Source organism: Xiphophorus hellerii, chromosome 20 (assembly GCF_003331165.1).
Source record: "Xiphophorus hellerii strain 12219 chromosome 20, Xiphophorus_hellerii-4.1, whole genome shotgun sequence".
Classification (NCBI taxonomy): domain Eukaryota; kingdom Metazoa; phylum Chordata; class Actinopteri; order Cyprinodontiformes; family Poeciliidae; genus Xiphophorus; species Xiphophorus hellerii.
In genome coordinates this window covers 9909920-9982008 of record NC_045691.1, presented here as the reverse complement: position 1 = coordinate 9982008, position 72089 = coordinate 9909920, and the positions used below count along the sequence as shown (strand labels likewise).

The 72089-nt window shown below is 36.2% G+C and overlaps 3 protein-coding genes and 1 long non-coding RNA gene across 8 annotated transcripts; 2 read left to right on the top strand and 2 right to left on the bottom strand.

Annotated features, from left to right (window-relative positions):
- Positions 1 to 15715: 15715 nt before the first annotated feature.
- tfap2c (transcription factor AP-2 gamma (activating enhancer binding protein 2 gamma)) lies at positions 15716 to 30838 on the bottom strand. Of its 4 annotated transcripts, none has more exons than XM_032549666.1 (8): positions 30755 to 30838; positions 27286 to 27735; positions 26899 to 26950; positions 25736 to 25807; positions 24981 to 25203; positions 23785 to 23903; positions 21313 to 21454; positions 15716 to 21079 (listed from the first exon to the last, which is right to left on the bottom strand). In XM_032549666.1, the coding sequence occupies exons 1-8, from the start codon at positions 30782 to 30784 to the stop codon at positions 20785 to 20787; spliced, it is 1383 nt and encodes a 460-aa protein (XP_032405557.1). In that variant the 5' UTR covers positions 30785 to 30838; the 3' UTR covers positions 15716 to 20784. The 4 variants fall into 4 exon arrangements, with proteins under 4 accessions (XP_032405557.1, XP_032405556.1, XP_032405559.1 ...); XM_032549665.1 differs by lacking the exon at positions 30755 to 30838 and adding an exon at positions 28304 to 28808; XM_032549668.1 differs by lacking the exon at positions 25736 to 25807 and having other exon boundaries at positions 30755 to 30837.
- Positions 30839 to 35833: 4995 nt separating this feature from the next.
- On the bottom strand, positions 35834 to 62032 carry rtf2 (replication termination factor 2). 2 transcript variants are annotated; one of them, XM_032549079.1, is made up of 10 exons: positions 61854 to 62032; positions 61497 to 61591; positions 61255 to 61348; positions 61006 to 61145; positions 59782 to 59860; positions 44083 to 44193; positions 42372 to 42426; positions 40253 to 40255; positions 38127 to 38201; positions 35834 to 37674 (listed from the first exon to the last, which is right to left on the bottom strand). In XM_032549079.1, the coding sequence occupies exons 1-10, from the start codon at positions 61920 to 61922 to the stop codon at positions 37478 to 37480; spliced, it is 918 nt and encodes a 305-aa protein (XP_032404970.1). In that variant the 5' UTR covers positions 61923 to 62032; the 3' UTR covers positions 35834 to 37477. The 2 variants fall into 2 exon arrangements, with proteins under 2 accessions (XP_032404970.1, XP_032404971.1); XM_032549080.1 differs by lacking the exon at positions 40253 to 40255 and having other exon boundaries at positions 61854 to 62031.
- On the top strand, positions 51802 to 57034 carry gcnt7 (glucosaminyl (N-acetyl) transferase family member 7). The gene is made up of 5 exons (XM_032549081.1): positions 51802 to 51882; positions 52130 to 52169; positions 52265 to 53006; positions 55685 to 55780; positions 55890 to 57034. The coding sequence occupies exons 3-5, from the start codon at positions 52415 to 52417 to the stop codon at positions 56105 to 56107; spliced, it is 906 nt and encodes a 301-aa protein (XP_032404972.1). The 5' UTR covers positions 51802 to 51882; positions 52130 to 52169; positions 52265 to 52414; the 3' UTR covers positions 56108 to 57034.
- Positions 62033 to 67066: 5034 nt separating the features above from the next.
- LOC116710916 (uncharacterized) lies at positions 67067 to 69615 on the top strand. The gene is made up of 2 exons (XR_004337140.1): positions 67067 to 67842; positions 68516 to 69615. It is a non-coding gene; the product is annotated as an uncharacterized LOC116710916 (long non-coding RNA).
- The last annotated feature ends 2474 nt before the right edge of the window (positions 69616 to 72089 follow it).

Here is a 72089-nt window from a genome sequence, read left to right as displayed (position 1 = left end):
AAAGTTTGTAACTGCTGTTTAAGCAGGCAGGATTACATCATATACAGCTTGACTATATTTAGCTTCAAAGCCTGTTGCACAATATGTTTGTATAAAAGTGAGTGAGAAACTTGAGACTGAACTTAATCCAAAACCACCAAATTGCCCATCAAAAAAGCAAAACTATTGTTTGGATCCCTCACAAAAACCTTCTTCGCCCTTCTAGGTTGTGAATGTGACACAATAATCAGACTGCCGATCTTGGAGTTCTCATCACTGACACGCTGCCACACCATAAATCAACCATCAACCACCAGCCGCAACACTGTTTTTAATTCTATGCTCTGTGTACGGGGATTCAGTTACATGGAAAAACTTTTTGTAATTTCAAGTTTTGTTTATTTATCCATCTTTAAATCAGGGGGAAAAATACAAACAAAAACTCCTGAAAAACTGTTTACTTTATTCTGTTTTTTACTATTAAAAGTAAGATTTACTTGCAGTTATGATGTTTAACTCGTACCATCAGCTGAACCTTACTAATGGACAAAAATGAGAGGCTACAATAAGTATTAGTAATGAATTTATTAATTTCTAAATGTCTGACAGTGGTTAAACAAGATTCCCAGATCAGGTGTCTTCACTTTTTATACCACACAAGAGGTTTGACTCTGGTTTGTGCACCATTGGTTGTCTGAAACCACAACTCAAGCTTATTAAACTAAGAAGGATTTCTATGACAGAAAATGGTTTCTATAGCTTTAATTTCTGCCCTTAAAACTCTGTTGTTGCTTCTTTGTCATAAAATGTGTCAGCAGTAACAAATTATCTTGAGGACTGTCTGAGGTGGTACGCAGCAGCCTTTTTCTTTTGCATATTATGTCAGGTGAATTTACTGACCAGTCAAACATAGTGATGCTATCATCATTAAAGCAAGTAGTTGTGCTTTATGCGCATGTTCCAGGTCCTGCAGGGAAATGGAATCACAATCTCCATAAAGCTTGTGGAAAGTTTGAGGAGTTTGAAGGTTTTCTGGTAGATGGCTGTGCTGATTTTGGACTTGAAAAAACATTGCCTTGTTCTATCTCAGGTAATGACAAGTGCAACTTTAAGTAGACTGTGTGTGACACTGCATGGTATCAAACAAACCCAAAATGATTTCACACTGACAGCCAGACAAATAGTTTGTGCATGTGTAATTTACCAATTAAACGATGGATACACAGTGAGGCCCACATTTCATTTAATCCTGGCATGTTTGTTTTACAGATGCGTTTTCCCATGATTGTCTCTTTCTCAAAATGCTAACTAGCTAAGATTAGGATGTGAATAGACCATTTCTAATTCTCCTGCTTTGTGAGACACCAGAGCATCATATTTTTTCAATTTACCACCAGTAGACACTATGGTTGCCATTTGAATCATCTTGTCAAATTGTCTACTTTATATTAGGGTTTTAAACAGCGTTTTCATGTGTGTTGTTATTGACAAAATTAATGTTGGTGTCCCACGTATGGCATTATGTGTCTTTGTCGCCTTGTTTCTTCAGACATCAAAGAACAAGGCGAGGAGTGTCAGAAGTTATTTGGCCGCGATGGAGCCACACGGCACGCTGCCATTCACTTCAAATCAGCCCGCACACTGAGAGATCCAGCTCAGCCTGCAGGGCACCTGCCACTGCTCCACACTTACATCCAGAAACAGGGAGCACACACACCTACATCACCCCTACTCATTTTGTCCTGCAGATTCACAAAACACAAGGCCCCTTAATAAATATCATCACTTAGCCAATGGACATCCCTTTTTGACCTGCTTATATGTGTGTATCTCAAAAGTTCTGTGCAGAAACACCTGTAAATCCCACATTGGCATAGCAGACATTGAACCAGACGAGAAGTGTCTCTCCCATTGATTGTTCTTCCATCTTCCAAAATTTCTGAGAATTTTATCCTTCCCCACAGGCTTTACTATCTTTCCTCTTCCTTTCTCCTATCATCCCTTTTCCCCCTCCCATTCAGAGATTTCAGAGAAAATAACTGAGGGCCAGATTAGAGGTTGGCTGCCTCTTTGCATTACCAGCAAAGATAAATATTCCCAGGATGACTCCCAATGCCCGGAGGATGTAAATGCGTGTGCATGGAGCTCTCCAGCCCAAAATACTCACACACACACACCCACCCCACATACACATTAAGACACAGACACGTATATGTAAGTATTTGTGTTATAAAGCACACTGCTTCACTTCTGCTTTGAGTAGAGTGACAGAGCAGATTGAGCAGAGGGAAATTACCAGCTATGTTTGCTTGTTGCTGGCTGTACTCACCTTTACCTGTGTATCTGGAATTGTGAGTGTGTGTATGCAGCAGGTGATGAATGGCAACAGCTGCTTTTCAGTTTCAACTGTCGCTGGCCACAGGAAGACATAGACAAGGAAGTGTTGGTCCAGAGCACCAGGGACAGCTGTGTTTTCCGGATTACTTTATCCCTTTCATGCATGAATTATGATCCTTTATGTCGTTATGTCCTTTATGTTGATTTTCTTAAGGCATAAAAGAAAATGTGGGAAAAAATGTTGTAAAAAACGAAAAAATCTAGGATTGATCAGTGTAGTTTCTGGAATGTGTGTTATAAGTTGCTGTTTGATAAACCTGACATTCAAATACTTAAAGCATAAAAATCCTGCCGTCATCCATCATTAATTTACATTGAAACATCAAACTCTGTTTTTATTTGCATGTTTTGTAATAAAATAGAGTAAAAATAACCTTTATTGTTCCTCAGTGAGGAAATTACAGCAACAAGTGACAGGCAAGTGTGCGGGGCATAATCTTATTCACTTACAAGCACTTTCATTGGTAAAATTAGTTAAAAATTTATTTTTAGCTCCCAGTTTTACAAAAAACTTGATCATGTTACATAGAGTATAAAAGTTAACCAAATAAAATAAATTATATGTCTTCAAAAGATTGTATTGCTGTGAAAATACAGTAAATTCAAAAATGTAAACTTTATTAATGAGAAAGAATAAAATATTTGCATTTCTGTAAAACTGTATAATAAATGTTTAGGAACCATTTTAATAATGTGCTTCTTGTATCTTATGTTTCTATTCGCAATAAAAGAGATTAGTTACATTCCTAACCTATCTTTTTTGAAATAAATAAATAAAAACAGGAAAAAAAAATAAAATAAAAATAAAGAGCGTGACAGAAAATATGAATTAAATGAACCTTGTTTAGCAGCAGTTATTCTATGTTGTGGATCTTTTCACAAACTTATCTTGACATCATGAGGAATAGCGTTGCAGTTGTATTGCTTTTTCAGCTGCATAACAACACAGTTTTAAACAGTGTATCTTTTTGCAGAGTACATGTGTATTTATTAACAACAGATAGCAAAAATGCTTTAGTCAATTACATAACTATTAGCTACATAACTTGACAGAAATTTTACTTTTAGGTGATTTATTGATGTGCAAGAACAATTGCTTATGTTACTGTATTGAGCCCCACTTGTGCTTTGTGACAATCTTTACAAAAAAAGGGGATAAACACAACCTTCTGAATTGACAGAACACATTCCCCACAGTCACTTTACCAGCATTTTTGTTGTGAGATAACTAACAATGGGGATAGATTCCCCAAATGTCTGACATTCTTAGAGAAATATTTCATAAGCTCTCAAGAGTTTCTGTTAAAGCTTCACTCTGAAAGAGAGTTAAAAAATGGTAAACGAATCAAGTCTTAAGGTGAGAAATGGTTAACTATAAGTGTGGCTGTCTTTAAACCAAAATTAGTACAGAATAAAACACCATTTTTTTTTCAACTAATTACAATTTTAACTCTGTTTATTTAGAAAAAGGTCTGTACACACTGTCTTTTCGTGGTTCTGTATGTGTCATTTGGGAAACGTAATCATACACCTCCCAACAAGTTCCAAATCACATTTGGACATGACCGAATATGATTTGTTGCTGTGCTCTTTGCAACTGCACCTTAAATCAGAAAAATCAAAACTTTTCATTTTAGTAATGCATGTACCCAAAGTGAAACATGATTATTTCTTCATTCAGTGGATTTTTTTTACACTGGTCACCAGTAGCTCAGGAAGATAGAAAAAATGACTGGCTTCTGTAAGGATTTATAATGCTTCTGTTAATTAAAACTTTAGTTTCTGGTAATGTTTTACTCTTTCAAGCCTTTTCAGCTTCTGTTCACACTTAAAAGGCTAGTTTCTTCCAAAGAGACACAGAACCATTTAACTCAGTCACATTTCTTTAATAATCTTTTCTTTTCTTATTAGATGAATACCACCAGCAGTGCAGGATGAGCAGCTGCTATAAATAGGCAACTTGAGTAGGCTGCTAACCTACAAACAGATGAGATATATTAAACATCACAAACAACAATGAGTTCTTTTTTAACTTTAAGTATCTAAGCAGTTTTTACCCAAATCTTGCTGTTAATGTTTTACTTTTAACTTTACATTGAACAAAACGATTAAATTAGCTGTATTGTAAATTGTGCATATTATTCTGTATCCAAAGACTTGACAAATATATTCCAAAAAAGAATCAACCTTTAGCTTCAATCATGTAAACTTTGAATAATTTTGTCCATTTCTTACCAGTGGCGCCTCGATGGAAGCTTTCAGCTGAAGCTTTGTATCTGAAGAGAGTTTATCACCTGAACAGGGTTTATTTGTAGATTTGTCGGCTGAGATTGAGCAAAGAAGGGAATGGGCGTGTTTGATTCTGTGTAAAGTGCACACAAGTTGGGTGGAGATAGTGTAAACTGTCAGCGTCATCAGATTTGCTGGTTTAACTTGACAGTTTCAGAAGTAACATAAGTTCTTTTTTTTTTTTTTTTTTGTTATGACTAGTGATTACTGATCACTGAATATCATGCTCTGCTAGGGGCCCTTTGAGTTCATATAGGAATGTTGGTCCAGACCTTGTGAACATAATTCCTGCAAAGTAGCATAGGTTATAGGAATAAGATGAATGCATCAAAATCTTAGAATATATTGAAAGAGAATAACTGATCTAAGAGCTTTTAAGTTGATCCAAGATTTAATGAGTCTCAAGTCAAGACAGGCAACTGTTGAGTCAAAACCCAAGTCTTAAACTTGGAATTTCAAGTTTTTTTCCAGTCTTTTTTTTAACAATGTTGCAATAACATGTTAAATGTAAATAACAGATCATGTTTTTTAATCTGTATTGCTGAAATATATGCAACCTAACTTACAAAGTACCAAAATAAATTTTTCTAAAATAACTTGCTGCACTGCAACTCGCACACCCATACATACAGAGTGTGGAGAAAGGCCATTGGTATTCATTAAAATAAGTAAAATTAATTAATGGTGTGCATGTTTCAAATAATATCTGTCTTAAGCTTTAGATTTTGTGCAAAATGTCAAGTATTTTCAGGAAAATAGATTTAAGTTCAATTCAAGACCCGACCAAAGGTGTAAAAGTAAGAGTCAAGTCACAAGTCTGAACATTTGGGTCCAACTCCTCACCTCTGGAAAGCGCCATATAAGTACAGTCCATGTACCATTACCATACTGAAATGTTACATCTGAATGCAGTGCAGTCTAGTTACATACTTTCACAGTCTGATTCAGCACTTTAAATTAAATCCTACACTGGTCTTTATAGTGTCACTACCACAACATTTTGTGGAACTGTAATTCATACTCTGGTATAATTCATCTGTGGGGAAGCCCTGAGGAAATCTAACCTCATGATCTGAACTGCCTTTGCTGCTCTGCCCAGAGAGAATCAACGTCTCTATCATGGCATCTCTTCAGAACACTAATTGCATGGAAGAAAAAGAGTTGGCAAGATTCGGTCATGAGCCAGTGGGGGAAAAAAAGAGAATATTTCAACCGTTTTTGACTTTTCAAAGCGCTGGTGGGATCGGATCTGATCACAAGTCAGCAAGGACATGTGGCTCCACAGGCAGCAGACTGTGTAACAGTGTCACTGAGTAGCCGCCAAAATGAGATGGAATATAACATTTTACAGACTCAAAGATGTTTTTAAATGTATGTTAAAACAGTCCAAATATTTAAGAACTGCTCACAATTTATTGGTCGGATGAACTATATTTAACTATAAATGTATATGGACAGTAAGGGTTTTAGGGTTAGATCATCCTCTCTTTCAAAGTACTGCCTGAAGAAAAATGACTGTCGGACATATAATGTTGTAACGCTTTCTTTTAATTTACTGAAAGGAGTTATGCATGGTGTATTGTGGTAAAGGGGAGCAATGTACTGTATATACATATACATATGCAGGGGTCTATATATAAATATGTATACAGTATATATAATCAGTCTGTCTTTAATACATCTGTCAACGCTTAAGTAATTTCAATGTGTTTCCCTTGGAAAGTTGAGTTACTTAATTAAACTTTTCAATGATTTCCCAATGTATTGAATGGGTCTGTACATTGCTTTTGTTGACCTCTTCACATATATTACATACATAAATATTATATACATAAATAAAATAAAACAGCTTTATGATTTTAATGCTAACACAAAAAGTTCAATATACATGAATAATTTTAAACTCCATGAAAAAATGAATTACGCTCCAAGGTGAAATAGGCTAATGCTCGCATAAGATAGTATCATACAAAGACCAGTGACACGTGAGTAAATTATTCCAGTTAAAAACATCAAGAAAATCGCAAGACGGCATAACTGGTGGCATCATGGTTGATGGAGCATCTGACAGTCAATCAAAACAATGAGTGACAACATAAAGGATGGGTCCAAAAAATATATTATACATCATTACAACATCATGATGGAATTTGATGGTGACTTTATTTTTGTCTGCATGAGGCTAGGAGGTGGAGCTTATTCATGAGGACACTCATTTTGGGAAGGTTCGTACATATAATCTTAATGTTGGTCTTGTTTTTCTCTAATTTATGTTGGAGAAATAATTTGGGGATTTTACCAACTGATTAAGGATGTTGGGATTTCTGAGTTGAACTTCTGGGTTGTTTAAGCACTGCACAAAGTTTAAAGATTTCTGATCATAGATTCTTTGCTTAGATAGCAACAGAGTGAATTTGATCATTTGGTGGCACAAGCGCTGCTACTGTCAGGCTGAGAGTGCAGCCATGTTTGTGTGCAGCAGAAAAATGAAGAGACGTGTCAGAACAAGACTGATACTCCCAAGCTGCACTTTTTTTTCCTTCTACTAGATACCAACGCTTGTCTGTTTGGACAAAGACCTAAATGAGAACTAAGCTCACACACACAAGCAAACACATCGACATGAGCTCATGCATGCATACATAGCGACACCAACACAAAATTTTGTAATCAAACACTCACGGTCCTATTCACACTCATTCGTGCATGTAAAGATAAAAAACACATATGCAGAAGGATTTGCTGCTAAGGATCTTTGACAAGTTCTATTCCTTGTTTGGTTCAGAAAAGATGTGTTGTCTTAATTTTAAAATAAATTTGTGTTTGAACTATACATTTTTCTTTAGACGGCAATCTTTGAAAACATTCTGATGTATTCTCTCTTTTAGCATCTGCACATTGTCGCTGTTAGTAGCACTGTTGCTACAAACTGCCCTTGAATTGAATCCTGGTCTGGGGTCTTTCTGCATGGACTGTGCATGCTTCCTCTGTGCATGTGTGGATTCTCTCCTGGTACTCCTGCTTCCTTCCAGAGTCCAAAATCATGGAGAAGTGGATATAAACAATAGATTAATATTTTTGGTTAGTTTTAAAATACAGTGTAAATTTGTCATTTTTTGTTTGCCCTCCACCCAATTTAATATTCTGTTTCACATTTATTATTAATGTCAGTATTAGTTTGAGGAGGTGAACTTGAATGGCTAGTTTGGGTGATGCATAGCTGATCAGTTCCTTTTATCTTTTTTTGTGACCATATAGTATTTCCTATTTTAAAAATCTTGCTGGATGTCAAAATATGAAACATTTAATATTATTCTATTGAATTGCTGTCCCACTGTTTCATCTATTTCATGTTGGAGTATTCAAAATATTTTTGTTTGGTCATGTAAATATTAAGAAGTTAAGCTCAAACTTTGGACATCTTGTGTATATTGTGATAAAGAGTCTAAAGTATACTCAGCTTCATGTACATGGAGCTTAAAATTCTTCATACTAGTGGAATATGTAGATTTAACGTAATTGTCTTTTTATTTTTCCAACATGTTTCTTTTGACTGGATCTAATATTAACATTCTGTGTCAGTCAGCAACCCAAGTTGAATCTGAAAGAGTGTCTGTGGAGGGAGATAAAACTTATGGTTGAGACAAGGAGGGCTTCCAACTTCAGCTCAGGTAATGATGTCCAAATGTTTAAGAAAATATTCTCAGCAAAATAATGTGAACTTTCCAATATGGAGAAAGTAAAAAAAAAAGAAAGATTTCTCTTAGTATTCTGCCATTTAATAAAAATAAACAATTGTGGTTATTCTAATTGACCTAAAATAGAAAAACATTGTTTTTAATTTAACGTAAGAAAGAAAAAAGATATCTTAATAAAACAATCATACCTACATTTGAATTATTATTTGAATTATTTAAACACATATTATTATGAATAATATAACAATTACTAGTATAATAATGCTCATTCTAAATTTGTCCTTAGACTGTACTATTCTTCAAGTAGCAATGTCGATTGATATCACGCAGTGTCCAAAAATGTGTTCATAATAAGTTGAGGCTTGGCTTAGCTTGAGATCACATTGCATGTGCTGCAGTATTAGATTCTTAGAAAACTGATGCTGAAATGTAAGATACCTAAAGCTGTAAGGCAGATATGTGGGAGTATTACTGGAATAATGGATATTATTTTTTTTCTTTTCTTTCCTCGTGAAATGTGGTTGTGCTCTCATTTAAAAATACACTGAACTGAACGTAAGTGCTCTGGTAAACGCTTCAATTGTGATTCTTCTCAGATCATATATCTTGTTTAGTTTTCTTTCTTTGATTTCAAGGGTTACAGTTCTTATCTGTCCATGTAAAACAACTAAAAGGCCATCATTTCAGTTTGATATCATGCATTTCATCAACTATGACCTCCATACAGGAGGTGAAGCCTTTCAGTTATTTTTGAATAAAGAGCACTGTGTCCATTAACAGGAAGATTTTCTACAAGAGACACCTCTGTTTCTCACCAAACAATCAGATAGTATACAGCAGCAGTTCTCTGAGTATAAACATGCTGAGATATGAGCTTTATCGCCCTCATATATCTGACATCTGGGATCTCTTTTTTCAGCAGTGGTTGCATCAGCAGAACCGTTGTCCACAGCAGTCAAACCGCTTTTGCTTCCCCTCTTTTTTGTTTCCCAGTTGGGCAGGTGCATGTGTATATACAAACACCCCTCCGTCATCTGCTCGCTCACTTTTTCTTTTTTTCTGTCTCATGGACAAGTATCTGTATAAAGACAAGCCACTGAGTATGGACTACAGCATTCCTCACTAGAATTTTAACCATTCTTCCCTTTTTCCGGTATTTAAAACTAGTCAGTCGAATGTTGTGATTTGAGAGATCCAAGAAGCTACATTAAATTCTGCCTCTAATCGCCAACACTTGTAAAAGTCTAACAACAGAGGAGAAAATAGCTTTGCTGTGTCACTTTCCTCCTCCCACTGTTTCCCACTTTCTGTTGTTTAAAGGAGAAGTACACCAATCTGACAAGGGACACTGACACCTTTCATCACCCCCTTCCCTCTTTATGCAACAACTGCATTGTGGCCGGATGCCATGGGTAGGTATTGTAAACATCGCTGCCTTTCTCTCCCTCTCTCTAACACAATAGCATCCAACGTAATTGAGGCATGCAAGTTTGTGGCTGCCATATGCCAAACACGGCCGAGATAAATTGCTTTCGAGGGAGGAAAGAGTAAAGTAGAAAACTGTTCTGTGATTAAATCATTCAGGAGTAATTCTTTCAAATTTTGCAAGACAAACAGAGCAGTTTAAAGATTTCTTTTTACTATCAGTTGATACTGCTACTGCAACTCATTTTTGGCTATAATTTGTAGGATTAAGCGGCCTGTCAAACTTCTTTTCAGTTAAGTGTGACATTACTTAAATGTGGGCTTTTCTTTGTCAGAGAAGAGCATATATTCCTCGCTCTTTAGCCTATCCTGCACACTGCAAACAAGTCTGGACAGCTTTGTATCTCATCCCTCTGCGGATAAACACAGGCAGGAAATGAATGCGGTTTTACAATGATTCACTCCATACTGGAAGCATTTGCTGTCAAAGAAATCCATTCAGTGCAGCCTTGGCTTCACATGTTTACTATTTTCTCCTGTTTCAGTAGATATGTATCTTTTCAGTTGGCTGTTTTCTATGCTTAAGTCGCTGTGGTTATGACATTCATGTAGTATGGTAGTTTTAATGTATCATATATATTTTTCTTGTGAAAAATATGTCAACTTCCTGAATTGTATTTTTGTGTCTTGACTTGTTCTCACACTGTGTCTATTTTGCTATTCTCTCCCCTTTCTGCTTTCCCCAGGATCCCATATATCTTCATGTCTCCTTTTAAGCTTCACTATCTTTATTAGTCAAAAGTCGAAGTGCCGGAGGCCAAAGCTTAAACCACTAAGTACAGCTGGTTAGGGACTGTCGGCCAGAGTAATGAGTTTTACCTTTAGCTGAACCATAAAGATGTGGTGTGTATGAGAGAGTATCTGTAATAAAAAGGGTTAAAAGCTTTTGTTTTGTTGTTGTTCTCTATCTAAATCTTTTTATATATATCTTATTATAAAATAAAACTGTACCAAATGGTAATGCTAGTATTAACTAAAATTTAATGAAATTAAGTTTGAGAAACTTGTAATCCAAGTAATCCGGTCACCAGAGTTACTCACCACTGGTGACTGTTTAGGGATCTTTCACATCAAACTACTGTATTTTTCTATTACATCTTTCACATATGCACTTGCCAACCCTGTAAAAGCTGTCACCATTCTTGATTCTGGCCACAAATGTTTTCACTGTGAAATGCAACCAGTTGGTGAACATGCATTTAGTAGGTAACCAAAATGTCTAGTTAACAGACCTCCAGCTGAATTTTTTAATTTTGTCTTCTTTTTTTAGATGGAAAGGATTGAAAAACTGGTTTTAATAGCAGTTTTCTATTGTTAAGAAAACTGCTATGCAAAGACTTCTGCAACCCAGATTTTATGGCCACTGTAACATAGTTTGGAAAGGTTTAAACAGTGGATGTTATTCAGTTTTGGACTTGCATTGTGAATTGCTTTTAACAAAACAATTATCCAACTAAATTATGTTAGATAATTATGTTTTTTGTTATTAGTATATATTAACATCAAAAGCACCTAAAAAGGCACATTCTCCATTCTTATCTACTACTGTATATTTTAATAGATGCTTTGTGAAATGCAGTTATGGCCAAATGTGAAATCAAGGAAATGAGATATGTGTTCGAACAGTTACATTTTTTCCCATATTTTCAGCCTTGATCATTCTTGTTCTGTGATCAGTTTTCTGTTTTTTATTTACTTTATTTTTGATATCTGTTTAATCGGGTGCAGGGTTGTGCAGGTGCAGGTTCCCGTCTGCAGCTGTCAGTAAGTGAGAGGAGGGGTCTCGTCTTGGCAGGTCTCCAGTACGTCATACAGCAACATAGAGACACACAAGATGAACAACTCTTCAAACACACACTAATACTTAACACAGTTTATAATCTCCAGTTAATCTTATGATTTATGGTACCAAAAAAAAAAAAAAAAAAACCTTTGGAATTGAGCTTTAATACTAATTTGACATTATAAACCTAAATGGAAATCATCATTTAATTTTGCATTTAATAACTAATGATGATCAAAATAGAAGAGAAAAAATGTTTCTATGTAACATTACAGAATAATTTGGATACTGAATTAAAAATATGTAATCTCTTACGGGGATAAAGAAAAAAAAATAATTTAATTATGAGCCAACAGAATGATGCTGTCTATTTGTAAAATTGAAATGAGTCAAACAGAGCTAAGTAGAATTGAAATGAACCTAAAATGCAGTATCTGAATATTAGTTTGAGGGGTGAAGAGGTGGATTGGGAGGGTCTGGTTAGTAGAAAATGTACAAATTATCTTGTAGATAAATATTGAAAATTCAGTGATTTTGCCTAATAAGTACCGGTTATTCAGAAAGTTTTAGAAGTAACATGCAAAATAGTTTGCTTTGGATCAAAAACCGTCACCCACCACATTTATTTGACAATATAGGAATATAATAATAACCATATTGATATTCATATTAAAATTTAAAACAAGATACAATATTCTCCCGATATTTAAACAGATAAAGAGACCAAATTTGGTTTGTTCAGATATTACGCAATTTTTCAAAAGGAAATCTCTTCTCTTTTATACATGATAAATATGAACTTTGATGACATACATACTTTTCAAAAGGGTCTAATGACTTTTAAGGTATAGACCAGCAGCATTGCACACACAATGCACATTATTTAAGAAAGATACTACACAATAATGGCCACAGGTTTCTAAGTTTCTGTCTTTCACCACCCACCAACTGGATTCAGTTTCCTCCTGTCACTCTATCTGTTTTTTAGGCCACACATACACAGCCTCAATTTTCTGTCCTTGGGAATCAGCCATATGTAGACCACAGATGATTAAATCCCAACTGTGGAATTCTGGACACAAAGACAGATCAATAACCTCGAACTAAGCCATAATCCCATTTACAGCAAAAACAACTAAGAGGAGTATCGTAACTGTTTTCTCCTCAAGACTTGTCTATTGTCTTTTGATCCACGGAAACATTTTGGGGAGGTAAACTTCAGAGTGACCAATAAGACCACATGTACAGGGTCTTTTTATCCAACCCTTATGCTCATGATTTAGCCCTTGGTAAACCAGTAAACATCACTGAGAGTAAAATACAGTATATTTTGTGTTTACAGGCCTGTTCGTTTCCCAAACAGCTTGTTCTAATTACTGCACTGAAAACCAAAGTGAACAAGAACTGCTTGTATGGTGTTTTAGAGTTGGAGAAGTCAGATGCCTTTCATTAGACTAGGATGAGCATCAACAACAATATGTTGCCATTTTTCTGCCTTTGTTTCAGGGTGAATGAAGAGGAAGACAGTGTTTTGATTCTAGTCGTGTTTGATTTGGTAGTTGGAAATTAGAGCCTCGTTCACTGCCAGGCTTTCTACAGTTTGCCTAAGGTGGTAGGGTCCATTTTATGAAAAAATACTTTTTTTTTTTTTTTTTGAGGTGTGGGGTTAGGGTGGAAGGGGGTCTTTTGCAGGAGCCCAGCAAATGTACAATTGTTCCCTGAGAAACCAAGACATCTGTTGTCTGTGAGAAGAGAGCACCAGGAGAGGAGGTCTCTGCTGAGGAGTCCTCTTGGTACTCATAGTGACTACAGTGCTGAGTAATTGGTAAAAAATCGACACATATGATGTTGAAGGAAGACGTGTCAAGTCAGAAAGGAAAGAAAACAGGCCACCTCATTCCCAGAGAAAGGAAAAAATAAAAAAAAGAATTACATGAATACAGAGCAGAATAGGAGCAATGATCTTCACCCCGACCCCACTCACCCTCCTCCCCTTCCCTCTGTATCCTTTCCAGACCTAGACTCCAGACTAGCTTCATCCTTGTAATTTAGATTAATTTCTTCCACATTTTCCTCAGGGATTAGGCTGTACCTCTCAACCCCACCCCCTGCCCTTCTACCCAAAGCACGGCACACATATAAACATGCACAGCTCACCCCCTGCCACAGTTTCTTAATACTCTCATTATTAGACTACATTCCCTTTATGTCTAGCCCCACCCAGTCTTGACTTTCATACAAATCACCCCAGAAATGTAAAAAACAAAAATAATAAGTTTAGTTGAGGAAAGTCAATACATCACTCCACTGCTAATGTCTTTTTTGGCATCCATGGAGATTTGCTGTCGACATTAAAGTTAACTCAACTTCTACTGTTTAAATAAAACATAGTCCAATTAGAAAGGGGATAATTATTATTCTAAGTAGCGTGCTATGTGACAATTGAAAGTTTAAGTTGTTTGACCACAGTTACTTCAGTTTTATTAACTATAAAAGTTTTTAGATCCACTAGCTTGGCAATGAATAGGGGTGCTAAAACTTGGATGCAGCAATTACTTTTGAATGAAGTTACTAAAAAGAATAGTATTATCGGGACACAAATAATACTGATCATATTCTTTAAATATTGTGGGATACCACACATTGTGCAACTATTTACTGTAACTGAAGAGGGGATTTATTGTCAGTAAACCACTCTAAAGAAATACAAACAAACCTATTTACAGCAACAAGTTAACCAATACAGTAAAGCAAAGACATTTGGAGGGATTATCACAATGCAAGCATTTACAGACCCATTCAATACATTTAAATATATTTGAAAAGTTAATTTATTTTAGTAACTCTGGCTTGCATGCACAGTGATATTTATGCTGCTTACAGTGTGATGCAACAACTTTGCAAACATGTCAAGGCTTGCTGTTTCGCCAGTATCAAAAACATACGCTTTAAACAGTACAAGTTCACAGGTCTTTAATATATTAGTTCTGAAATTATGGGTGTGAAACTATTGCTAGCTAAGTTAAAGCTAACTAACTGAAGAGTTTATCATATTTGATAAAAAAAAGTTATAATAATGGATGGATTTGAAAAATATTTTCACTGCAAGGTATGTTTTTTAGTTCTCTAGCTTCTACCTGTAGCTGTTTAGTAGCAGCAGGAAACATTTGAAAAACTTTGTCAAAACAGCATCAATAAAGTATACACAGTGAATACATATCAGCAATACTTTCAAAATTGAGAATTTCATTACTATTTAAATCCTTGGTTGTCAACCGGGTTCAAAATATCCTCAAAATGGGAATGAATTGACACATGGTCAGTGTAAAACTTTTCAAAAGGAAAATCTCTTGTTTTTCTGAGACAAGCGATTTGTCTTAGAAAGAAGGGCCTTTTTTCAGACCAGAAAAAGCACAAACGAAAAGACCAAAACTGGCAAAGAGGCATAAAACAACAGCACTATAATTTCCAGACAATGCATTGTATATTTTTGTTGCTTTATGCTGGGTTTTGATATCTAAATAATACCCTTTTTTAAGACTTAAGGTGAAGTTTAAATTATACTGCACATTTCACAACTTCCTCAATTTAACTGACCTAAATTGTAACATTGTTAAAAAATAATCCTAAAAGCACTGCTTTGAAGAAGAAAGCTGTCACATGGGGCACAGGAGCCAGACTACTGGGTGGAAGTCATATTGTTTATTTCTCTTCACCACCACACACAGATAACATAATGCAAACTTTGTTACTCTTTATAACACACACTCCTGAATATCCTATTTTTAACACATACCCAAGTTTATTTACACTCAGTTCCTGTACAAAACCACAAATTCGCAACCTGCTTTATAACCATGAATGGCTCAAGTCCAGCACAAAAAGTGTCTATTGTACTTCATAAAAAACATACCTGGCAAATTACAATTCCAGAGCTTCCCACAGAAATCAACAACAATTTTCAATTGTGATTAAAAAAAACTGCTAAATTAAATTAACAACAGAAAAAATGTCATTTTGCCTGAACATTGACACAGTTGGTAACACCTTTGCCTTGCAGCAAAAATATTCTGTTTTCCTCTATGTATTTGCATGTTCTCCATGTGTGGGTTCTCTCCAGATACTCTGACTTCCTCCCACAATCCAAAAACATTTCTGGCAATTGGTTTTTCTATGTTGTTTTTAGCTATGAGTGAGTGTGTGCTGACCCTTGATGGACTCACAACCCTGTCCAGCGACCTTAAAAAGAAAAGCAGGCATAGGCAATAGAAGGATGCACGGATGGATGTTTTAACTTGAAGTTCATTATATAAATTATAAACATAGTGATGTTTCCCCTAATTGCACAAATTTGAATTTAAACATAAATTATTATTTTTAACAGCTCAAATATTTTTAACTTGGCAGTTACAACTCTTTCCATTACTGACCAAAATGCATTAAATTCCAAACTCTGTCTACACTGGTAAATTTGTTGAGATCTCTTTAATCATATTTTGTGATGCAAGTAAAAGAAATCTATTGTTTATAGATCTACAAAGAGATACAAATGCTTTCTATCTTCACAGAACCAGGAGCAAGCTTAAAACCAATGGTGATTTACAGATAAGAATCTACTACCATCATCTTTCTGACTTGTCTTTTATGACTTGGGATGTTAGGACTATAGTTTAACTCATAAAGTGGTTTCGGTGGTTGGGAACTGCAAGCGAGCGATTAGTCTGGCTGCAAACGAGCCTTAATGCACAACAGATTTCAAACACATTTCTTGAGAGGAAGTGGTTGACTAAACGGAGAAGGGTAAAAGTTAACAGCAAAGTATCTGGGAATATTTGGGGTAAATCTTTTGAAATTTATTACAAAAAGAAAGAGGAAAAGCATTGACACAATTCTTTCTACTGTATGTATCTCCCTGTTTGGAGGTGATTGAAATCACAATGAAAAATAGTTTAATGAAACACAAGATCATGTGGTAAAATTGAAAAAAAGTAGACATGACATCAAGTTATTCCCATTTTGGCACATTTTTCTTCTGTCCTTTGAGCTTCATCATGTGACTTGCCACGACCTACATTAAAAGGTCATGCAGTCAGAGCTAACTTGAACTACAGCTACAGTTCAGTGAAGCTGGAGTTGACAAGTAGCCCAAGGCCTTCATAATGAAATGTAAAGATTACATTAGCATGTCAGTTATATCTCCAATTAAGGAGGTTTCTGAGTCCTTCTCTTTGTTCTTAGAAGTGGTGAATGAGATCAACAAGCTCACGCTTGTCTCCAGTTCCCAGCTACCTTAGGTGTGTCATATGGGAATTGCTCACCCTTGCTCACAGTTTAGAGTGTTTGACCAGTTTTCATGTTGCCAAAGTTTTAGAAATCACACGAAAAAGGATGACACATGGAAAACAGGTGCACTTGCAGCTTGCAGCTAAAACATTTTTCACTTGGTGGCAATGATCACAGGTTTTAACTGTATACATTGGCTGCTCCTTTGGCAGCTCTAGCCAGCTTTAGCCCTTCAAACTTGCCGATGGAAGATTGTCTTTGCAGACGATAGACGATGAAAGTGAATGGAATTTGTGTGTCTTCCAAAACAAAAACTCTCTTATGTGACTGAGTGACAGCCTGAAAGACAACTAATAAGAAGGCGAACAATCAGTTCTGTCTGTTCAAAAAGACATTTTGACTTAGGGAAGTGTTAACTCAACTTGTGTTCAAACAGTCCTGCTTTTTTTCTTCCTCCGCCTATAGCTTGCACCATCATCTGCTCTCCCTGCAATTATCTACTCTTTCAGGCCCATGCATACGGCATAACATGAATAACTGAAGGCAGTTAAGGTCAACTGCTGTGAGGGCTTTGAGCCACTGGGTTCAGGTTGACAGGTCTGGTTAGACTGGTTTCTGAGGGGAGAGGCTGATACTTGTCTTACTGCAAGGGATCTACAGCTAAGTGCAACTGCTGCTGCTTCTTTACTGTGTGACATGTTTTGTTTTGTTTTTTTTTGTTTTTTTGTCAAAAATTGGTTTCTCCTACTGACCTCCATGGCCGTACTTCTGAGAAAAGTAGATAAAAATGATAACATTGTAAAAATAAAAGTAATATAATTTGAAAATAGCTCTCTAAATTAAGTACAAAATGCTTTTCTTCTGTCAATACTGCATTGGTATCATTAATAGAGTAGAAATAAATACATTAACAGATCACATGCATTCTGTCTTAGGTTTTCAACTTTTTTTTGGTGCAGCACCTACTAAAGTCAATTTTAGAAGTTTGTCCACTTTGCATCTGTCACTGATATTTATCAAACTGCTCCTGATACACATAGAGACAGACAATATGATTCAATGTGGACTGGCTGGGCAAGTGATGATTAAGCAACCTTGTTTCCTATGCTAGCTTGTCAACAGTTTTTCATCAGTCTCTCACAGACATCAAAGGTGCTCTCAACAGTATGGGGAAACTTGTAGCAGTACACTGAAACAACAACGGAGTAGAAAAGGAGAGGCGCCACATTAGCTTGACAATACATGTTTGCTGTATCTTAAAACTGTAACTCAGGAAAACCTTCAACATTGCAAACCTTTTTGCAACATGTGGCTGAAGTATCAGGTATTTTTTTGTTGCTTTAGTTTAAATTTTTGCATAAAAACCAACGTGTAACATAGATGACTTTCTGACACAAAGAATGAACTTATGCAATGTAACCAGTAAAGTTGCAGCTGATGTGATTTTAGAGACTGTGCATCTCAATAATTATAATGTCATCGCAATGAGCTGTTTATTTCAGTAACTCAATTCAAAAAGTTAAAGGACGTTATAAAGATTTATTGCGTTGAGTGAGTTTTATTTCAAGCATTCTATTCTGTTAATTTGGATAATTGCGACCTCCAACTTGGCACAAATTTTTGTTTCAGACATTTGAATATTTGCCTTTGAATAATACCAATTAAATAATTATTTTTATTGCACAAATATTATGTCATAATCCATTAATATGTTATGCATCCATATGGTAGTTTAGTGAAAGGGGGAAAAAAAAGGTAGACAAGCAATAGGCATACGCACTGCTAAAGACAAATTTGTTTTGACTCTTGGAGAAGGAGCCTTGACCATGCTCGTTACATGGACATACTTTTCACTAGACTCGCATTCTGTTTTTAAACAGAATGCTGTGTAAAAAATAATTTTCAGAAGGAGAACTTGAGGTTTCATTTGGTGTGTTTTGTAATTATAAAAAATAACATAAAATACACACTTTGAGTATTTTAGTCTGTTTTCAGTTTCGGTTTATTCAGTTTAGTCTATGTGTATTGAATCTACAGAATATACTAAATTCTGTTTTTGACCTGAATTACTGAAATAATACAAAAAAAACTTGTCAACAACATTCTAATGTATTGAGATGAACTTGTACATCATTGTCTATGCTTTTTGTCTTATATAACACAATTTATAAAAATTCATGCCAATATACTTTAATTTACTGAGATAAATTAAAGTTGTTAAGAATGAGGGCCTTTCTTTAAAAGTAACTTTTGAAATCCAGATTAACATGGGAGCCGAACTACCTGAGCAACAAGAAGCCAAGAAAATTTCAGATAAAATCACCATCAACCATTTTCTTAGTTCAAAAATAAACAAGTCGTTTGCCTGCTCTCCACAACACATCTTTGTCCCTCACATGATGCGCTGTTGAGGTCTACGCCTTCAATGAGCTACACAGCCTATTTGTGAAGCTAACTGAGAGCAAATAATGATGACTACTGTTCGCATTAGTTTGGTAGGGGGAATTTTCTTTGGCTGTTTATCTACAGGGAAATCTTCCAACACATGACTTAACCATTTTCTGTGAACTATTGCTGAGAAACTAGGCCATAAAAAGGGAAATGTGTGTTTCTGTGATCTGGGCAACATCACTTGCACACCGGATCTGGCTTCAGGCTTTCATTTTTTATTTGTATTTGATCCTGGAACTTTGAAACATTTTTTTTTACATCTTTAACAAAAAAGGCAAATCATGCCCATTTCCTAAACTCTACTTGAGAAAAAAATCTAACCCATTTTAAAAAGTTTCTAACACATCCTGTAAAAAGTTAGACCATATACCTCAATGATGCTATTATTTACACAAACCCATTAAATTACAACATAAATTAAAAAATATATATTTACATTCCAGGAAAACAAATTGAATAAAATTCTATGTTTTGACATTTTGAATTTAATGTCTAGTTAAAAACATTTTAAAAGAAAGAAATATGTACAAGTACACACATTCTTACGACACGCATTCATAGTAAGATTGATATTTGGCTGATGTTACCTCATGCTTTCAAACACTAATGTTGGAGAACAGAATTGTGTGAATGCCTGTCATCCACACAAACACTTACAAGGCGTCTTTTGTAGCATCTTTAAAGTCTCTGATTTGTGAATGAGCACTGACTGAAAAATTCTTGCCAGACTCAAATGTCTCCCATTAAGCAAAGCATGATAACACTGGAGTCAGAGCGGGGTGTACAAAATAATAATAATAATACAAAAACAAAGACAACAGAGTGTATTTTTGTATCTCATTTTTTCGCTATGTCTCTTCCTTTCTGTCTGTCTCTCACACATAAACACACACAACACACACACACTTAAAAATTGTCCTTTGCAGGTCCATTGAGACACAGGAAATCAGTGGATTTGCCTCCAGACTGAAGGGGGAGGGCAAGGAGAAGGGGTGCTGAGTGGAATTCACAGCCATTGCAACTCATCTTAAGATGATGTCCACTAGAAAAAAAAAAACTGAATGCACTTGTTCCCATCCCCCTTTAAAGAAAACTGTAGTTGAGTTGGAATTTTATGGAACTGGATCGCTATTGTTTGATGGTATGTTTAACCATCACAGAAGCAGCTCCCAAAAAGCCGAGTCCACAGAATTCCCTATTTGGAGTCAGCACTTACCGACGTGTAGCCATCTGTGACAAATCCAAAGTTTTGTAGAAATATACATTTACATTGGAAGCACACATACACACCCACATACAAAATAAGCTCTCAAAATGGTAATACTAAAGATAAGTTTCAAAAAGTCCAAAACAGGGAGAGGGCAGCAAGAATGAGTGTATTCTGTGATTGTGAAATTCAGGTTTTCTCCTTTTGAGCTCTCATTTCCTGTGCTTGTCCATCTTGTCAGTGGACTTGCTCCCGCTCTCCGAGGATCCCTGGGTTTCACTGCCAGAACTCAAGTACATCTTGTCCACTTGTTTGAGCGCCTCATTTAGGTAGTTCTGGAGGGAGGTCATTGCAGCGCATATGGCTGGAGAACCAAATCCATGAGTGATGAGGCTGAAATGAGTCAGGCAGCCCTGGATTCCAGGCTCCAAGATGGGCGCCGGCCTTGAGTTTCCTAACGGTGACCGGTCCTGTGTGAGCAGGTCAGTAAATTCTTTGCAGATTTGCCTGAGGGTAGAGAAACCAGTCAGGATAGATGCAATAATATACTTGGCCTGAAAGCCAACCCAATAGATAACACAGTGGGTGTTTCAATAAGGTAGCTGCTCTACTGCCAAAATAACAGAGCAAAAACAGGCTTTGAAAAACTAAAAAAAAAAAAGGCAAGTTGCAACTTGACTCTGTTACAAGTGAATAAATGCGTGCAAATAAGATGCAAACCACAAATTAGAAATACTGACTTAGCAGCGAGGAGCATGTTCTTGCGAGAGTTGACCTCGTTGCGCTCCACATGGGGCCTGCCCAAGTATTCAGCTATTGCCTTTGCAGGAAACTCAGTCTCGCATACATAACCAAAGTCTCTTGCTAAATGAACAGCTTCACCTGTAGAAACAAAAATCAAAAATCAGTTGTTGTTAGCTCAAACCACCAGACACAAGACATTTCTTCTTCCAGACAACTCCCCAAAACCTACTCTAAATTCACACCATATTCTTGCGCACGAAGGGAAAAGTTCATACTGTTGTTTAAAGAGTTGGATGAAAAGAAAACAATTCCCTCTGACTGCTACTCTCATTCCTTCCAAAACAACTGCAGTAATTAGGGTGTCGAATTCTAAACCGGGTAGAAGTGACAACAGTGGCTCTTCTGGTCTGAGCTCAACATGATTAACATGCACTTTGGTGGCATGAGTCATGTTTTCTTACACCTATTTAAGTTCTTTTAGAAGCTATGCTCAACAAGGACAGAGTCTATAAGCAAAAACGGCAGACTTCCAAATATTACTTCCAATGGTTCTGAATTGCACCTTTTCCTTAGTCTGGGAATGCAAAGTTGAAAGGCTTTACTCTTAAGACACAAGTAATGAAGATGTGAAACATTAAATTTAATTAAATTTTCTCATCTTTGATCAAAATGTATGAGCAACAGTTTAAATTGGGTCAGACTTTTGTTTTTATTTTCCTTATTTTAAATTACAAACATACAATTACTGGCAAAGAGACATGGAAATATGCTTATTTCATATTTGTACCCCCTGTCACCGTGAACAGTAAATATGCGCCACCCTGAAATATATTTACAAACATATTGTAAAGATTAGTGTTTTCCACACTGAGCTAAGAATGAAAAATAATTTGTAAAAAATATTTTTTCCTTAAACACTTTGCCCAAACTAATCCAAATGTTAGAGCAGTGCTTATTTTTGACATTATTATTTGTCTGCTTTTATTTACTTGTTGAAAAATAAATGAAACTAGACTTCAAATGTGAAATAAAAATCAAATAAGCACTTTTATTCTTTCATGACTGGTTTCCGATTCTGTTGTCCAATGACCATGACATCTAAATGTGGATTTTTGATGATTTCTTTACGACTAAATTGGTGTTGTTCTTATGTTACTATCTCACACTATATGATAATATCAAATTTTCAAATGTGACTTGTAAATGTATCAAGATCTATAATTTATCTATTCACGCAATAGTATTGCCAACCCTACATTTCAACCTGTTGGGAAGAAAGCCATCTAAACAGAATCTGTTAACCTGGAGGATGATTACTAGTGTTAAGACCTCTTGCCTGTGGAAAACAAAGCCAGTGGAAGGAGTTTATTTCCATCTTGAGGTTGCTTTGATTTGCACTGTCATAATGGGCTTATGTGGATAAATGGTAATACTGAGGGCATAAAGCACCTCAAGCTATGCTTTTTTGATAGTCTTGCACATAACTAACAGGATTCAGGCAGATGTTCAGAAGCACAAGCTTTAAGGTCAGCTGGCCCTCCTGGGGAGCTGAACACAACAAAACAAGGCTTAATTCAGCTTTGAAGGTCTTGAAATAAAACAGGCCTCCAGTCATTCTCCTGCATAGAATCATTAGCCTATTTATAAAAATGAATGGGAATCTAGAGAGGGAAAAAAAATATCCGGCTTCAGCCAGCGGCAGGTAGGCGGTTTGAAAGTGATACTGTGATCATATGAAAGTCTAACCGTATCAAGATACATCTGCCATATACAAGGTGACAAATTTTTATCTTGCCTATAGCTCATGCCATAAAGAGCACTACACCAATAAAACTTGGTATGAGGGGATCTTGGCTGGTTTGCATTAAAAAAATACAAAATAATAATAATCAGAGTATGTAATTAAAAACTGGTGTTGTCTTGTTTGGGATTTTGAAAACAAAATAAATATTTTTTACTAAGCAGTAACAACCAAATATAAAAATAGATTTTACTCTTCCAACACTAAACAGAGAAGGACTTATTTCTGAGAGAAGTTTGCTAGTTAGAAGTTGTCTGTCAGTCCATTTCTTTTTGGTGGATTCAGATAGCTGTTTATAGAAGAACAGCTTAGAGAATAAAGCCTGAATGCCTCATGGACATGTTTTTATCGGCTCAAGACAAAAGTAAAAAATTGTCATTGACAAATCGTTTCTTCTATTCTTATTTTGACCAACTGGAGAGGCTACTCATCCATGCAAAAGATCACCCAATTCATACATACTGCTAGCCACTTAAACACCTCTCTCAAGAACAAAGCTGATTGACAGGCGGTTTGAATTGTTTTATGATTGCGCTCTAATAAAAACACACTATGCTGAGGAGAATGACACTCGTACATTCCCACGCTATCTGAGCAGCATTCCAGCCGGTGTAAGATGCAGTAAAAGTCAGAAAGGTACGATATGCTCCCGAGTGATGCGTCATACCTTCTACAAGTGAGGTAAGTAGAGTGACATTGGCCGCCTTCCTTCTTCCAGCAGGCAAATTAAGCCCAATTTTATCCAGCTTCTCTCGCAGAGAACGACCTCCATTTTTTGACTTGGCTCTGCAGGACAACACAAAAACAAATTGAGTCCAAGTCCTTGAAAGCAGCAACAGATTTTAGATGGACATTATTTCATTTTAAGAAAAAAATCTCACCAATACTATTTGATAGTATTTTCTATTATTTTATGAGTTTTGGTGATAATTATTTAAGAAAATTGAACATGTGCATTAAAAGAAAATAATTAGTGTGTGAAATTTTAGTAGTGCAGGAACATTATAGAAAAGAAGGTTTCACTCCATGTTTAATATTCTAAAATATAAAGTGCTTCTCCTAATCTAAAAGAAAAACAAAAAAAAATCGAATGATTCAAAAACGAAACAGATCCATCACTCAAACATGCATTTGTAGAGGCTCTCATACTCTTAACTTGCCATGGCAGAGTCAGTTTTCTGCATGGTCAGGCCGACATCTCTCCCTCTATACTGTGGGTGAGAGATCTTTAGAGAGGCATGTGCGACTAAATCCTCCCGACCCCCCCATCATCTCAACGCACTCCCCTCCAGCCCCGGTTTCTGTACTCACAAGCCCCCTCCCTTAAGTATTTGACCTACATAAAAAGCGCTGTGTATGTCAACATTAACAAAGGCACATGGGAAGTGGCAAACATGCACTTTGACAAAAAAAATTGCTCTGATCAGGGGTGTTAAGCACAAATGGTCACATTTGGCACAAAGCCCCACCCCACCTCTTCAACAGACTGTCACTGTAACATATGTGACAAAAGAGCAACTGCTATAGCGCAGATAAAACTATACACCATGCAAACATCAGCAAACACAATCACACACTTTTCAGATTAACATGTTAGAACAAGGAATGCCTTGTAAAATACATAAAAAGAGCACAAGCCAAGCTGAACTTTAAAAAACAAAGTATTTTCCATGAGCCACTGAGCTTTGAGGTATGGCTAATATTCTATTGTGTTATTATGATTTATATCTAAGGTTTTTATAATGGCTTACAGATAGAAGACATATAACATTTAAGGTTGAAAGTAAAATCAGGTCAAGAAGGGAAAAAAAAATTATATTCAATCCAGTCAAGCTGTCATGATAAATGAATTTAAGCCTCGACCTGCGTAAAACTCCTCCCAGGAGTGATGCGTTCAGGCACTCCGGGGGTGACAAACGCCTCTGGACTTCAGCCACAGTAACCTTGTACTTGGATGTGGAGCTCAACAAGGAAAGGCGGCCCGGTACGGAGCAGAACACCTCTGTGGGGTTTGATACCATGCCCAGCAGTGACTCTTTCTGGAAGGGAAGGCCCAGCGTGTTGCCTTTCGGTAATGTGACAGGGCCTGGAGAGAAAGGGAAAAACCTACATTATGAACACAAAAAAAAGAATTGTGGTTGGGCAACAGTGATTGTTTGCATATGCCCTTTTCCAGTGTACGTACATAAGCTCTAAATCCTTCCTTGAATGTCTGTTTTTTTGCATGTAATCACAAGAAGCTGTGCGTGTGTGACTGTGTGTATGTATGTATGATTAAGCAGCTCCGAGGAAACCAGTCTTTGGTGAATGAGTGTTTACAAGAAACATTTTTTTGAACCTTTCGAAATATTGTATGGTTCATGAAACACTGGATGCCTGAAGGTTAGCCCTCATTTTAAACACCATCCACAAACAGGTATCCACAAACAGGCTGAACCTCATTTAAACCCTTACTTTGTAAAGGACCTGCTCTCTTCTAAAAAATATTTACAACTTTGTTTTTGATCACATTCAATAAAGATTTATTTTAATCAAACACAAAAGGACTGACAGTCTGCAGACAAACAAAAAACAGTACAGCACACTACAATACAAAATACAGCTATCTTCATCCTCACCAGCAAGAAAGCCCCCCTGATAATAAGTCCTCTGTATGCGATCAAGGTTCCTGCCACCTCGTAGTCCTAATACTGAGACAGAAATCACAGAGTCACATGGGTGTTTCACTTCTTCCTCTGGGGCACATGCCTGGGAATGACATGCCATTGTTTACAAGTGGAAAACCTAGATTGCCTATAGCGTGGCCTTCAGCATGGGAACAACATAATGACCCATCACTGATTTCCATAACATCATGGAGATGGGCTGCTTTATTCTGCTGCATAAATAGCTTTCTGCTTGTAATTGTGGTATCTATCTATCTATCTATCTATCTATCTATCTATCTATCTATCTATCTATCTATCTATCTATCTATCTATCTATCTATCTATCTATCTATCTATCTATCTATCTATCTATCTATCTATCTATCTATCTATCTATCTATCTGTCTGAAGTTTTATTGGACCCTGTTGTCAAAGCAGCAAAAGTTTCAAAACACAATTCGTGCCCCAATGGATTTCCAAACTGTCCTTCCTGTGCAACCCAAACGCCACACCCAACCAGAAGCTGGTCCTTCAAACAGCCAAACACAATTCAAGATTCAAGACCAACTCCTAAATTCCTGAAAACGTGATCAGAAAAGATTTGCTATAAAGAGCTTGAAAGATGATTCAAAGCCTTCCTCCTCTGCTCCTTACTCAACACTGCCCAGCTGCCAGATTGCTCAATTTTCCCATCATGTCAGCTACAGCCTTCCGAATTTGAAAGCAGGGATCAGCTCCTTTCCCACTGATGAATCCATTCAAGCACCTTCACTAACAGAATAGGTGGAGGATCATGTCAAGCTTAGATGAGTGCATCTCGTGGCTACATGCGGATTATCATCGTGCAGAGCAGCAGTGCAAATAAAAGACAAAAAGCTGCCTCCTTCTGTGCACTCAGTGCCCTGACATGCCATCAGAAGCATGGTATTTTTTTGGAATATAGAGTGAAAAAACACAGTTCTTGTTGTATAATTTCCCATTCCTGTTAGTAATTACTGCATTGGCTGCACAAAGACTACAAAGGCAAATGTACCCCAGGCAGCAAATTCAAACAAGAGCACTCTTTTTCTTTTTCACTTTCATTCTTTCTCTCTTTTCTTTATTCTAACTTTAAAGAACTTGGGAAAACTTACCTTTTTTGATGACTGTCTGATCTGGCATAATAATACTGTGGTCATCTACATGCTGATTAAAAACACAGAAAGAAGTAGATAAGGATATTTTGTTGATGCAACATAAATGAGTAAACTTAGATTAATTTGACAGAGTTTAACGTTATAGTCAAAATTTGAGTGAAAAATGTGAAGAAGATGATATTTAATCTGGATTATTGTAAATTTAGAAAGTATGGAAAATTACCTAAAATTGAAATTTTTGAAATGATCAATCAGTGACTTTTTAATTTCTTAGAATAATCCACAAGGTTTTTAAAAATGCAAATGGGTTTAAGAATCTGCTTCGCTCATGTTCAGTAACTCCAAAATATACCGTCAAGTAGTTACATGTTGCAATTCTCTTACCTGAACGTCTTCCAGTCCAGGGCCCATGTCATGAATTCCCATATTATCACCAATAACAGAAGAGTCCAGGCTGTGCGGGGGCAGCAGCTCCGGCCGCCGGAACCCCTCTCTTCTCACCCCGGACGAGCCTCCCTCGAGGCCCAAGATTTGGCTCGCCAGTCCGCTCCTCCCGAGTCCGTCCTGGCCTTGCCGGCCGGGCCAGGACGGCTGCTGCTGGTTCGACGAAGGCGACTGGTGTATGGAGTTAATGTTGAACGGGTCGCTGAGATGAGAGTATGGGTCGGTGGACTGGGGGTAGGAGATGGGCTGGTACGGAGGTGGAAAGTACGGGGGCTGGAAGTCTGAACCAGCCGAGTGTGAGAGGGAAGGAGACGGGCTATAGAGGTGCTGACTGACCGCTGGCAGGTGAGGCAGCCGGGAGTTCCCATTGCTGTTGCCGTCATGCCTTTCCTTTGAGAGGGAAGAGACGAGACAGCTGAGCGAGATGGCAACTGCAGGGCAAGTGGTGATATATATGTCTTAAGGAAATTATAGGTGTCATATACCTTATCTCTTGAAAGATTTCCAATAAAAATAATTACCAGTTAGGTGCGCATTAGGACTGGTAATAGGATTTTTCTTTACCTATTTAAATAAAGGTGTATTTTAAATCACTTGCCATAATAACTATAAAACAAAATATTTTATTTCATATTATTATTATTATTATTATTATTATTATTATTATTATTATTATTATTATTATTATATTCTTAAAGCTTTATTACATTTTATTTTCAATAACTGCAACAAAGTTTCAAAGTTGTAAATTCTTTTGATAAGTTTTGCCCAGCATTACTGTCCAAACATGCGTCCTGCTTTGTTAATGTTACAGACCTTTTCATGCTTTCCTCTTTTTTTCTATTCGCACATGGAAATAAACATCAACCCGCGCAACAATTCGTGTTGTTGAAAACCCAACTTTTCCTTCTCTTCACTCCGAGTTCGTTTTGAACGACGGTATATTATCTAAACTCACCTCACAGTCTTCTTCATATTTTACGTTGTCAGCTAGTTTCCACAACATTCTGTCCGAGTTTCTCCGTTGCAAAAAAAATAAAAAAAATAAAAATAAATAAACTAAAAAAAAAAATAACAACGAGAAAGCAAGAAGAAGAGGAAGAAAAAGAAAACGTCGCCTTGGGTTAATCCAGGTGTGGAAAAAATGGGAGCTCCCTTGAGATCATGAAGCCGATTGCTCTTCTGCTGCAGCAAACAGACAGCAAAGTTGTGAGGTGAGGGCTCAAGGGCAAACTGACCCACGGACTGACGCTCCCACAGCAGACAGGCTATGAGCCTATGAGTCTCCGTACCCACTGTGAGAGAAAACAGTCGTCAAACAATATTTCTCACCCCCCTTTCTCTCTCCGGTCAGTGCGCTCTGGAGTTGTGTTGTGAAAGTGGGCACAACTGCTGCATAAGAAACTTGACTCCCTCTTTTGGACGAAACAGAGACGTTCAATCCTATTGGGCCGGGAAAAAAAATTAGCTCTGTGATATATCTGCACAGCGACTGTGAGAGGGCGTTACCCTGTACAAGGATGCCGATGACAGGGTGGAACAAAACAACCTCTGATTGGCGGGAAGATGGCCCAATCAGAAGCATGTCCGTCTGTGCAGCCGTGTTGTGTCGGTGTCAAAAATTGAAACCCTCCCTCCAAACTTCTAAATCACTTTTTGTGTGCAGCGATGGATACAGCTTCTTACCACAAAACTAATTAGGTTTCCTGTGATTTTGGTTTTCTCTTCAAACGCAATGGGTTCCTGAACCGAAGGTCTTGTGTTTTTGAAAAGACAACCAGATGTTCTGGATTACAGTCCTTGTAAACCAACTGGGTCCGGTGTAAATCGTTGTGAAATAAATCCCCTTATCATTAAAAGAAAACAGCTTATTTTACCCGTAGCTGAACATGTTTCCTATCGATAAAACTTAAAAATGGCGTATTTAGTTTAATGTCTAGGGTGATTACTGGCCGGAACCGACAAAATGGGAATTAAAAAACGCCGCTCTGTTTGATTTTTGGGAGTTAGTTCCACCCCCCCGTTAAAATTGCTATTTTCAAGCCAAAAATTCCCCTCGTTATATGAGATATATTTTTTCCAACAATATTTTTGAATTATTTGATTTCATATAGTCTTCCAAAATTATTATTATTATTGTTATGTAGATCATTTTGATAATTATTAACAACTTACTGCTATACTACTATAATACTATATTCCGAGAAAAATCCAATATATCTTTTTTATTATTATTATTATTATTATTGTCTCGCCGAAAATGCTGTTTTATTTATTTATTTATTTATTTTCTAAGTCAACTCTAAAGGAGCTTGAACGCCTGGCGACTCTATAAACAGGTCAATGAGGTTTTAATGTTATGGTTTTTCTCAGTGGTCGTTAAGTGCTCGTTTCAAACCACAACAAACCCCAAAGTTTAGCAGATTATTTATGTTTAACAAAAAAAACAAAAACGAAAAGCTTTCGAAACTCAAAGAATCTCAACTAACAACTCTTTCACAGATTCATTTACATCTTAGAGGAAACCTCATTTTTAAATTAAACAGTGATTTGCATGATTGACTTGAGTTTTATTTTTGACAGTTTGACATTAGTTTCCGTCACTGTCCTTTAGTCGGGAGCGATTTATTACTGAAATTACTACAATTTGACGTCTAAGCCTACAATGGACAGCCTTTTGTCCTGTAGTGAAAAAGTCTGTGGCGTCTATCCACACAAGCTGTGATTCTCCAGTGAGTATGGGAACCACAGGACGTGAGCGACAGAGGATTATCCTCTTCTTTTATTCTTTTTTTTTTCCAGCGTGTTGCTTCTTGGCTTGTTGTGATGCCAAGCAGAAACAAAATGCACGTTGATTAAATATCATCCTCTTTAGCAGGCCTGCTGAGGAAAGTTAGTCACGCTTGGCTGGACTGTATAATGCTTTGAACAATCTGAAAAGTGCAGCTTGGCATAACGATGACAGTGATATCTGACTCATTTGATGTCAGGTGTAAAGATGAACTGGATCTGTTCCCGGGTACATTAAAAAAAATACCACACATGCCAATGAGCCTGTCCTGTCAGGTGATTGGTTTAATTTAACTCTTAGCAACAAAATGAAAAACACATTTTGAAAACGTAGTAGCTTGAAAACGGATAGGCTTTAACTTAAAAAAAAAATCAACATTTTAATACAAGCGAATCAGATTCTGCATGATTCTGACTATTATTAAACCACAAGTGTTTCCGAAACTCATACAGCGCTACAAGATTACAAATCAGTGATTAAGGGGAAAATACAAAATAATAGGAATCCAGTCTGAACAGATAAAGGGCAATAAACATAAAACAAGTTTTGTTTTTAATGGAATCAGTCGTAAGAGAACCCCAACTAAACACAAGCACACAGGGGGAGGAATCAACTCACCCTCCAGTCTATCCTCTCCAGCACAGACATCTGCAAGGCTCCAGTTGCGGCAATCCCTCTGAGACCCAGCGACTGACTGAAACCACGGAGTTTTACTTCACCTGATTATCGTGCAGTGCGCATGCGCCGGTGTAACCGATACACCTGAGTGGGACAAATCAAATGTCACTCATCCACGGAATCTGCAGGTGTTTTTTTTTTTTTTTTTTCTTGGCTTATGGAATAAAATATTTTTTGAAAGTGTGAAACGAAGTCTAAGACTAAAATAAAATGATAATTTTGAAGATACATGCTAAAGTATAATGTGCGGATCTAGGAATGGGATTATAAAAATGTAAAGCGGATTTTTAAACCAGTCTCAACATATTAAAAGGTAAAAACAAAGTTTTACAGGTTGAGGATTAAAAGAAAACGAGAGAAAAAGAGAGGAATTTTGGGATGAGGTAATTCCTCCCCCCGTAAATGACATCGCCCCGGGCTGACCAGAAGAATCTCCTTTCAAAGGCAACTGAAGCTTTTTAAAGGGCAAGAATGGCTGCTGTTATCTGATCTCCACCTAAATGTTTTGTTTGTTTTTTTTCCCCAAGTAAAACCAGTGAATACATCAAAGTTTCTCAAAATGTTGCTCAAAATGTGATTGATAAATCTGGTTAAAGGAAAAGAAGAGCGCACCTCCCTGATCCGCGTTCTGACCTGCCATGACGCTGCGGCCTCATCAAGAAATCTGACTTTCACTGAAATTTAATTTAGGTTAATTTAGAGAGCGTCTCTTTATAAAGGCACCATGCAGACAATTACCAAACCAGCAAAGAAAAGGTCTCAACATGCAATCAGCACCATACAGATCACACAGAAAGCAGGTAGGATGAAAACTGCTTGCAATAAAGTACCTACTTTATTAGATTAAAAAGATTAATTATAACTCAAGTATTTATTGGAACTAAGATGGATTAACCAATTTGCTTTTTTTTTTTTTTAAATTGGAGGTTGTTCTTCCATTAAAATATAGTTGTGCTACCTTTATAAATAAAAACATCCGGGCTCGACAAACTGAAAAATATAGCACAATTTTTGGTTGAATTTTGTATTTTTGTATTTATTTTTTTAGAAAGGCAAACCCGCCAGTCAAAGCTTCTTCGACATTTGAAAGACCACAGTAGGCCAACATGGTTTGAAATAAAACAAATCTTGTATAATAAATCAAGTATTTTATGGTTCCCATTATTTTTTCAGCCGTGATGATTCTTAAACTGGCATTAGATCAGCACTTGTACCACTTAGGCATATAATAAATCTCAATAAAGGCAAATAAAAAGGAGAACATTTATAGTGCAACTTTGTGCTTAGAAACCGAAACCTTTTGTATACAAATGAATTATAAAAATTCACGAATAACGTGATTTTAATACATACGTTACCCGACTTAAATCACAAGCGCCACTGTGCGCCATGACTATGCATCTGCTGCCATCTTGTGGTTCAATCCTCTCATTACAATATTGAGGGTTTGTTCAATATATCCTAATGTAGACTCTACACTAGTATGTATTTAACTCGTACGTTTTTACTGACCAATATAAATCATATATTGCTGTGAGGAGACAGGAAACAAACACATCTAAAATCTGAAATGTGTGCCACACTACATTGTGGAATCACCTTTTGTTGCAGAGTTTGTTAGGAAACCTTTGTGAACATCAATGTCCGAGCCTTGCCATAGATTCCCTCAGATTTCAGGTTTGACTGGGACAACATATGGATGTGCTTCCATCTTCTAAACCATATATGTTTGCATACATATATGATTTAGAGGTATACATATGCATACCATAGCAGCTCTGGCTAAATGTTAGGACCAACTGCCTTTTTACAGCTTCCATCAGACTTTCTATCAGTATTATTTTTTTATTCTCCATCCATATCCCCATGACCTCTTAACAGCTTCCCCATCCCTTCTGAGAAAAGGCACTACCACAGCATGACTCTGCCTTCACCATGGCCCACTGGGTTAGTTTTCCACTACATGTAACATCTTGTGAAGGAGGGCAGAAAGTTCAAATATGTCCAATGGCTTATGACAAATCTGAGTCACAAAATTTAGTCACAAGTTGTGATAACTGCCAAGTCAACAGATTCCCCCACCAGACCCGTGGATCTTTGTAATCCTCCAGTATTATCATTGGTCTCTTGGCTGTTTCTCTGATTAATGAATGAATATACTTTATTAATTCCAGAGGGAAATTCACATCTTAGTATAACCTGTCCAAAATAACATGCAACATTCTTCTCTCCTTCCATTGAATGTCCTGTTAGTTTAGGTAGACAGCTACGTCTTGATAGGTTTGATGCCATTTACACTTTTTTGGATGATATGTTTAAATGTTATTTTTCAACTGAACTTTGCTGTAAATTTTTCCTCCATCTTATCTTGCGTGATCTTTTGACTCCACAATGCTGTTTGTTCATATATTACTATAAAGAAATGAAACTATTAAGTTTATCAGCATTTGATTTAAGACTGTAGGAATACCCAGGTTCCATTTCCGTAGTGTCACATGGTTCTGAGGCGCCACCTTTTGGTGAAAAAAGAATGCAAATACCAAGGTGTTGATAGTATGGCTGCTTCAGACTAGTTTTGAGATGCGCGTTCATGACCAATGTAAGTAGTTCCTAGATTGTATCTCGTGCTCTTCTTGTTTTTTTTATAGGTGTGAGAGGAAATATTTAAGCTATTTACTATACTACCGTGTGTTTATCATTAGCATTGCAGATTAATGAATACAATGGCAAATAATCTGTTCTAAACATTTGTTTCCTGTTAATTGGCCAATTTCTGAGTCACAGGGGCAGCTCACAAGTTGTAAATTAACTCAACTAATTAATGTTTGTAGGTCTGTGTACTCTTCCACTCTTAAAGCTAAAGTATTTTATTTATTTATTTTTTCCTTTTTGCTTAGTGGGTTAATAAATGCAAATGTAAGCTGGGTATTTATATCTTTTTACACAATTTCTTTGTATTGTGTTTTAGGACTACACAAAACCACCATAAATAGCTATATAAGCCAACTTAAATGGAAACACGATTCGTACGCTCCGTTATTCTTCAAGAAATTGCTCGTTTTCGTGGCTTGCGGAAGAGCCAATTCTTCTGAGTTTGACCTGAGTGAACATGTGTCTCAGAAACAGAGGCAGGTTAAGCAACAGATGTTCTCACTTCCTGCAGAGCGCGCTTTGCTCCAGCGCTGAGTGAGTGAGAAAACCCAGTGGGGGAGGGGGAGGGCAGACAAATGAAAAGAACTTAGCTTTTCATTTCTTATAAAATATAGTCGGAAGGCTGCGGGTTGCGGAATGACAAGATAGGTAAGAAATAGTCGCAGCAGACGTAAAGGAAACAACAGAGGGGCTTGTCTCTGGAGTCGTTTGTCAATGTTTGTTATCAAAAAAGTTCATAACAAAAATCATGTCAGTAAATTCATGTAATCCGTCATCTTACACTTGAGTTTAGTGAACAACTGTAATTCTTGGCAGCTACAGGAAAGCGGTCATGTGACACCTCCTACTGTAACAGTTTACTTCACTAATGGTATGGTCCAATTTAGGGGTGTTTGATATGAACTGCAAGTATTAATTGGTTACGAATTTATGAATTATACAGTCACATGGATATTTAGATAGAAAAGACAGAACATTTAAATTATATACATCTATATATTTTTTTCTGCAGTAAAATATACCAACATTTATCATTTCAAATCAGTTAAACACCCCCTCCCCACATAGGCAGTAAAAGACAAAACGAGGCGATTAATAATTTGTCTTGTGTAATCACAGGAAAATATCAGTAATAAGACATATTTCTTAGGTCAGATAACATTTTAATAAAATTAAAGTAGATTACACAAATTATCTACGTCATTTTGACTTTACATTTTTTAAAGTTTTCATTTTTTAGTTCCTGTTCATCCGTGAAAGCTTAAAGTTCTAATGTAAGTTAAACCCTTCTTTTATTTTAAGCTATTATTTCTATACGGGTGCTGCAAAAATATTTGTAGAAAAAGATTAACAATCATTTTTAAAAGTCAGGATGGGACAGGCTGCAGATTGTGGTTGACGATTCCTTAGCCCCATGGTTTTACTTTCTTTTTAGTATATTCTGTCTTTGTGTGTCTCAACATAGAATACTTGGAAGTCATTTAATATAAGCAAGAACTATAATAATCTATGTCCATATAACGAATAGCCTATGATTTGTTACTGTTGACATTCAGGCTACTTTATATTAAAAACTGATTAATTTACCCAGGTGTAATTATTTAAAATCAAGGGATCTGTATTAAAAATAAACTGATTTATAATGCCATGTTTTTGTGGCATTATTAATATCCAACCACGAGAGCATAAATTTTGCTTTATTTTGGAAACAGATCTGAGTGTAGAGGGCACCCCGGACATAAAGGCTGGCAGACGGATGAAACAGTGGAAATAATAAAGAGCAAGTAAGAGAGTGAGTCAATTGTACAAACTTGTTGAATATGTGAAAATGTCACAATGAGGAAGAAAACAAATGTCAAATAGTTACTTATTAATGTCTTCAAGAATCAAAATTGTGCATTACATAGATATATTTCCCCAGTAAAGGCTTCCTCTTCATTCAGTGTTCTTTCAGCCCATGGACGCATTTTAGTGTGGAAAGTGACAGTCTTATACTAGCTTTAACCAACATCTACACAAGGTCTTTGGCTTTTGTTCTGGGGTTGATTTGCACATTTCAGAGCAAAACATGTTCATCGTTGAGACACAAAGCCTGTCTTGATCGGTATAATGGTTGGATTTCCCCATCACTTGTGTATAACAAATGAATACAGCACCTTCAAGATTTCGGAAATTGGTCCCAAGGATGACCCAAACTTGTGAAGCACCATAATTCTCTCCCTGATATCTTGGCTGATTTCTCTTGACTTTCTCATTGTGTCAAAGAAGCAGTGTGCTTCAGGTGTGCATCCAGTTAACTCAAAGGTTAACTTACCTATCAGAGGTTTCCAAAGCCATGGCACAATTATTTGGGATTCCTCTCATTGCTTACCAAGATAGTAATCAATCTGCATGTCAACTTCTGATTGTCTATATAAATCTGACAGTTTCTTACTATTTCATTGCGGCATTTAGCAAATGGTACTAATAATTGAGCTAAAAAAGAGAATTTTTTTCTGATTTAACTTGAGACACAGGAAAAAAGGAGTCTTTTTATTTGATGCACCAATGACATTTTGTTTTAACTGTATAAACTTCTTGACTCTTTGACCAGAATCATTCTCCCTATTAGAGATGTCTTTGTACCCGTAGGTATGGAAGCTTACGTTGTGAAACTTGCCTATTTTTATGGATGGTATATTTAAGACAATTTTCCAGAACACAGTCTTTCTGTTCTGATTTTGTGAAATCATCTGCAACATAGAAAAAAATGCTTGGTAAATAAATGCGTGACACAGAAAAATAATGTATTTTCTATAAACTTCTATAAAACAGAGTATATAATTTGCAAGTCATTGAACAGAAGCTTTATCTACTTTTTCTCAAGTGCAAGACTACAATTTGGTTTTGCTTTAGCCTGGTGCAAACAACCTTAATCCAAACATGCAACACATGTAATAAACACAAATTAAGCATTTTATTTCCCAATCTGCACAGCACAGAGCACGGGGAAATCATTGCAGAAAAAAACAGAATCTGATTAAATAAAAATAATTAGTGAGACATCTGTTGCCTTCATGCAATAAAATAGCTAATTTGCAAAAAGGTAGAAGAAAGTTAGGGAAAAAAGAAAAGACTGCCCAGAGATGAGGGTTAAAGATGTAACAGATTTTCACTTTTCAGAGCAAAGATTCCTGTCCGAAGGCTGGACATAAAGAAGGTTGTCATTTGAAGAAGAAACTAATTACTAAACCTGTTGATGCCTGAAAGTAAAAATCAGGACTTGGACAAAATAAATTTCCAGTTATCATATCATATCACAGCTCTTAATTTCTGTACATTCATGCATCAGATGCTTTAATATGCTTAAATCATTTTTGAAGTACCATAATGTTCTTAACTTATTTTTAATGAACAATTAAACAAATTGAAAAGCAATTACAAATTACAAATCTTTTGAAGACAAACAGCGCAGTCTAATGTATTTCAATAAAGTCAGTTTTTGCAGTAAAGCATAAGGCAGCATGAGCCAGTTTCCAAAGTCACATGAAAGACTATTTTCCGGTTAGAGTGAAGTAGAACGCAACATTGTTTTCTATCAGGATTTTAAATCTTTAGCCATATAGATATGGATTTAAAGAGATAAACCCTAGATATGAGGGCACAGTAGTACGGAGCACAAACAAAGGAGATAAGAGGTGACAGAGATAAATTAGCAGCCTGAAAATACAGAGGTATGGAGGAATACATGAGGGAATTGCATTAGGACATCAGGTTACAAAACAACGTCAAAGTGTTTAGGGAGGGGTTCGCAAAATGTTCACAACATGTAAACAAGGTGCTACTGGGAACTGAACAGGTAAACGGGGAATGAGTTTGCACACTGGTGACTTTATTAAAGGTCAGCTGAATGATGCGTGTGTGGTGTTTACATAATGAGGGATTTGAATTAATGAATTTTTTTTTTTTAAAAAGGAAAAAAAAAGAAAAGAAACAACAAAATAGCATGTTTTCTGCACTGAGAAATAGCTGTTAAAAGTGATAAGGTGTGTGAGTGACCCAGTTGGATGTCTGGTCTTTAGAGCGTTTAGCAGAGCTGTGGGTGGTGAAGAGGGATTTGAAAGCCTCAGACTTTTCCTCCATGTCTTGGATAGACCTCTTGGTGGCAGAAGCTGCCAAAGATTTGGAGCATTTTGTGGAGCTGGAGGCACCAGAAGGTCCGGCCACAGCTGGGAGGGAGAAAGACACAGCAGCAGGGTGAGGCATGGCAAATAAAAGAGATATACAGTTGTAGACAAAATGATATTCAAAAAGGATGGGACTCATGAAAATTTAGCATAATCTAAGCAGCAATATTTATTACAAAATAAGTCTAAAATTGCATTTACTCATATCTCAAAAGTACAAATTTATAAAAAAGAAAATCTGAAAAATAAAGTTTTGTTAGGTTTTCTACACAAACAAATTTTAATAAAATTTTAAAGTCATCATGAAGACTTTAAACTTCTGATACCAGAAGAAGTATAATCAGACAAAACCACTTGTTTTGTTTTGTCTACCTGTCATTTCAAGGTAGGGAGATTTTTGCAGTAATACTGAAAGAATACTTCATTTGTAAGCATTGATTCAGTCTAAACATAAGCTCTGTCTCCAAGCCCTTCAGCTAATTGCGTTTATCCACCTGATTGGCTGCTCTCGTTTCCATTTTGTTGTGATTTCCTCCCAGCTACATCTACTGGTGGAGACTGGGCATCCTCTGTGGGTGGGAAAAAAATAATTAAGACACAGAAACACATTGTGTCCAATATCATAAAAGCACTGTTGTATTCAGACACTAGTGTTGTTTAACACATGTTTTAAAGGGAGATAGGGATTCTGATAAGTGGAGGAAGATAGAAGACCTCTGGAAAAACCAAATAAATCCATAAAAAGAGAAGAGCTGCAATCTGATTTATAATGAACAAAGACTGAAAACTGTGTAATCCTTGTGCTGTAATGATCAATAACTTTCATATATGCAGAACAAGGAGCTAGATTTTTAAGTTGTTGGAGAAGTTAATTAAGACACAATTGCTGGCTGCAATTGTTGTTTTGCAGCCAGCTACAGTACTTGTTCTCTAGAGATTAGAGACCAACAGGAAACCACACCAAGATTCAGAATGCAGAGTATGACCTGACTCATGAGAAGTTCCTCCTTTAGTTGGGCCAGTTTAACATTTCTTTCATAGTCAAGAAAATCACACTCAAAATAATTTTGAATGTAAATTGTTTGGACAGAAAAGTCCAAAGCTTTTTTTCCCAAATACATAACTGTGCAGAAAATTTAAGCTGTACCAGCTAAAAGAAGAAAATAAAATAGCCATACATGTAGTTAGACTTGTTCTCCTCGGTTACTTTACTGGGTATATCAATTTTTTGTCTACTGTAGCCAATTATATACCAACAGGTCAATGCATTTTGACATTCAGCTGTCATTCATCTGTGAAAGTTCAAACCAATCATCAGCATGGAGGAAAAAGTGGCTTTTAACATCACCAGACAGGCTGATTTGAATATTTCACAAACTGTTGAACTGCAATTATTTTCATGGACAACAATCTCACAGTTTTAGAAAGTATGGTCCAAAAATATCCAGTTTGACAATGATCAGAATGTCAACATACAGTATATTCCCAGTATTTCAGTAGTTTGTCTAAATCTTTGGCAGTAATCTTTAAATACACATCAACTTGGCTTTTCTTCAGCAGTTGAGTCTTGCACATAAAGTGTGCACAAAGGCTTTTGTGGTTGAGTGTATTACCCACTGTTTTGATGCAAAAAAACCCCCAAAACTATTTGCTACTTCCAGGTGTTTCTGAGACTCCTTAATTTTATTTAAACTAGGACTGAAAAGATGAATAGAATGAAATAATTGTCAACTAATTTAGTAACTGATTAATCGTTAACTGGAGTACAGAGACTCAAAACAGTATAGAGACTCCAATTATTTATCGGTCAGTCAAATAATAATCAACAAAAAGGCAGAAAAGGCAGAGCTTTTCACATGTTGATGTTAGAAGTACTTTTTAGCTGTAAATGCCTCCTTAGCTCCAAATAATCAGGCGTACGATAAAGGAATGTTTTTATTTCATTTTACACAATAAATGTTTATTTTCTTATTTAAAAAATAGACTTAATAGTTTGTTCATTTGCATCTTTTAATGTACTTCTAATATTGTATAAAAAAGAAGCTGAAGTGGTCAAATGAAAAATCTGCAGAATGGGTCGATTTTTATCTGGTTGATCATCAAAATAATCAATAGATTAATTAATTACTAAACTAATTATTAGTTTAAGCCTTAATTATAACTACTGTATTTAAAATGTGATTCATCATATGTGATGTTGGAAATAAATAATTCTGTGTTTTCCTCTATCTCTTTATCATGGACGCAGAGTTCTGAGGTTCAACCAATGTAATTTCTGAGCTTCACTGCACAGCAAATGACTTCTTATTAAATTAAAGCTTGCAGTGTTGTACCTCCAGCAGTATAGAAAGAAACAGAGACATAGAGAGAAGGGGAGACAGATAAACAACATGTCTGAATCAGTCTGCTAGGTAACACTGTTTGTAAAACAAAAAAAGAATTCCTAACTGAATTGGCTGAACAGTTTATTTTCCCAATGTGGTTAAGTTGTTGAAAAAACTGCTATTTCACAAGCACAAGCAGATAATGTAACTACAAAGACAAACCACAGAAAAATAAGCTGAAAACATATTTTAAATGTAAAATAATGCAAATCGATCAAAGTAAGACAGAGGGTTACCTTCTGTTGGATCAGTTAGTGTTTTTCCAATCAAAAATGTAGCATTAAAGAAGGAGATAAGGTTTAAAGAAAAAAAAAGAACAAAATGTAAATAGAGTCTAAACTGCATGCAGTCAACAACATCAAAAAGAAAAATTTAAGATAATTTTTTGAGAATAATTTAAGATAATTCTTAAGATACTCTCCTTCACTACCATAGGAAGAACTGTATTAGATGACTCCCAAACAATGTCATTAATTAAAAGACAGACAGGTTATTATTTAACCAATGAGTCTCTTAAGATTATCGAATATTTTAAGAGGAACAGATGGAATTAAATGAATAAAATTAAAATATAATGTATGTTTTGAAAATCAAATAAATAAATAAAAAATCAAAAAATCTGATCCAGGTTAGTTGTACAGTACAAGGCTGATTATCGAGAAAATAATTGGTACTGTCATCCAAATAAAGGACAAGAGAATCAATAAAGCAGCTTTAGGAAATGACAACATTGACTGTGTCCCTTAGAAACTGCAAAACCCAAGTGTGTGGAGTACAGAATAAGCTCTGATTAGAAACTAGGGCTGGACAATAATCCTAAAAAACTTATCACAATTTTAGTGTTTCATATCAGTCGATATCAATAACTATTGATTAGTCTTTTTGTTATCTGAAATACTGCCATACTGATGGTGTGACCTTTCTTGTTTTATCCAGTTTTCACTCCACACCCATAGCTTTTTATTTTTAAGCAGTTATGAGGCACGGTAGCAAAACCGCGAAACTGCTGCTGTGAAAGCTGTTCAACAGATTGTTGCTATGTAACCGAAGTTGAGGTTGAATTTGAAACTACTCCTTACCCAGCTTGTTGCTAGACCAAAGAGTGAGTAAGTTAGTTGATGCCACTAACTTGGCTTAGTTGGTTGTGAGGTTGAGCAGCTAAAGTCTTAAATGTGCCTAAATCTCCCAGAATGCTGTATGGTTCTGGATTGGAGTTCAAAGAATATTCAATAGATTAAATTTTGAATCAAATGTATTATCTACTGATATTGATCATGCCTCCCTTGCGATATATATTGTTATTGATTTATTCTCCAGCCCTATTAGAAACCTTAACCACTACAGCTGTGCAGAGGTGAATCCATGAGTAAAGCAGATGTAGTAGTATACAGAAAAGTCAGCAGAATTTCTAATTTTGCTTGTTCTGCAAACGAAATGATGCAAACCCTGAAATAATCCATTTTAATTCCAGATTGTGAGGTAGTAAAATGCCAAAGGGAGGTGAATACTTTTGTAAGGCACTGTAGTTGGCTCTCCTCTAAAGCATACCTTGTTACACAAGCATCCTCATTGAGTAACTATTGTGTTTTGTTAACAGGAAGCCACCGACTACTGAGAGGCGTTCTAGTATAGAAATGATAAATGTTTCTTTATACTAAAAATAGCATTATTATTATTTTTGCATTTATTCATTCTAATCCTACATTATGTATTAAGGCAAAAATAATACATAAAGTATGTTGCAATGCAGTAATGATATATCAAGTTCTTAGCTGAAAAAAATGTAACCCAAAAGAATTTTTAGTACTGGAAATATTAATAGGTCTACTTGACACTTAATTTCAAGTAGACCTATTACTTGATAGGTCTACTTCAAGTAACAGGAAGTTATTTAGAATCAATAAAGTATTTTGGATGTGAATTTGGATTGAACAGTAATGAATCTATTGCATGGAGTAAACCAGAGTTTTCTAATCCTGACTATTGGAACATACAGTCAGAGTTTTACATATGCCCCTGCTCTAACACACCTGATTTAAATAAACAGGCGATGAACAGGTTTTGTAGGCCTAATGGTGAGTCTTTATGGCTCATTAAGTAATTCTTTAGAATCAGGGCTGCTGAGGACCAGGATAGAAAATTCTAGAATAAACAAATTGTATTATATTCAGTCAAGTTGTGGGGTCACGATAAGCTATAAATGTCATCAGGCTCAAAGACAACTTGGTGATAGACAGGTTGCACCATTCAAAGTGATATCCAAATCACGGGGAACAGCTTTTATAAGCTGTATAATTTTGTTTAAGCAAATCAATTTTTGAATAACATAATGCCTCCATTGGGCTTTAAACAGACCTTTGGATTCTGGTGGTGCAGAGACAGTTTCAACTGCCTTGCTCTTCTTTGATTTCTGTAAAGAAGACAAGAAGATTATGATTGCAAAATAAATTAATTATCTCTATACACTATAAGCCTGTTGCAATAATCAATCAATTAATCACATAATAAATTAAAATTAGCTCCATGATTTCCATTTTGAGACATCATATTAACCATTTAAAACTACCGACGTCATTTTAATTATCGGCATTATCGTCTCTTCTGACCTTTTTCTCTTTCTGTTGATGACACTGAACGAAAAAAGGCTCAACTCCGGTGCTCTCCACTGACCCTCCCTTCCTCATTTCCTTAGTGTAAAGCCCAGCGCACACACAGGATCTTAGAGCTGTCGGCCGATTGTCGGCCCATTTTCAAAACCTGACAGACCACACATTAGCCAACAGAAATCCTAGCTATAACGGTTCCATCGGGTTCGGTCCTGCTGTGTGGTGTCCAACAATGGGCACAAAATAATGGCTATAAGTCCAGTGAACTAATTTTAAAACCAGGCATTAATCAATGTTTTACTACAATCTACCTGCAATGCATGTGGCTAGTGTCAGCGTAAAGTCCTGACTGAATGAAAATCATTATAACCTATTTACATCACGTTAACGAAGAACAGCTGAAAAGTTACCGGGTTTATCAACTGCGGTAGCAATTTCGCTCCAACTCCTCCCCTTGTCATTTCTATATTCTTTGCATGTTGAATAAACATTAATGTTGTTTCCACATATCATCTCCAATGTCCGCTGGACTTCGGGTTGTGCGGTGTCAGCTGTTTGGGATTCCCCTCCGTAATTTCCCCTCAGAAAACTTGGAGGAGAATCTGCGCTTTCTGATTGGCTGCCTGTCACATTCAACAGGCTGCGTTAAGCTCCCAGTCGGGGAAAACCCCTGATTTAGATCAGAGCGGCAACGATGATCTACCGTAACACACCACACAATCTTAGAATGACCAACGTTCTAAGATTGTTGTAAGGGGAAAAATAGGAGCAAAAAATCGTGTAAACCTGTATTGCATCAGGTAGTCAGATGTGCCCATCTTCTCTATTTAAATCTAATTATTACTGAAGGGCAACATAATATACAGACTTCATAATCTTTACTCTTTTGGTTGAATGCAGTATTTATTTCCACTTTGGCTTTATGTTGTTTAGTTTTTTTTCAAGTGCGTTTTTTGTTAATGGAGACTGAGAATCCATTTTAGTTTTGTTTTTGGTTGTTTTGTTTATTTTGTTTATCAGTTGCAGTGTTAAGTGTTCTTTTGAAAATAAAGTGCATCTATCTTTGGCAGGAAATCGCATGCATTATTACGTCATTTCCATTACATCAGTGTTAAAAGGTCTTCAAACAATATTATCGTTTATCGCAATAATTTTTTGAGACAATTAATCGCTCAGCAAAATTTGTTATCGTGACAGGCCTATGTATATCGCAATAATTTCTTGGAAAATGTATCGTCCAATAATATCTATTATTGTGACAGGCCTAAGTGTATAGTTGCATTATTATGTAGTTATCCTTATGTTAGTAGAAAATGGTCTCAAAACAACAATGGAGTAATTTATCTCAATACTTTATGGAACAATTTATAATACAGTAAAATGTGTTATCATGGCAAGCCTACCAATATGGTCAGAAAAAACTCCAATGCATCTTCATAAATTTTTACAACAGAATTCACCTTGGTTTTTGCTTTGACACGTTTCTCCTCCATCTTCTCCTTCAGCTTCTGGACCTCCTCCTTTGTGCCGTTAAGCACAACTATGTCTTCATCTTTAAAAGGATCCCCACACTGAAATGCAAAAAAACAATTTAAAGTAACACAATTAACATGCAAAGAAAAAAAAGACAACAGAAAATCAAAAGATGGATAATCTAATTGGATAAAATACTGAAATCGTCGACTAATGTAAAGGATTAAAATAGTCCCAATCAAGAACCTAAAACTGTTGTAATGAGCAGGTGAGCTCAAAATTATTCATACCGCTAAAATTTTAAGTGATTATCATTCAACAAAAACTTTTTCTGTTAAAAGGAACTGAAACAATTATACGTCAGTGTATATATATATATATATATATATATATATATATATATATATATATATATATATATATATATATATATATATTGTATATATATATAAAGAATATCGATAAATACTTATTTTACAATTCTTAAATAATAAACTAATTTCTTAAACATTTTTTGAAAACATGCATATAGTGGTGGTTTTTGATATGGGCAGTTGCCCAGGGTGGAGTAAAAAAGGGGTGGGGCACCCAGTAGCTAGAAAATAAAATATATCTCATCTGTCAGTTGTCTCCTGAACAAGTTTGTTACTACTTGTATCCATGTGTACTGGAGTATGTTTCCCTTATTTCCCATTGAGTACTAGGATACTACATTACTTGTTATCGGAGTGTGATTGATCTGAAAAAATATCGTAATGACAGCACAAAAAAAGGTAATTGGCATAACAGTATAGATCAAACAATCAAATTTTATGATTATTGCAGGCTTTTGCAATGGTATTTTGATGATTTCTCTTTGGTAATGAGCTTTTTAAATCATTTGAGTCACGAAGGCCTCCTCCTTGTTTTCACCCTAATCTTTAGCTACTTTCATAAACTTGCTGTCAGACTGAAGTCATGCTTGTGGCTGAGCGACCTTAAAATAAAACTAATATTACTTTCAATCAGCAAAACTTCTAAATCTCCATCAAAAAACCTAAATCTATCAAGGGGCAGAATAATATTAGGCTGAACCGTACTTGCGTTTAAGTGACTGTCTATTTAATTTTCTATAAGAATGCAATTGAAAATACATGTGATTTCATCAAAGAGCAATTATGCTGAATTTAACAGAAACCAAAAAATAAGTTTGTCTATTGAATAAACTGCATTTGCTTTAGCAAAAAACTACAAGTGTCTTAATATTTTTCACAAAATTCACACGGGCACGTTTGATTCATATACTGGTCCAATAGGTAGGTCTGCCAGGGTTAAATGAGTTCGAGAAGCACATCCAACAAGTAGATGTGGTTCTGCTTTGTCTTGCAAATGAATTGTTTGTTTAGGGTGATTAATGGAAATCTGAAACAAAATGTGTGAGGTGTATGTAGCACTGATTAGATAGACAAAAGAGGCAAATAGCAAAATATGGGTGGCTTTTTACATGTTTTCAGGATGTATTCAGTTTACGTAATGAGACAATGAAGTGAATGTAGGAAAATTCAATTAACGTAGTTGTCCACACATGTAATAACATCTGTAACACTTTATTTGAAGGGGTGTGCATTAGACTGACATGACACTGTCATAAACATGACATAAGAGAGAGAGATAGAGAGATAAATCTTTATTGTCATTGTCACAAGGACAACGAACATGAATGAGTCCATGAATGTTTACAACTGTTGTCATGAAATGTCACTTGGTAAATAATGCCACTTTTAATGGAAAGTTGCACTAAAAGTCATTAAAATTCCATTAAAATAGTGTAAACTTTGCATCATTCAGTCAATAATGACCGAATGATGCAGTTTTAATTTGCATTAAAGATTTTAATAGAATTTTAATGCAAAGTTCTACTAAAATTTGCATTAAAAGTCCATTAAAAGTGTCAACTTTGCATTAAAAGTGTCATTATTTACAGAACGACACTTCATGACAAAAGTCAAACATTCATGAGGACTTACTCATGTTCATGACAGATGTTAAGTCATATTTATGACACTGAAATGTCAGTCTTATGCACACCCCTTCAATAAAGTGTTACCATAAAATATTAAAAAAACACTATAAACAATACTGTACACGCTTTGAATAATCTAGTGGCACAACAATAATGAAGCTTTAGTTACATAGTTCTCAAGCTTTGCTGCCATTACAATGGCTAGCAAATGTAATTTCTGCTTAGACCCTTTTTGGAAACAAATTTGTACCCATTTTCATATGACAAACAAAAACATGCTACACTGAAAAGTATTTTCAGAGATCAAAAATCCTTCATGTGTACATGTCTGTACCACAAGAACAGAACAAGCAAAATGACTTCCTTGTAATAAAAAGGAAATCACACCCACAAATACACTGCCTGGCCAAAAAAAAAACTCGCCACCTGGATTTAACTAAGCAAATAGGTACAACCCTCCTATTGGATAAGTACTGCATAGGCGATTATCTTTCAGCTGGCAACAAGTTATTTAACCCCAGCTGATGCAATGAGTAACTCCTCATTTCTTAAACAACCATGGCAAAAGACACATCCTGTGGTCGTAGAAAAGACGTTAGTCTGTTTAAGAAGGGTCAAATCATTGGCATGCATCAAGCAGAGAAAACATCTAAGGAGATTGCAGAAACTACTAGAATTGGGTTAAGAACTGTCCAGCGCATCATTACAAACTGGAAGGATGGTGGGGAACCATCGTCTTCCAGGAAGAAATGTGGTCGGAAAAACATCCTGAATGATCGTGATCGGCGATTACTTAAACGTTTGGTCAAATCAAATCGAAGAAAAACAACAGCAGAACTCAGGAGTATGTTTAATTGTGAACGTAAAAGCATTTCCACATGCACAATGCGAAGGGAACTCAAGGGGTTGGGATTGAACAGCTGTGTAGCCGTAAGAAAACCTCTAATCAGTAAGGCTAACCAGAAAAAAAGGCTTCAGTTTGCTAGGGAGAATAAAGATTGGACTCTGGAGGAATGGAAGAGGGTCATGTGGTCTGATGAGTCCAGATTTACCCTGTTCCAGAATGATGGGCGCATCAGGGTAAGAAGAGAGGCAGGTGAAGTGATGCACCCATCATGCCTAGTGCCTACTGTACAAGCCTGTGGGGGCAGTGCTATGATCTGGGGTTGCTGCAGTTGGTCAGGTCTAGGTTCAGCAACATTATGTGCCCAAAGAATGAGGTCAGCTGACTACCTGAATATACTGAATGACCAGGTTATTCCATCAATGGATTTTGTCTTCCCAAATGGAACGGGCATATTCCAAGATGACAATGCCAGGATTCATCGGGCTCACATTGTGAAAGAGTGGTTCAGGGAGCATGAGACATCTTTTTCACACATGGATTGGCCACCACAGAGTCCAGACCTTAACCCCATTGAGAATCTTTGGGATGTGCTGGAGAAGGCTTTGACCAGTGGTCAGACTCTCCCATCATCAATACAAGATCTTGGTGAAAGATTAATGCAACACTGGATGGAAATAAATCTTGTGACACTGCAGAAGCTTATTGAAACATTGCCACAGTGAATGCGGGCTGTAATCAAAGCTAAAGGCGGTCCAACAAAATATTAGAGAGTGTGACCATTTTTTGGTGGCGACTTTTTTTTTGGCCAGGCAGTGTATTAAAAGGGGGAACAACCAGCAAGGGATCTATTGTGCGATCATACCCCACTGTGGGTGTGGACTCTGGCCATGTGCTCTATCCAACAGAAGAGGGATAAACTCAGAAGCTGACCAAGCAGCAAACAACCTCTGTGCGTGTTGCTCTGAAGTCATTCACTCTCATGCTGCCATTACCACAGAAGGCAGACCGCTGGCAAGCGAAGCACTTTAAAATCAGATCAACAAATAGGGCAAGTAGGAACTTGTTAGAGTTGATCATCTGCAGGAAGGAGAACAAGAGGGTTGGTATTTACCAGGAAGAGCTATGTGGATGATTCATTACATACGACCTAATTACACATGGAGGGGCAAAGAGCAAGGAGACAGACAAAACGGGTTGAGGTAAAACAGAGGAAAATGAAAGGAGGAAGAGAAACACAGCAAGTACAAGCGAGTAGGAAGCCATATGTGGGAGGAGAGTGGAAAAAAACCTTAGAGTGCAATGAGTGAGTCTGTTCCCGTATGTCACGTGTGTAATTTTGTGTTACTGCTGGTAACCAGGGAAGGATGAACCTTTTCTCACAGGGATATGAGGAGGAGCCACCTAATCAGCAATGAGTACAACTCGAGCATAACACACTGGACACTGGAGCTCAGAGGACTCAGCCCCGCACCAGAGCACAACAAAGCAATCTTTACAACCAAATATAGCTCTGAAGTAGTGTACATATTTCTGCTGCTGTTCTTCTTGATGGAGCTAGTGGAGAGGACTTCTCTGTGCGGGTTGTAGTCTGACAGCTCTGAAGAGCATTGAAGCCTGAGAGGATTGAAGATTTAAAGCGTTATTTCTTCATAGAGATAACAGACTGAACTGCCTGACTGGAGGTAAATTAGCATGTTTTTGAATTTGTTTTTGACACAAATGATGATTTAAGAGTTTGATATACACAGAATAGAAATAATTGAGATAAAAGTGTGAGGGAAGTGGAACAGTTGTCTTGTAAAATTTGTCCCTTAATGTTTTCTGCTGTTTCATGTTGATGTTTCTGATATTTAAGAATATCAAACAAATTTTACACTAAGACAAGGACAACCTATGTAAATACAAAACGCGGATTTCAAATTTTTACATTCGCCAAGAATAAAAAGCTATTAAAACCCGACATAGCATAGAAAAAAAAGAAGAGAAGAAACCCTCAACCTATTAACTGCTTGTAGTGACAGCTGTCCTCAAGTGTTTTGAATATGTGTCAAATAGTGTTTTATTTTTGTCCCACTCTTCTTTGCAGAATTGTTTCATTGCACACAAATTGGAATGGTTTTGATAATAAACAAATTAGAGTTATGGCACAGAATCTTAATTGGATTTAAGCCTGGACTTTGACTGGGCCACTCTATAAACTTCAAAATTGTTTGTTTATTCTTAAGGACTTCAGAAGTGAAAATGGTGGATCACTGTACTGCTATATGACTCAAGTACGCATGAGCTTAAAGTCATGAACTGAGGACTGGATAGTGTCCCTCAGGGTTTTCTGGTAGTGAACAGAACTCACCAGAACTCACCGTGCTTTCATTTACAGCAATTCCTCTGCTTTCCTGAAGCATCAAAGCAGACCCCGACCACAATTTCAGCCCTGTGTTTGACCTTCAGTGTGATGCTCTTTTTCTCAAACGTCACCATATACCTTCCCGAAAAATGTCCCTTTTGTCTCAGTCCACAAAATATCTGCTTACGATTGTAGCGATTAGAACATGTTTATTTAGGGAAACAGGACAAGGGACTTTTTCTTTTTTTTGATTGGCAGTGTTTTATTTTTTTTCAGTCTTATTTTTTCCCATTAAAGCCATTTTAGTCCAGTTATATTTTTATTTTTGAAACATGACCGCTGATTTCCTCTGAGGCACATTAGGGCTCACATGTTCAAGATTGAGGAAGGCAATTACATTTTTACATTAGCGTTGCTTGGCTTGGATGTTTTTTTGTCTTTTTACATGACTTGAAACTTTTTTAACTGTGACAAAGCAAAAACAAAAAAAAACAGTGAGGCAAACATTTTTTTTTCAAAGCACCCAATCTGAGGGCGGGAAGAAAAGCTGTAAGGCATTTCCTATACAAGTAGCTGCTGTTTCTTTTATCAAATCCACAGACCAACATGGCCACTGGGGAAAATTATTTCAACAGAACACTATAAATCTACATATTTCCTCAGCATATCACTTCCCTCTGGGAATTGTGCCTTTTTTGTGCTGCATGGGATTCAACAAAGCATGCCATTTTTATTTTTATTTTTTTTCTAGTACATCATGAATGATTTTAGAAGAGTGAAAAAATCTCTTTGCTTGTTCAGGCAGAGGTTTTATGCCACTTTGAACATGAGATATGTAAAAACAACTTTATTAGCTGGAGCATCCATGTTTATCCATTCCCCCATTTATGTGAAGTTTTTTTCCTCTAAGCTTTATTTGGGCAAGTATGTAATAGAGACAAGAAAGATAGAACATTTTCCAATATATGTCACAACAGCTTACTGAATTATGCAATACTTTATGTATTTTATGCAATACAACTATTGCATAAAATACATTTGTGGAACTTTTTTTTGCTCTTTCTTTGAATGATCAGTGCGAAGAATTATTTGCACTACTGGACCCTCATAGCTCCAATCTTAAGGATAGCACAAGATTTCACAATGACTGACAACAGCTTCTATATACATTTCTAATGATTACAAGATAACCAATGCAAAAACATTGAAGTGTACACAGAAGTAAAGTTTTCATTTAAATTCATACCGTTTTTCCACAATAACTAAAAAAAACTCGTGACAGATCCACAAAAAAGTAAGGGCATGGAAGTAATACTCATTTAGAGTTTGCTCAAATATTGAAAGTAATGAAATGTTTATCATTTACGCATACAAAATTATATATCATAGCCACTATGCATTCACATGCAATTAGAAAAAGAAATAAAAGCTAGCTGTATGATGTAATAAAACTACCAATTCATGTGTTACCAACAGTTGAGCATAAAAAAACTACAGACATGAGTGTTAAAATCTACATATTTCCAAACCATATAATCCCCCTCTGACAATGGCTTAGTTGTAAGTAAGCCACAGATGCAACTGTGGCTTTGGGTGAAGAGTTTTGTAACAAGAATATTTTAGGTTTGATTCTAACTTCCCATGCCACATATTGATGTGCTGCTGGGCATGGTACTAAACCCAAAGTTGTCTACTGATCTGTATGTAGGTACATGATTGTGTGTGCTTGTTAGTGCTGCTGTGTAAATGTTGATATAGGGTAAAAATGCTTTCCATGGTTGATATGATTAGAAAAGTCCTATATAAATTTATTAAATTAGTTATTTTCAATGTATTATCATTTAAGGGAATGCACCCATCATCTGACCAGAGACTTTATTTAAGAAAGTAGCTCTTCTCCAGTAAAATTAATGTTTTTCCAGGTTTAAGGAATCAATGTTAAGCCTTGCAATACAGGAAGACATTTTTGTGGTCCAGACTTACAAAAGAAAGTGGGGACACATAAAAACGTGTTTTATAACAGAAAAGTCGCTGCTTCATTATTTTTTGCTTCTGTTTCACACTTAAGCACAACTTACAATATTTATTTGTTTGTGTAGTTATTAGTTTAATTAACATAATGGGATGCAAAATGTATAATACTGTACTGTTGACCAGACTCTTTCACAGTCTGAAAAAGGAACTGAAAAAGGCTAATAAAAAGTTTATATGTTGCATGTCAGATATCCACTTTTAGCCCCTAGACTTTGTACACTTGACTACTAAAAAGTGGCTTCATCTATAAGATGTGACCTACATGTTTAACCTTATTTGATATTCCCAAAAGAGAGATTTGTCTGGAACTAACCAATCTGGGTTTCTTCGTAGGAATAAGCTGTGGTGGTGCTGAAATACAAGAGTGAAACAAGGCTATTATGCACCAGCTTGGAGACAGAAAATGTAGCTTCCTGTTCTGCCTGGGGGTTGTGGCGTGTTCAATAATTTATTGGCTGAGTAGAACTAAACTAGTGGGAACACCTACAAGCAGCAGACCTTTCCTCACTGAAAGTAAGCCCACCCTGGCTGGCATTGAGAAAAGAGAAAATTTCTGTCAGGTATGTATTTTCTTTAACTGATAAAGTTCACAACAGCTTTTACATTCAACTTAATTTTGTCAAGGTAGCAGTTAAAAATTTACAGACAACTGATAACATTTCAGCAGTACTTTGCTTATTGATTTGCCCCGTCTTGGCACCAGTATATACAACAATAGTATGTCTGATAAGGGCGATAAAAGAAATAAATGATTAAAAAATGGGCAATACAATGAACACAAGTAAAATAATAAATCCTGATCCACAGAACGAGAAACAGAACAACAGGTTGGCACTTCCCCAAAAATGTGAGTGTACATTCTAAATAACTGAACTGTTAAAAACAATTAAATACAATGCCACCTCTGTAAAGAAACTGAATATATATGTCTTCTTTCCACAGGTGGGAAGTTATATACACAGTACCAACCTACAATGTTCAAATTTGACTAAAGAACTACACTTTATCAACGCAACTCTGAGTCATGAAGAAGAGAACTATCCTCTGGCTTTCATTGTCACTATTCACAAAGAGCTGGATATTTTTGTTCGCATGCTTCGAGCTATCTACATGCCACAAAATGTTTACTGCATACATGTGGATGCCAACGCTCCAAATGAGTACCAGGAAACCGTACAAAAGCTCGTCAGTTGCTTTGATAACGTGTTCCTCTCCAGTCGTAGTGAAAAAGTGACATATGCAGGATTTTCACGCCTGCAAGCTGACTTGAACTGCATGAAGGATCTCTCTGCCTCTCCGATAACTTGGAGGAAAGTAATAAATTTATGTGGGCAAGATTTCCCAACCATGAGCAACCTGGAACTGGTGCAGTATATGCAAAGCAATGAATGGAGGGACAAAAACATGACACCTGGAGTCAAACAGCCAGCCACCATGAAGCACAGAACACGATTCCAGCATCATGAGATTGTGGGGTCACATGTTGTCCCAAGGCTGCCAAGACACACAAAACCTCCTCCTCCTCACAATTTGAAAATTTATTTTGGAACAGCATACTATGCTCTCACAAGAGATTTTGCGGACTTTGTTCTGAAGAACCAAATAGCCCATGACTTCCTGGAGTGGTCCAAGGACACATTTAGTCCAGATGAGCACTACTTTGTGACACTCAACCACATAAAAGGTAATCTGCTTGTGCAAACAGACACACACAATCTAATCCAATTGGACAAATCTAAGGAGTTTAACTGACATGAGTTTAAAATGCTGAGAGGGATGACCCGCACAGGAAACTCAAGAAGTGCCAAACATTTCAACAGGATCAAACAGCTTATGTTCACATAATGAGACAGCATTACATCATTTATTGTTAGCACTTTGTAAAATTTGGAATGTCACATCAACCAAGTAACTGATGAGACAAGCAAAAGAATATTTCACCCTGGCATTTGTGTCCAAAGACACATTTAGTCCAAATGAAATGAGTCTTTGCAAAAAATAAAAATAAAAGAATAAATGTACACAACTAACAGCAGATTCACCTATTTAATAATGCAGCATCACATACATGAGAGATGCAGCTATTAGTGCAGCAGACTGAGTGATCCGAACAAGTGTGGTTTGACCACAGGAGCCTGGGATGGACTCTGACAAAACAGATTTGTATTATGAATTGTTCAATTGGAAAGGAAGTGCTGCACACAAGTATTTTATACCGACACAGAACTGGAAAAATAACATCACCTCATTATTAAACTACGCAATTATGGCAGCTCTAAATAAATGCTAGAGGATAAACCATCAACATTTTGACAAATGTGAAAAAATAAGCCATGGTATAGCACATTTCCAATTACAGTATATGATACACAATGTAGTACTGCGATCAAAATAGAATAGACATCCTTTATTTAACCACAGTGGGAATAAAACAAATTTAAAAATGTTATACTGCTTAGCAAGGGCAAGATTATATCGTAAAAAATACTGTGCAGTTATCAGAAATAGCATACTACGATCCAAAGTTTATGCAACTGAGTACGATTTTATTTATTTTTTGTATTTGTGCATTAAACACAACAGACTATTTACAATATATGAAAATAACAACTGCAGACAAAATAGATGTGCAAGAGATGTAAACACTTATTGAGTTTGCTGGGAGACGTGATGGCAATACAGCATAACAGCCGCTGGGAGGAAGGATCTCCTGAAACACACCTTTGTGCTTTGTGCTCTCTGAAGTGACCCAATTCCGAGTTTTTGACATAATGCGACCTGTATCCGATCTTTTCATGACAGTCTGAACAGCACAGGTCAGATTCTTTTCGAATGCAACCCAGGCCACTTGCATATCCGATACATATCCGATTCAAATGCGACCTAACGTTCAGGTCGCATTCATCCGAACTGGACGTCACTGATTCTCAGCAAATCTCATTATTCTGCGACCTGATACGCGCAAGCGGGGAGAATAACAACAACCATGACGGACTATAATGAGGATTAAGTCGTTAATATGCTGGCTCCGGCTGGACAACAACTTCAAATATGTAAACTGTGCTCCAACGTTAGCTACCATTTTTACTTCCGCAAACTGTGCACTTCTTTTTATGGCGGTTGGCAGAACACTGAGAACGCTGAAGCTATTGGGCCCTCTGCTGCGCATGCGGGACACTTTCAGGTCGTTTGTCCGTTCAGACTGCAGAACACATACAGGTCGCATATGTGTGAAAATGTGAACGTACCTGGCAAAAACATTCGATTTTACAAAAGGGTCACTTCAGGCTGCAGTATGAACGCAGCCTTAGAATTCAACAGTCAGTCACTGGCCATCAGTGATGTTATTTAATTGTAGCCAGAGTCCTTTTGTCTCCCGCCACCTGCATTGGATCCAGGGGGCACATGGGGACAGAGCTGGCTTTCCTGACGAGCTCATCCATTTCCTCTCTGCTGCAGATAAGCTGCTGTTCCAACAGGCTACACAAACAGAGAACTCATAAAACTAGGGTGTCAGTTTGCTTTTCAATATTTTTACAAGGATGTATGACACAATTTCTGCACAAAAGACTTTGGGAGGGACTTTAAAAAAGGTTTATGCTGGAAGTTGTGATGCTGTGACTTTTGCTGTTGACAGAAAACAGTTAATTCATTCCATTACTTGTCAGGAAAAGGAATATCTTTGAGAAATCAGACTTCCCTTTAGTCATACATGCATCACATCACTGAGTACTACATAAGTGGACTCATCCACAAGTCTCTAAGAGTGCAGAGAAATTCAAATGTTTTGGAAATACTTGTGCAATCAGAAAGAGTGCAGAGAAATTCAAATGTTTTGGAAATACTTGTGCAATCAGAACTGTGACTGAATGACATAAGCAGTGAAAAAAACAAATCAAATCGTCATATGATGTCTTACTGAAATCTTTTTTTTTTTGGTTAAATAGTATTATAAATGTTTTAGTTTTTAAACTTACAAATGAAAAAAATATTTTCTACTGTCAGATAAAACTTTTAAATCTAAAAATTGTCAGTTAATGATCAATAATTTATTACACTACAATTCATTTTGAGTTAAATTTTATTTCTAAAAACGTATTTGGATACAAAATTACAGATTGCTTTGATCTTACTTAAAAGTAAATTATATTTAAATTTCCTTACTTTCTTAAGAGTGATAACAAATATGCTACATTTTTCTTTAAGTTTTTCTGTGGAATAGAATGTGACATTTTTTCTGAGATGATGTATGAATATAAACTAAAGCTTTAAAGTAAAGGTTCATGTTTTTCTCATGTTTGTAAACACACTTCTGTAATTTTGGTACAGCTGTTCATGTTCACATTGTCATGTTGCATGCAGAAGCTCCAGGCAGTCGTATTGATGGAGGTTGGGAAGGAGCTATCCGGGCAATCAAGTGGAGGGACCAAGAAGGAAAGACACATGATGGTTGCAAAGGTATCAGACTGTAAGATTATGCTGGTTTACAGTACTGGGTGTGAAACTTAGAAAAATATGTGCAGTTCAGATTTTTCTTTAAATGTTTTTTTTCTTCTTTTTTTTCCAGGGCATTATGTACGGGACATCTGTGTCTATGGGATAGAAGACATTCCATGGATCATCGAGAAGAAGAGCATGTTCGCCAATAAGTTTGAGATTAATACATTTCCAGAGGCACTAGATTATTTGGAGCAGTGGCACAGAAACAAAGTTCTGAACCAGGCAACTGTTCCTATAAATCCATCATGGCTGCTATGCTCCCAAAATAACTCAATTAACTTCTGAAACAGAAGTGTTGAAATCGCTGCTGACATCATTATGCTGATAAATCTACCTAGTTGTCTATGTCAAAACGTGAATCCAGTGCCCTAAGTTGTGAGAGTAGCGTAACTGCACTATTTATTAAACTCTTACTTTCCTGCAATTATTTATTGCCTACCCCATTTAGACATTTTTGTCACACAAAGTGTTTGAAAAACAGTTGGTTATTTATTTAAAACCATAGTTTCATATTATGTACAGCTTAAAAAGGGACATTTTTATAAAGTAATTTATTGTTCTAATATTAAATATAATATGTAAAAAAAATAAAGACAATGTGAAAAGAAACGTTCAACTTCTAGAATAAATTGTTTTCTCTGTTAATTGAGTTCATTGACTATCGCTACATTTGTTTCTGTGATGTAAGGTAAGCGCTAGATTATTATTAAAAAGTGAAAGCTCTGAAAGTCTTACCATGAAATTAAAAGATCAAACACAGCTGTTGAAATGCACTGAGGTCAATTCTACCTTCATATCACAAAGAATTGTTTAGGTGTGGTCCTGCTCCAAGATACAAATACTGAGATACCAAGCAAGATCTACAGTTATTAGTCATTAAATTGAATGAAATAACTAAAAATCGGACATAAATCTGAGAAACGGGGCTATTTTTCTTATATGTTCAGGCCTAAAATTCTAATATTCCACTCCTAAAGTCCAAATAGAAAAACTCTTCAACACAACTACAAACTGAAAATGAACAGAAATGCGTGTCAAACATTTTTAGCTAACCATTCAACATTTTCTCGCATTCTCCAAATTTTAACATGTTCCTATGTTCCTCCATGGAACGCAAAAGCACATCTGAAAATAAACCCTTTACAGTCAGCCAGCATGATAGCCCCAAAAGATAATGTGTCACAAGCCCATACGAGCTGAAGTCCCAGCTTGTATCAGGGTCAGTTTCTCATGAGAAAGACAGTTATTTTTGGTAGCTTAGCCTTATTTTTGACTAACTCAAAACAGCTAGACCATGACTGTCTTCAACATACTTTTACTTCAACAGAGACACCAAAAGAGGTCAGCTTTTATCTACTGCCTTATTTCTAAAAGTAGCCTAACCTAGAGAAATTGTAACCACAACCGTGACGTTATGTCAAACTAAAAGGTCAATAACTAAAATAACTTCTAATTCCATTGCTGAGAGATTCCCATGTGGCTACAATTGGGTCAGAAAAGTCAAGCGGAAATGTGAACAATGCAACTACGAAACGACTACAACCATGGGAAACAGCCGGTACATCTCCAATTATTTGCTGGCTCATTGGGCCACTTTTAGCAGCAAAAGCAACAATTGTCATTTTCTACACAACATCAGATGTGGTTTCATCTTTTTAAGAAAACCTATCTGCCGATCATACTACAAGAAGTCTGGTCTTTGACTCGACCATTATAACACCTGGATTTATGTTATTTTCAGTAATTCTGTTGTGGATTTGCTGTTGTTTCAGGTCATTTATCTGCTGATGAACCTGTTTCAGCCAATATCATGCTGTCACATTGATAGTCTCTCTCTCTCTCTCTACTGTAGAGTACTTTTGTAAACAGATAGGTTTACTGTCACCAATGACTTCCACATACACAGGTCATGTATAACAACAAAGGAAGCCCAAATCATCCCCCCTCCAACACTATGCCTGGTAGTTGGTATTGTGTGTTTGTGCTGTGTTTAATTTGTGCATTGCATAGTATAAACGAGGAGAGAAAATAAAAAGGAGGACTGACAATTTTTTTTTTGTCAGATTAAGGTCTGAGCTTTTCAAAAAGTCATTACCAGCGCTCTTCCCATCAACTACCCAGGCTATGTCGAACCCAGGATGGCACCAGATAATGAGCCACATACGATCAACAGTGAGCCAGGGGCCATTGACATTTCACTGACTAAACAGTTATGTGAAATCACACAAAGACATGAAAAATACTTGTAAGTAGTAAAAAAGGGAGAATAACAATAGTAAATAAATATATATATATACAGTACAGTCCAAAGGTTTGGACACACCTTTTAATTCAATGAGTTTCCTTTATTTTCATGACTATTGACATTGTAGATTCACACTGAAGGCATCAAAACTATGAATAACACATGGAAATATGCACTAAACAAAAAAGTGTAAAACAACTGAAAATACCCCTTACATTCTAGTTTCTTCAAAGTAGCAACCTTTTGCTGTGATTACTGCTTTGCACACACTCTGCATTTTCTTGATGAGCTTCAAAAGGTAGTCACCTGAAATGGTTTTCACTTCATAGGTGTGCCCTGTCAGGTTAATAAGTGGGATTTCTTGCCTTATAAATAGTCATGAAAATAAAGAAAACCCATTGAATTAGAAAGGCCTGTCACGATAGCAAATTTTGCTCAACGATTAATTGTCTCAAAAATTATTGCGATAAACGATAATATTGTTTGAAGACCTTTTTACACTGATTTAATGGAAATGACATAATAATGCATGTGATTTCTTGCCAAAGATAGATACACTTTGTTTTCAAAAGAACACTTAACACTTGAGCTAATAAACAAAATAAACAAAACAACCAAAAACAAAAATAAAATGGATTCTCAGTCTCCATTAACAAAAAACTCACTTGAAAAAAAAAACTAAACAACATAAAGCCAAAGTGGAAATAAATACTGCATTCAACCAAAAGATTATGAAGTCTGTATATTATGTTGCCCTTCAGTAATAATTAGATTTAAATAGAGAAGATGGGCACATCTGACTACCTGATGCAATACAGGTTTACACGATTTTTTGCTCCTATTTTTCCCCTTACGACAATCTTAGAACGTTGATCTTTCTAAGATTGTGTGGTGTGTTATGGTAGATCGTCGTTGCCGCTCCGATCTAAATCAGGGGTTTTCCCCGACTGGGCGCTTTAACGCAGTTTGTTGAATGTGACAGGTAGCCAATCAGAAAGTGCGGATTCTCCTCTGCGCTTTTTGAGGGGAAATTACGGAGGGGAATCCCAAACAGCTGACACGGCGCAACCCGAAGGACATTGGAGATAATATGTGGAAACAACATTAATGTTTATTCAACATGCAAATAATATAGAAATGACAAGGGGAGGAGTTGGAGCGAAATTGCTACTGCAGTTGATAAACCCGGTAACTTTTCAGCTGTTCTTCGTTAAGGTGACGTCAAGAGGATATAATGATTTTCATTCAGTCAGGACTTTACGCTGACACTAGCAACATGCATTGCAGGTAGATTGTAGTAAAGCATTGATTAATGCCTGGTTTTAAAATTAGTTCACTGGACTTGTAGCCATTATTTTGTGCCCATTGTTGGACACCACACGGCAGGAACGAACCCGATCGAACCGTTATACCTAGGATTTCTGTAGGCTAATGTGTGATCTGTCAGGTTTTGAAAATGGGCCGACAGCTCGTGTGCGCTGGGCTTTATACTAAGGAAATGAGGAAGGGAGAGTCAGTGGAGAGCACCGGAGTTGAGCCTTTTTTCATTCGGTGTCATCAACAGAAAGAGAAAAAGGCCGGAAGAGACGATAATGCCGATAATTAAAATGACGTCGATAGTTTTAATTTATCGTACGATTAACTGATTTACCGTTTACAGGCCTAGGTGTGTCCAAACTTTTGGTCTGTACTGTATATATTTTAAAATGCTTACCTTATGGCAGATCTCAGTCTTTATCTCCTTAAGGGCCCTGTCTGAAAAGACACAACCACAGGTCTGCAAGTAGCAGAACCTAAAAGGAAAACAAATAGAGCATAAGTGCTTTCTCAGTTTTTTCCTAGTTTCTCAAGTATCTAAGAATTTTTTCATGAACAAAGTAAACTTGTGTTTTGTTTTTGTTGACCAATCACTGCACCTTATAGCAGAGAAAAAACATTTTAATAATCAATTCTACAATTCTAGTTGACTTTCAACATATTAAAATTATTCCTCACTTTAGTGATGGTAAAGTTATAATTGTACAGATTTTTTAACTTTAAAAACTTTACAGCTTTGCCAGTATTTTTAAAAATGCGGTAATGGGAGTACTGAAAATTACACGACATGTCAGAATTCCTAAGGTACCAGAAAACAGCACCTGTCTGGGAAGAATAATGAGTACATATAAAACAAAGAGTTGCAACAGAATTTCTAAAGGACACAAATCTTTAGCATACCATCTGCAACAGGAACATACCCGAGATTAGGGATGTAGCGATACACTAATCTCACGATACAATATGATATGTGAAATTCTGCTCACAAAACAATATATATCATGATATTCAGCAAACAATACGACTTGATAAGATTCAATACATTTTTAAGATTTTCTGAAAAACTTTAGAGGGACAGAGTGATTTTAATGACATTTTGTGACTGTTCCACAGACTTGGATTGACTCAACTGAACTGATGGTGTAATACTGGTGTAAAAAATTTTGTTTTTGTTATACATTTACTTTGTTTAAATATTAATTCTGTGGCTTTGTGTATTTGATTATGCAAAAATGGAACCTTTTTTGTCTCATTCAATTGTATTAGATAATGTAATTTATCTACTTCATTATTTAAATAATTGGAACTGGTTGTTACATTATATGTCATTTTTAACATACATGAGCAACTGGGTAAAAAATGCCATGTGTGATAGATGTCATTTAATATATGTGGATTCGACATAAAACTCAAAGTAGGATTTAATGTATTGATACTCGAGGATTAAAAATCTTTACTTTCTGAGGAAACAAAATATTGATGAGTATGGTAGAATCGATAAAATTACACAGCCCTACCCCAGATAATATACTTTGAACCTACATGAAATCATTTTGTGGCATTTTTTTCAGGTCTTTATTGTGCAATTTTAGGTTTAAGGAAAGCAAATACTATTTATTACCTGTGTTTTCCATTCATCTCTAGGCCAACAACAGGACAGATGAACATGCCACAGTGGATGTCCTCATATCTGTCTCCTTTTGCATTTCTCCTCTCTCCATCCCATTCAGGGTTATCAGTCAAGTTGAGCTCCTTTATATCCTGTAAGGACAGAAAGATTCCAAAAATGTTATAAAATAAACAGACAAAGTCACTTGAGCTTAAGCTCATGTACATCAAAATGCATTTTTCCACTCTACAATAAATATACCTTAATCCCACGGATGTGCGTAACAGCCTCGGCGTTTGGTCTTTCAGCAGATTTATCCAGGAGATATTCAATGATAGCATCTTTGTTATAAAGTCTGGAAAACAACATCGTCAAATATTTCAGGTCATCTAAATAGATTAATTTAAGGATGCAAAGTAAAACTGAATGGCCCAATCTCATGGGTATCATTACGATAACATATCATTTATTATTATTATTTTGTGTTGATAAAAACATCTTACCTGCCCAGTTCACATGAAACGATGGGTCGCCTGAGTTTTTCTTGGCTCAAGGCGCAGTACTTCCACTTGGCAGCGAGTTCAGCATTCTTGTCAACCTGGGGTTATCAGAAAGGCTACTACGTTAAGTAACTAGTCTTGTCTTTGGCTCGTTAATAACACAAATACGTGTCACCAGAGGTAAGCTTTACGTAATTTCTACTAACTCTGCAAGTATAAATATGTCTATAAGAAAAAATGTCTCTAAATTAGGTAAAACAACAAATAACTACATGCGTATAAACAAGTTTAGCCGTTAGCATTAGCGAGCCACTGACTGCAACCCTATTTTAAACGAAATATAAAGAAACACTCACAAACCTTTTCAACTTTTTTTGGTCCTTTCACCAACTCATGTCTTTTTGGAATCGTCCCACCATCACATCCCATCTTTAAAACGGACGTTTAGCTAAACTGAAGCTGTTAGCAAACACGGACAAAGCTGAAGTAAAGCTAACAGGAAGTTCTCGGGTTGTAAACAAACGAGGAGAGAACTTCAAATCTCGCGATAGGTGAGATTTATTTAATATCGCCCCTTAGTGGTACTAAATGCATAAATCGTCACAATCTCCCCGGATTTTTTGTCTTTGTTGCAAATTGTACGAAAGAACTGGCTTGCATACAGAAGACACAGCACCCACCCACTAAAAATGGACACAAAAATGGCATTTTAGCTGTTCACTGTAGAGAACACGATGCTATGAAGTGGGCATCTAATTTTAAGTTCTACAGATGCTTGTTTGTTCTTTGGCCACAGTGCGGCGCTCTTTTTTCAACTATGAGTTCATTTCAAAAGCTATTGTAATGGAGCGGTCTTTATGTATTTTCAGATGCTTTATATTTCTAAAGTGCGAAATAAGTGTACATATACTACGGCTATTATTGGGGGTATTAATGAATATTATAGACATATTTATTTTGCGTTTTACACTGAAAAGAAAATGCGTTTGAATAAAGTATGGCATACACAAAAGCGAAATGCATAAAGAATTGATTTCAGGTTCTTAAAATGTTGTATAAGTTAAAACAGTAAGAAAACTTTATATATAGCCATATACAGCACTTCAAACTATTGCTTAAGCTGTGTTGACTGCTGCAAGAATGCATAAGGAAAAAAAATAACTCAGGTTACTACACTCTTTTACTGCTCATCCATCTATGAGACATTTTCAGGCACCCATTAAACTCAGAACTAGTAAGTGACATTAGTCTGGCTTTCAGGCCTGTTGTCAGAGTGGTCTAAAGATGAAAGTTTCCTTAGAAGATAGTTCAATGAGTGCTAATGAGATCTGTTTCCTGTGCCTCGCAGGCTGCAGATTAGTTTACTATCGACGGTGCTGTCCAAGAGCGACCATTAGTTTGGGGAATACCTCAGTGGAGACATTGCTGGCGGCATGACTAATAATTTGTGTGGAAGAACAGACTGAATGAAAAACAAAGCTGGATTTCATTTTGTAAGGGAAAATGAGGTTTTGGTCTCATCTCACACACACGCACACACACTTCTCACTCGAGCATTTAGATTCTGTCCTCAAAATGTGCCAAAATTAGCAAGCAGAATCAAAGAAACATCTCTGCATTTTGCCTGTCGGTTCGATTGCTTCTTCCTGTAATTTATAAATTATGTTATGTGTCTTATTGAATTTCCCCCCTTTCTCACACAGAGCTAAATGTTTAGTATGGATTTTCATTAGAGGCAATGGAGTGAAAGCTCTGTTAGCAAACTATCTTTGAGAGAGTACAGCACCCCAGGCTGATGTGCAAATCAACAACACCAGGAACACACACTGAACAATGCCTGCTGGACAAAGGAGGCTTGGAACAATGGTATTCTGTTTCCTTTGTGTTGTTACCAGTTAATCCCAGTTTTCTCTTGCTGTCTTTTCCTGAAGAAGGTCACACTTGTGTCATAATTTGGACATGACATTCACCTTGGTGAAATAAATAGATATTTATCTGTTCATAAATAGATATTTATTTCACCTGCAACTGTTATGTTGCAGTTTTTCTTTAAGCTAAAATGGGCATTTTGAACATTTTATATTACATGTTGGTGCCAAAATATGCATAATGTCATCTACACTTACTTTATATTAACGTTATAACAAAAAAAGATTTTACAACTAGATGTCTTCTAAATAGGAGCCCAATTGATACATATCCGGTCAGTGGCGCAAATAAGACAGCATCGAGGCCCCACAAATATTATAATTTCCTGTGGATTAATAAAGCATTACCTAACCTAACTTAATCCCCCAAGCCTATTTTTTTGTTACATATATTCATTTGATCAATTAATCTGTTATTTATTTGCATTTGTTTTACCTCTACACCATCCTGCACTCATTATTTACCTAATTATTGAATAATAATTTAATGTCACTGTGCACTAATCATTTGACCACTAATCCACCCTTTCTCCCTGTATATGACACAAATTAAAATTCTGTTAATTTTAATTTGTTAAATGGTTTTTGGTTTTAATGTGCCATCTCAAAAGGATTAGTGGCTGCCATCTTGTCATCCCCTTGAATATGCTCCCCAATGTTGCACCTTTCCATACCATTATGATGAAAATTTCACAATATAATAAATATTTGCCTTAAAATTCTGTTACAAAACATTTCCCAATTTAAAATTTTGTTGTAATTCATTAGAATATTTACACATCTTGCAACAAGGCAACATTTGATGTAATTCAGTGATTAACTGCAAAATAGGTGTGTCATTTCAGATTTATAGTGACTGCAGTTCAAAGTTGAATTGACTTATCCTCATTATATCCCCTTTGTATCTAATTTACACAGCTGAAATGCTGCTTCCGTTTCCTCAGAGCTACCCCCTTCTCTTAGAAATTCCAGTGCTCCCCAGTAAGTAAGTTAGGTCAGTCGATAGGACGATTTGTTCCATGGCTGACCCAAAGAAAACCCCAACCACCAAACGCCCATCCGACCTCATGTTTATACTTCCATGATGACTCCAGCCAGCCCAATCAGACTTCCAGTGACTGGCCTTCAACTGAAACTGTATCCATCTTAACCATCTCAGCCATTCCAAGCAGCAACTGGAGACTAAGGCCACATTAATTGCATGAAAAGGCCTTGGTATTGCACCGAGTCTAATGCATTTAGCGTTTCTAATTGGGAAGGAATTGCTGTGTTTACATTGGCACAAGTTAATAGAGCTAGATCCTTTCGCCCTGTAGCTAACTGAGCTCAAGCTCTCTGAACCTTTCTTTCTTGAAGCTTTCTTGAGGTAAACTTTGTAAACAAAGCAGACAGAAATTGAAGTTTATTATTATTATTATTGCAATATTTTATTTTAATATGTATATATATATATATATACAGTATATACAATATATATGTATGTGTGTGTGTGTATGTGTGTAGGCGTGCGTGCGCGCATGTGTGTGTGTCACTGTTAATTGGGTCAAAGATACTGAGATTAAAATATTTTGATTATTGTGATATAAATAAAATTGTTCAACCCTGGACTCCAACCACTGGGAAAAAGGAACAGCTTGCAAGCTACCGTACTTTGCAGTCAGTTACGGTTTTCTGGTGAACACTGTTGCTGATGGCATCTATTGTATTTCTTTATTTCTGTCATTGACTGAAGACCATCATCTTCCCATAATGAGAGATGACTCTGATGAGCAGCACCGCTATCACTCCTGTTCTCCAAAATTTCTGAGTTGAATTCCAATTTGCAGCTGATTAAGGTGGCAACTCTAAAACAAGCAGAGTAAAAATATAACAACTACAACAGAATACTTAGAGGAATATCTCTCAAACATACAAATACTACTTAAAATGTAGCATATTTTGTGACACTATAATTACAATCACAATTTCCGTTTTTTTTTTAAAATTGGCTTTTAAAACAAAAGCCAACTTTAAACAAATTGGTTTTGGTTTAAAATTGTGAAATGGAGACAAAATGGTACAGCATTTTCAAACATTTTTTTTCAACCTAAACTGACACTCCAGGCAAGGAGACCATTTATCTGAGAATCAGCAAAAACATCAAAGTTAGATGGATGTCCAACTTGGAAAGAGCCACAGCTCAGATGGGAGGATCTATCAACAGAATAACTTTCACTGGTGCATTTCACAAATCTATTTAAAAATCAAGTAGTGAGCAAAGGAAGCATATGGAAGATCTTCTGGTCAGAAGAAAACTAAAATAAAGCTCCTGGCTACATTCAAAATGCTCTGTGTCATATAAAACAAGCTCTGAATAATAATCCTAACATAACATCAACTAATTTGAACCAAAGTAAATGGCATAGAAGTTAGAAAAAGCTCTAAGACTTGAGGTTTATATTTCAGATGGACAACAACCCTAAACATGCATTATGAGTTTCAGTGGAATACTTTTGATCAAAGTGAAGTTATATGTTTGATCAGCCCAGTCAAGGTTTATATAAATTGAATGAATACATTGTCCAAAACTTGACATCTCAAAATCTGACAAAATTTGAGCTGTTTTTACAGAAAAATGATGGACGAATAATTATTTCAGTCTCTAGATGTACTAAGCTTTTAGAGACATACCCCATAATTCTTCAAATATTTCTTGGACACGTAATAAACTTCACACCATAATTGTTTTTCAAATTTATTTTGTTGAACAGTTTCAAAAGCATTTATTTTACTTCACAAAATATTACTTTATATGTTTAATTCTTTGAAGGTTGTGGTTGTGGACATATAGACATGTGCTGTGTGCATACGGCTTCCTGCCAGTGGGGGCGCTGTCGAGTCGCTGTGGATCTAACAGGGAGAATTGGTTTTCTGGCTCTGGGCATGCGCGGCTCAGAATAAACGAGCTCTTTCCAGAATAACATCGTAGCAATTTGTTTCCTCTGTGATCCACATGTAGGATAAAAGGCAACTTTTATAAACCCATAGAGACAGCTTCTTTTAAATGTTTTGTAAATATGCAAAAAAAAATTAGTTTTGTAGTGTTTCATGTAACTTGTGTGTGTAATTTGGACATTTTGTACTGAGCTTTGGTGTCTGTAGATGGCTTGCTTTTTGTTGTTGGAGCCTTTGGGATTTATTTATTTATTTATTTAAATTGCCTAATAAGTCAATGTTGTGTTTGTATTTGGGCCTTGTAGCCATATTAGTATTTGGGGAGTGTTGCAGTATTTTTATTTCTCATATTTTTTTGTGGTAGGTATGATCTCTTGTAACCGATGTAACTGCCAAACATTGGTGATTAAGAAAAACAGTTGTAACTGCCAAACGTTGGTGTTTGCTATGTGTTGTAGATGGAATGTTTTGTTTTATTCATTTAATTATTTATTTGTTTTTCTTTAATTGAAAATGTGCGGCTCAGAATAAACGAGCTCTTGCCAAAGTAACATCATAGCAATTTGTTTCCTCTGTGTTCCACAGATCTTGGTTGCACAGGATTCCTCTGCCTGTGCGCCACTTGATACTGGTGCCGGTAACATCTACAGCAACCTTTTAATGACCCATTGATCTGACTCCAGTGTGTTGGATCCAGGAAACCCCTCAAAATTGCAGGGCACTGAAAACTTTAGTTGTTCACCACTGCATTTCTTCTGAAAAGATTACAACGTACAATAATGAAAGCGTATTTAAACTAGTTAACACTTCTAAACTCTCTCAACTCTAACAACATGCATTAAGACATACAAAAGTTTAAATAACATACTGAGAAATCCCAAACCCTGGAAAGAACTCTATCACCAAAAACATGAAGACTGACAAGAGTTACCACACACAGCCGTCAGCCACAATTATTTTCTCATTCCTTTTCTGTTTATGTTGAAACTCACATAGCTGAATTCATGTCAACTGGAAACAATGCCCAAAACTAAAGTTTCTATATCCTCTAGCTCTCTGTCCAACCTTTATTCTTAACCTCACATTGGAGCTGATGTCTAGGTAATTGTTTTGTAAATGTCTCTGTGTGTCCTGACAATAGATTCTAAAAAAAGAAACAAGACAGAAGGTTTGTTTTTATTTGTCATTCTTATATGATCCGATTTAAACTCTAAATTAGAGAGATTATTTTTGTTAGACTGTTCCACACTAAGTTTTGAAACATCACAGATAGGTCACTAATCAAGTTTTGCTTGCGTTGCTCAACTTTAAGTGCACTACAGTGCAAACATATGTGTCAGTATTTTTCTTTAAGGATTTTTTTTTTCTTTTCTGCTCTAGTGACTTTTATTTGACAGTGTTGAAACAAACAAGCAGATTGTGAGAGAAGAGGAACACATGCGTCAAAGATCACAGGGCCAGGACCCAAATAGAGGACTAAGGCCGAGGTATGGGTTACGCGCTTCACCTCAGTCCCTCAATCTTTTCCAATTTTGTCACCATATATTCACAAAATCGACATTTTTTAATTGAATATTTTAAGTTAGAGCAACACAAACATGAAAACTCCAAAGACAGTATTCAAACACTGGACCTTCTTATTGTAGGGTGATAGTGCCACTGAAAACACTAATTGTAGTTTTCAAAATACAACTTTATCAATTTCCTTTACCTAAACCACATAACGAGGTAACAATAATAGATTAAAAATATAGAAAGTAAAATTTTACTGTGAATGCAACTATTTGAATTCTTCAGAAGCATCATGCAGTCCAAAGGACAACACCAGACAGGTCAGAGATGAAGTTGTGTAGATGTGTAAAGAAGCATTGAGTTACAAAATGTCTAAAGCTTTGGAAATCTCTTTTTAAAGTGGTCGTATTCCAGACACATAGTGCCATTCTATAGCACAATTAACTATGTTACCTTCAGTTGTTATAAAAATTATGTTTATCAATTTGATGCCTTGATATTGTCTCTTTAAGAATCTATGGCTCTTTCCGACACTCCGCCTTCAGCGCCTTATCACAATAATGCTTCTCATTATGCTGTTAACAACAGTTCATGCTGGATTGAGAAGTAGTTCATATGAGAGGCTCACCAAATGCACATTTTCCCCAGGTGTCTGCTGAGAGGGGCAGAGGCGGGGGAGGGGTGCTCTGTGAGGAGGAACCTCGGCTGGAGACTGCAGCTTCAAGGAGGAGTTTTGTTGAATTAGGCGGGGCTTTGTGAGAGCAAAAGTTTAGGCACCCACTTTTCCTATGGGAAATTCAATGATTTCTCATACATTCATGAAAGAATCAAAGCAACAGTCCAGGTTTGCTTTAGATTAGGGAAAAACATTGCAACATGACATAAGGCTGAAAAAAAGTTGATTTTACATAATACTGTAGCCCCCCTTTAACACTGCTTAGTCAGAACTGAAGGGGTTCAACATTTCTACAAGGTACTGTACTGAATAGAGAAGGTAATTATCCCAATGTTGCCAAGTCTGTTCCAGCAAATGATTGCAGGTTATTTTCTCTTGTAACCCCATCCTACTGTATGACATGTTTGACCCACTAGCTGCACTAAAGTGCACAGCTCATCGTTTTATTTACCACAGATTTCTGGAGGCATTGGGACTCTTATGTGGCCAGCTGAACTGAGACACAGTCCCATACATCAGCAACAAGCACACACACACATAGTCCACCTGGATAGGTTTTAGTCATCAGCCAACTAGCTTAGTGATTATGTTTTCCACTGAGGCAAAACTATCTGAACACCCGCAGACAAAAACCCTCCAACAGATAAATGGATCCATACACTCGCACTCAGCTGAAATACTGAGATTTACAGTCTGTACAAACAGAAAAGACTCACACACACGTGGTCCAGAGTCCCTCTTTGGTTGCTGGGAGTGGGTAAGGAAAGTCTGCGTACATCAGCAGCAAGTATATGAATGGAAGAATTGCCTTTGCTCTGGCACCACACAGTCACAATCCATTAGCTTTGACGGGGTACCCAAAAGGATCTGACAGCCTCCTGGCTGTGACTGCTGTGGCCTGGGGTGATGGGGACATACCTGTGGCTGCCTTGTGTACTCTGTGGGTATGTGGGGAAGACTGAGCACACGTAGCAGCTGAGGCCTGGCTGCAACGGTAGCTTTGGCCCTGCAAGTCCACTCCAGCTGTTACCTCTATATATGTTTTTAACAACAATAAATTTCTCTCACTTCTTTCAAGCATATTATTCTTGGCTCACACTTTCACAGCTTTATGCTCTTATTCACTTTCTTTCATCCAAATATGCTCAAATTACAGTGAAATGAAGAAAGTGAAGTAATTTTAAGGTCCAAAATCAGATCAACAAAGAGTCAGACAAAAAACTACGTTGGAATTTTGAGAGAACAGGAATTTATTTTTAAAATTAAAAATAAATATTAGTCAATATTAATCTCAATCATATTTCCAATGATAAGCCCTACCCCTAGAAGACATCCCTTCCTCCTTTGGCATTTAATTCAAGTAAGCTTCTGAGAAAAGGGACACTTTTCCCAATTTTTTTCATTGGTACCATTTAAACGTGTGCAACTTCATATGTTGGTGTTATATGGGTTTAAAGTATATTTTTATTATAATTTTGTTTTACTAACATATGTCTTCTGAATGGAAACAAATATTAACATTTTGAAATGGCCCAGCCAAAGTCATGATGTGACTCCGATAGATAATATGTGTTGGGAGATTAAGACTAAGGTGTTGGAAAGGAGGCTTTACAAACAGTGTCTGCCACTCTTACCAAGCTGCAAACAATACTCATTATTTTGAATTTGTAGTAAAGAAGAGTAAACACAAAATGTATGGCTATTAAATTCCCAGAAAAAAAACTAATTAAAATCCATTTTATTTGTTAAACCTGAGAATGTTGTCAGAAGTCATAGATCTAAAATTTTAGTGTATAGATCACATATAATTTTAAGTTTATATAATTTTCTTTCATCCTCCAGATGGTTTCCATTTTGACTAATGATTACAATTTGTTTTGCTGAAAATATTAGTTACCTTACAGGCAAAACACACAACTAAATGGCCTTTTCAACATTTTATTCTGTTTAATGTGGTACATTTTTCAGCTGAAAGCACTTTAACAAAATACTAGTGCCTACAATCTGAAATGACTGAATTTATTCATCTTGAAATAAGTTATTTAAAAAATTTATTCACAGTTCTGCTGTCATTTTATTGTACATTTGATTGATTTATTTGAGATATTAGAAAAAACATGCCCTCATATGTAAGGGTGGTGGAAGTATTTCAGAGATTTTCATACAAAATGCTGAATACAAACTGCATCTGACAAGATAAAATATTCAACAAAATTAACCATCACCATGGGATTGTTTATTGGTCACATAAATCCATTAACTAATCCAGATGGATTAACTAAATCCATCTGGATTTAAAATTCAAAGACTGTGCCATGTGTAATAGCCTGCTATTTTTATCTCACAGACCTGCTTAAGATGATCAAGAGGATCATCTGTTATTTCGTGTGGTAAAACTGGCATGCTTGTGTTCTTCTTTTGTAAAGTGATGTAGGAAAGACTTTACTGACGTTTGGGTTGCCTGTTTCACGTTAATCATTAAAAGTCTATAAACTAGAGAAGAGTTTACTTATTCAGGTTGTTGCAAGCTGTTTGTCATGTGATCTTTGTGAAGTTAAGAAAACACATTCAAAATGTTTATGTATTCTTTCAAAGTTATAAAATAATGATATTTGAAATATTTTTTTGTGAACACTTAGGTTTTCACCCTCCAAATGTTAGAAGTTGCCACTTCCAAGAAGCAAACTTTCTTCAATGATGTGCTGAAACAGAACCATTTGAAAAGTTTTACTTCTCTCTGAAGGGTCTTTGAGGAACACATGTTTTTTATAAGGGTCTTTTTGCCTGGCCTTGCATAAATGTTTTGCAGCGTTTCTCCTGCGAACTGGGGCCAGTCTTTACAGTGGAGGCTAATCAGTTGTAAATTCTAACTTTAAAAAGGAAACGAAGTGTATGGAAGGAGCTAATCTCCATTTTTTATTGCTCTCTCTCTGTCTCCCTTTATTCTGTTCACCTTTATAAGTCTATCTCATTCGCAAATGCTGCAGGCATCCTTTCTTTTAAAAAGTGAAAGCACCAGATGAGGTCAAAGTAAAATGGAGAAAGTGGAAACGGCTTAGATAAATGATCTGGAGAATGGGTAGGAAGATTACAGGCTCAGAACCCAAGGGGAAAAGGAAGTGGGGCAGTAAATATTTTTAAAAGCTGTCAATAAATTTGCAGAGTGGAGTTGAAAGAGCTATCAGCAAGAGCTGAAGACATTGGGCTACTGGGCTGGGTGTGTCCTTGGCCATAGAATCTAGTCAGTATGTAGCTGGAGACTTTCAGAAAAACTATCAGTGTGAGATTGGAAAGCACAATAAAAGTAGTTTGAGAAAAATATTTAAGTGTTTTTTCCTGAAAATAATGTTTTAAATTTTGAAAAATGTTGTGTGACTTTTAGAACCTTATAGAAGGATGCTGGCTAGGACGGCAAAAAGAAAATATATAAATAAAAAGAAAATAGTGGACATGGACAGTTAAATATGTCCATAAAAATCTGTTAATTTCAGTTATGTTCAATTCAGTATCATTTATTTATAGAGTGCTGATTTACAAATGTAGTCT

Coding starts and splice junctions, on each gene's coding strand:
- gcnt7 (XM_032549081.1), top strand. CDS start 52,415: ATGCTTCGAGCTATCTACATGCCACAAAATGTTTACTGCATACATGTG. Junction 53,007..55,684: donor GACACTCAACCACATAAAAG/GTAATCTGCTTG, acceptor TGTTGCATGCAG/AAGCTCCAGGCAGTCGTATT. Junction 55,781..55,889: donor GACACATGATGGTTGCAAAG/GTATCAGACTGT, acceptor TTTTTTTTCCAG/GGCATTATGTACGGGACATC.
- tfap2c (XM_032549665.1), bottom strand. CDS start 28,351: ATGTTGTGGAAACTAGCTGACAACGTAAAATATGAAGAAGACTGTGAG. Junction 26,951..27,285: donor CTGGACTGGAAGACGTTCAG/GTAAGAGAATTG, acceptor GTTTTTAATCAG/CATGTAGATGACCACAGTAT. Junction 21,080..21,312: donor AACATGCTCCTCGCTGCTAA/GTCAGTATTTCT, acceptor CTCTACCCTCAG/GCAAATCTGCAAAGAATTTA.
- rtf2 (XM_032549079.1), bottom strand. CDS start 61,922: ATGGGATGTGATGGTGGGACGATTCCAAAAAGACATGAGTTGGTGAAA. Junction 59,861..61,005: donor GAGATGAATGGAAAACACAG/GTAATAAATAGT, acceptor TTTTCCTTTTAG/GTTCTGCTACTTGCAGACCT. Junction 44,194..59,781: donor AGACTGAGATCTGCCATAAG/GTAAGCATTTTA, acceptor TTTGCATTTCAG/TGTGGGGATCCTTTTAAAGA.